The sequence below is a fragment of the Larimichthys crocea genome, chromosome XXII, assembly GCF_000972845.2.
Source record: "Larimichthys crocea isolate SSNF chromosome XXII, L_crocea_2.0, whole genome shotgun sequence".
NCBI lineage: Eukaryota > Metazoa > Chordata > Actinopteri > Sciaenidae > Larimichthys > Larimichthys crocea.
Window position 1 is genome coordinate 17,303,161 of NC_040032.1, and position 62,170 is coordinate 17,365,330.

The 62,170-nt window shown below is 40.9% G+C and overlaps 3 protein-coding genes across 4 annotated transcripts; 2 read left to right on the top strand and 1 right to left on the bottom strand.

Moving 5' to 3' along the window:
• The first annotated feature begins 4,438 nt into the window (after window positions 1–4,438).
• LOC104919719 (gap junction delta-2 protein) lies at window positions 4,439–23,192 on the top strand. Of its 2 annotated transcripts, XM_019276456.2 has the most exons (3): window positions 4,439–5,931; window positions 7,644–7,700; window positions 20,759–23,192. In XM_019276456.2, exons 1-3 carry the CDS (start codon window positions 5,861–5,863, stop codon window positions 21,624–21,626), a joined length of 996 nt encoding a protein of 331 aa, XP_019132001.1. In that variant the 5' UTR covers window positions 4,439–5,860; the 3' UTR covers window positions 21,627–23,192. The 2 variants fall into 2 exon arrangements, with proteins under 2 accessions (XP_019132001.1, XP_010730090.1); XM_010731788.3 differs by lacking the exon at window positions 7,644–7,700.
• A 13,152-nt stretch (window positions 23,193–36,344) lies between these two features.
• Window positions 36,345–42,020, top strand: LOC104919720 (transgelin). Its single transcript, XM_010731789.3, has 5 exons — window positions 36,345–36,534; window positions 39,754–39,940; window positions 40,031–40,202; window positions 40,339–40,441; window positions 40,573–42,020. Exons 2-5 carry the CDS (start codon window positions 39,761–39,763, stop codon window positions 40,721–40,723), a joined length of 606 nt encoding a protein of 201 aa, XP_010730091.1. The 5' UTR covers window positions 36,345–36,534; window positions 39,754–39,760; the 3' UTR covers window positions 40,724–42,020.
• A 10,426-nt stretch (window positions 42,021–52,446) lies between these two features.
• Window positions 52,447–57,758, bottom strand: pafah1b2 (platelet-activating factor acetylhydrolase 1b, catalytic subunit 2). Its single transcript, XM_010731790.3, has 6 exons — window positions 57,508–57,758; window positions 57,023–57,104; window positions 55,338–55,427; window positions 55,013–55,129; window positions 54,546–54,668; window positions 52,447–53,162 (listed from the first exon to the last, which is right to left on the bottom strand). The coding sequence occupies exons 2-6, from the start codon at window positions 57,101–57,103 to the stop codon at window positions 52,884–52,886; spliced, it is 690 nt and encodes a 229-aa protein (XP_010730092.2). The 5' UTR covers window position 57,104; window positions 57,508–57,758; the 3' UTR covers window positions 52,447–52,883.
• Between the last annotated feature and the right edge of the window lie 4,412 nt (window positions 57,759–62,170).

Consider the following 62,170-nt stretch of genomic DNA (forward strand, 5'->3'; position numbering starts at 1 on the left):
TTACAGTGCAGCAGCATCATCACACACTGTGATGATAGACAACATACGAATAAGAATACAAACAAACTATACATAATAAAATATCAAAATAGCAATAGTAAATAAAATGTATTGCACAAAAGTATATACAGCAAATTGGCAGTGTTGACTTTAGCGCAAAGTTTTTTTTAGCTGTTATTATACAGTGTAAAGGCACCTTATCTCACCTGCTAAGTAAGCTTTATATTAATCTCCACCATTAGAGGCCTGCACTGAAGCTGAAACTTTTATTATTGAGTCAATATTCAACATGAAATACCATGAATATGTTTCCTTTATCTTTTCTGCTCAATTAATCAGTTATTTCTAAGTTGCATGTGTTCACCACGTTATATCAATGAATATGAATGATGTTACAGGATTTTTTTTAAGAAAAACCCTTGAATAAGGAGGACTGAATTCAAAGTATTAAAGTTTAAGTTGAATTTATTATTCAATACACAAAAAAGGGTTACAGTGAAAAGGCTCCCTGAGGAGCTTTATCAATAGGTACTATTTTTTTAAAAATGGGCTGTCTCGGACACCTCCCCACTGATACAGATAACATCATAACATTCCTTTTTTTGGTTTACTGCTCAGTAATGAGCACTATATTTTATATCCATATGGTACTCCCCTAGCCTGTCTTTCCTGTCCTTGTACTACTCATTTTTTATAATTGTCTCTCCCTGCCAGCCTCAGTAAATCAGAGGCCAACTAAGGGAAGTATGCAAGACATGCAAACGACAGGATACACACACTATCTATATGAGGTAAAACAAATGTAATATCTATCTTATTAACATTAAATGTACTTGATTTATTCTGTATATTCTGCTACACTAGTCCACAAACTGTGGTACAAGTACCACTGGTTGTACACAAGCTTCCCTTGAGTGGTATGCAGAGGAATCTCTCTATACGTTTTGAATAAAGGTCAAGTGTGCAAGGTTTATGGGGCTCTATTTTCTGCATTTTTACCTACAGATGCTGTCATCTTCCACGTTGAGCAGTCATGTGGCAGCCAAACTGACGAAACTGAACACAGGCTCTAGATTCTTCACATTTTCCACACATTTCATGGTCACCGTAGTTTTGTGGGTTGCAGCCACTACACAGCTGCCATAAAATCCTACACACTGGTCGTTTAAATAAACTCATTTAGAAACAATCAACAGAATACTTTAAAAAATTGAATTTAAATACTTAAACTGTGAGATTGCAGATTAAAATATGTTTTGCATTTCCTGTAATACTTTGTTTCAATATCACATTCACAATATAAATATCACAGAAAAGAGAGAGAAGTGTGTGAAACACAATCCTCTTATGAAAAATGGTGGCTCTTGGTGAGCAGGATATTTTCTGAGTTGGTAGACTGTGTATAAAGTTTGAGACACACTGTTCTACTATTAATAATGTCTGTGTAATACTTGCATGATATTGCAAAGGAATGCTGAAGTCCAATTTTGAGACATCACTGCCACATGCACAGTTGTATTGTAAGTTTATTTTGTACTTTATTTTTTTCAAGAGAACTGTCGTTATTTAATTAACGATAGATAGATCATAGTGCATTCTTATTCATGAGTGAGTTATCTATTATATGTCCATTATCTAAATAGCTGCCCTACAGAGAACTGTCACAGAATGAGAGAAGTCATTGTAGCTTGTGATGGCAGGCGGTCTGCTGTTTGACCACCAGGTCGTTCAGGTGATGTGAACTGTTGTCCATTAAGTGGAGTAGTTTATGGAGCATTCTTCTCTTAACAAACAACTCCAGGGGCTCCAGACCAGACTCAGACCCAGCAAAGAGCCAAAGTTTTCATCTGCAACATCCTGCTGCACACATCATCAAGAAGTCTGCTCTGTCCCTGTAGACAGACTCAGTGTTGCACCTCCAACCTGAGGTCCAGGTGTCCGCCTAAGTACCAACTACACCTCTTCACCACGGATTAAAATTGTGTACAAATATTGTTGAGGCGGGCAATAAAGTGTCCAGATTTATAGTTTATTAATACTGTGTTTTGCTGGCAGCCTTTTAATATCAAACCAACTGGCATAATTATCTTTGTAAACAAGAAGAAATCAGTTATGGGTAGCAGTAAGTAGGTGTGAAAAGTGGAAGTCTAACTCGTCTGACACTTTAAAATTAGTATCATGCTGTAATGTTTACAGGACACACTGTGGCACATGTTTGTTTGCTTCGAGCTAACTGGACAGCTGCTGTCCAGAATGCTAAAAGCCCTGTGGCAACATACAAGGTGACTTAGATCACTTGCTTCAGACAGACAAACGACTGAAAATAATAAAAATAAAACTGGATTGCGTAAGGTCATTGTGCCAGCAACTTCCCTAATATCCTCTTTAATAAACTGCATGTCTCCTACTAGAATCCACTATGATGAACTGTAACTGTGAACCGAAAGAGTATGGATGTGACTGACAAAGCTCGGCTCTGCTCTTTCTACCTGCATTCATTTGAATACTAAACCACGATTCATCACAATCATACTTGCATGTATTAATAATCACCTCTGATTTCCATATTTTATCAAGTGTCCTAGTTGTGAGGCTAATTCCACTCTTACGTAATTCTTATAAACATTACACGGGCTTAAATATTGATCATCCCTGCGAGATATGTGCAGTACATGCTGACATGTATGTGGTGTGTTTAAATGGGCATCTTTACAAGATCAAACAAGCTGGAAAGAAATATTATATATTTTAAAATGATCCCTACAGAATGTAACATAAACATGCCCACACATTTAAGAGTTTCCCTACATTAGGACTTTAACTGCTGCACTGATACTTATATTATTGATGTAAATATATATGATGATGCGTGATGAGCGTGTGAGTACAGTATGTGTGTTTAATGCATGCTTCATCTGGCTGTTCTAGGTCAATAAAGACACACCTGCGCCTCTCTCTTTCTCTCTCTCTCACTCATGTGCCATCCAGCTCTGAACTCTCTCCTCGCAGCTCCGGCCGGCTGATGCCAGCGCTTCAGCTGCTCCGTTTGCAACCCAAACGAGAGCCATCACACTCCACCGCCCGCCTCCCTCCCCTCCCTGCTCTCCTCAACAGCGCTCTTATACACCATATGTCCTTGGTAAGGGAAAGACCCCAAGTCCCCCTTCTAAAGATGCTGATCTAACAAAATCCTCTCTTGCTCTCTCCGTCTCCTCCGCTCAGTCTTGACTCTCTCTCCCTCACACACACACACACACACACACACACACATATATGCACACATGCAGAGGGATTTTGTGATTTATCTTGTTGTGTACGCATGCACACACACACAACACGATTGATCAATTACTAATGCACTGTAGAGGTTGTTGTGTGAGGGCTGTGATTGTGAATTTCCTCACCTCACTGCTGTTTGTTTAGCACGGGATTAGAGCATCTTCTAAAAGGCACGCACATCATTCTGCAACAAATAAAGTGTCATTTAGAATCATCATCCAAATTCAAAGAAGCGTAACTAAAGGAAAACGCAGCGTGGATGAAATGAACTTGCCACCTCGAGCTATGACTTCATCCTGGCGTGCTGGTTTCATGTCATGCCACTGCATCATTTACTTCTGCAAAACTTGACTCAGTCTAGAGACGGGAAAAACCTCGCTATGACTCACATCATAGGGGGATAAAACTACTTGTGATCCCTCCCTCGTCTCTTAGATGAACAAACACACACGTATACACTGTGCAAGTGTGCGAACATGTTAGTAACACACCACACATCTGCCTGAATCTGTGTGCAATGGAGGAAGGCCATCCCATTTTGCACACCACCTTAATATAAATCTAATGAATGCAGCTTTCAATGTCACAGCAAAGTACAATACGGTGCTCACCTCTCCTGAGAGAGAGGGGGAGAGAGAGGAGAGAGAGGGGGGTGTAATGGAGGAGGGAGGGAGAAATGGACAGAATGAGGAAGAGGAAAAAAAGACGAGGAGAGGAAATAGATAGAAAGGGCATGAGAGTTGGGTCAGGGTAAAGTAGGTGTGTTGTCATTCCCAATACGGTAAGATGGAGAAAGGGAGGAGGTGGATAGATGGGGGATGGGGTGGAGCAGAGCCACAATTCTCCTGTAATTGTCTTCCTGGAAGTACGGGCTGGACGGTGTGTGATAGGGAGTAAGGAATGAGAGGAGGAGATCATTTCAGGAGTAAAGGAAACACCGCCAAGCTTCCAGACCGGAACAAAGGATTGCGGTGAAGACAAGGCATGAGCCACGGTTAGATCACAAATCCCTCTCTTCTATGCAACATCAGGCAGGAACAGACACAGCAGTACGGTGGGAGGCATTCTTGCAAGCATAAGTGAAGCAGCAATCAGGGTAGCAATCCAAGCACATTTACCAGAGGACGGAGGGAGGGAGGGAGGGAAGGAAGGAGGGAGGAGAGAGAGCAGATCTATGGGAGGAGGAAGAGGAGGAGGGGTGTTGCATGCTCACGGAGTGTGACAGAGATAGAGCGGTTTCATGAGCGAGAAAGAGACACAGAGGCAGAGAGGGAGAGCACAAAGCAAGGGATGGGGAGCGAACACTGAGCTAGAGGAGGTAGTTGGCAGGACTGAGATCTGCACACAAACGTGAGCAAAGGAGGAAGGAAGAGGAGGAAGAAGAGAGTGGAGGTTGAGGGAGAGCAGGAGGAGAAGAGGGGTGGGTGCAAGATGATGGAGCCCAGAAATAGGCTTCACAGGACAGCTTTTCATCCCCGCTCTCTGCGGCAGACATGACTCTGGGCATTGGACTGTGCTGAAATTAGCCAGGGGGACAACACAGGACAGCAGGTCTGCAGCGCACTGCCTTGGTTCAGCCTCACTGGATGCAGCAAGGCAGCTGATTTATTACTGAGGGGCTGGGTGGCAGTGTGTTTGCGTGTGCAGCTTTGAGTGTGTTTGTGTGTGTGTGTGTGTATGCAGGTTTTTATGGGTCCTTGTAGCGCTCGGGGCTGTGGAAGCGACCATTCCTCCAGTCACAAAATGACATTCAGCAGGCAGGAGCTTTGTGTGCTGCTGTGGATCTGCAGTCCTCAGTAGGAAGTGGGAGAGTGGGATTCAGAGCTGTCTTCGAGCACAAGAGTGTGTGTTTACAGTGCTGTTCTCCGAGGTGAGCCAAGGAGGATCAGCTATATGCGGTGTGTGTGTTTAGGTTAGAATAGCAAGGGTGCAGCAAAAAGCAAAGATCCTACACAATGCAAGGACGAGCGCAGAGCAGCACTGATGGCAGGCAGTGCAGGTAAAGTACAAGGAGTGCCCTGGGGGTAGGGTGGAGGACGAAGGCAGGGGACGGAGAGAGGGAAGTGGAAAAGAGAGGGTGATCATGGCTGTCATGCAGTGAGCTATAGCATATGCTGTAGCGCAGAGCAGAGTGGTGCGGCAGGGGGAGGACAAGCATCACCGCACAGGGGGAGGAGGAGGAGGAGGAGGGGGGGGGGAAGACAGAGGGGGAGAGACTGAGGGACGAGAGAGAGAGTGGGGGTGGGGGGGGTGGTGGGAGGCAATCAGTTCAGCACCTCTCCTCCAGTAGGAGGAGGAGAAGCACAGCGGGACAGGCCCAGGAGAAGACTCTGCTCACACTCAGTCCAAGACGCATTGATGAGCGGCCAGGTCAACGTGTAGAGGTCAGAAAGGGGAGCTGGTGCGGGACGGGGGTTGAGTGTAAACCCCCGGCTGGCAAGCAGGTCCACAAGAGAGCAGGCCGGTCCTGAGAAGAAGAAGAAGAAGAAGAAGAAGAAGACGAAAGAGTCCACCGGAGGGGTCAGTCCCCCCCTCCCCAAAGTCCTGTTTCTTCTAACAGCTTTGCCACTTTTCCATCACCATGGGAGAATGGACCATTTTGGAGAGGCTGCTGGAGGCAGCTGTCCAGCAGCACTCTACCATGATCGGAAGGTAAGACACCGTTCGACTTTGTGATATTATTTTCCAGTTTTGTGTCTGTGGTTTTGAGCTGAGTGGATTTATGTATATGTGTATATCAGTTGATAGCATCACTACAGAAAACCCCCTCCACTTCTCAGGCTTGTCCCAGTGCTCTCCTCTGTTCTACAGTCCCCCACAGTCATCACTGTCTCCCCCGTCCCTTCCTCCTCCCTGCTCTCCTCATCCTTATCCTCCACACTCATCATTAGTTAAGGGATAAACTAATTACACATAATCAATAGCAGGCTTTACTGGGTTTATAGTTAATTCGGAGAGGTTCCTGTGTTGATACTACCTAATAGCCAAGCTATTGATAGATAACGCTTGATGCTGTTGGCCACAGACCAATAGGACAGAAGGAGGAGAGGGGAGTGGGAGTGAGAGGAGAGCAGAGGTGCAGAAGATGAAAGGATGGTGAGCAGGCAGGTGTGGAAGGTACAATAAAGGGGGAGTAAATGGCTCTGAACTCTGTGTGAACTTGAGAATATATATATAAATATATATAACACATAAGTTCATTCAGTTTGGTCTTATCGGCATCACAGTGAAAGTCTGATTCGATCATTTCTCATATTTTGCGTGAGAACAGTTCGTGGTGGAGGGTTGAACAGATGAGCTTTTCAGTTTGATTAGCAGTGGAGACATGCCATGGAGACATGCTGTAAAATCTGTGTAAGAAAACAAAACAAAACAAAAAACGTGCTCCACATCATCTCTGTGTGATTAAATTAAACTCAAAAGTGGAATTTTTCCACCCATTAAACACAATCCAAATCTCACGCTGTGTTGTTTATTTGGAAAAGTGAAAGCGTCAGAGTGGTTAAGCCTGTAAAAACCTCGGATGTATGGATTTGAAAATTAAGAATTCGACTGCACTGCCGTGCTTATTAACCCAGACCTCAGGTAGTCGGCGACAAGGGCATGGCCTAACCTTCTCTTTGCTCCAGTGGCTTTTTGTGAGTGTGTGTGGGTGTATGTGTCTCGCTCTGTGCATATGTTGAAGGAATGGAAATTGGAAAAGTGCCTATATCGACCACGCTGTGCAGGTTATATCCCTCAAAACCAGCCACATTGTTACCGCATCAGAGCGACAGAGATGATGTGAGCCGCATTGTACCAAATCTTTTGTTGATCGGGGATCTGAAACCATGTGCAATGAAGATTTTCCTTCCAGCCAAACACTACACCAAGTAATTTCAGTGAGTTCTTCCTCTGTGGTTGAAAGTGTCTTAATCAATGAAATCACCTGGTCTAGTCCTCAGATGGAATGAAAACCTGCATAATAGTAGAGCATGTTGACTTGATTTAAAGATGCATTAAGCAATATTTCTTGTACCCTTTAATTATATGACTCCCTCTTGTTCATGGGATTGGTAGTGTTGCCGATTTCACTGAGAATCAACACCTCGCGATGAAGCTCTACGCAACTTTCAGCCAATTTTTCAGCTCATTGTTTTGGTTTCCGGGGAGAGAGAGCGACAAAACCAAAACAATGTCGGCCCACGTATGACCGCGGGCAGACGCTCCCAACAAAACAATCTAATCTAACGAAATGGCAAAGAGCCGAAGTAACTGGTGAAGAAACCTTTAGCAAAAGCCAAAGAGAGACAGATATTTTTCTCATGAGCTGGAAGACCAAACAAGGGCTAAACGCCAGTGAATATTGGGATTACATTCAACAGGTGGCCAGAAAAAGGAGACGAAAGGGATGTCCGTGTTGCTCTGTTTCTGCTGGATTTGTAAGTAGGCAACTGTTTGCTAACATGTTAGCCATAACAACTTCATAAGCTAATTGCTAACTGTTGTGAACTTGTTCTGGAGTCTTTCTGCCCCCTAGTGGTCAAAAAATTACTTAATGCAGCTTTAAAATCCTGTCCTGGCAGCCGAATCAGTACCCTGTGAGTATTAGGGTACAAAGAATGCTGGAAATTAATCTTTGGATGATCCAATGACTGTAAGCCACCTACAGTTTTTCAGAGGCACAGAAGCAACTCTCAATTTGTCTGCTACCTCTTTCAAAAGTCATAATGAATACTATGATAATGAATGATGTAACGCCTTCCTCTTATATGCTTAATTTGAGCTATTTGTTGATCATGCACATCACTGGTTGAACATTTAAAAAGAAAAGAAAAAGAGGCTTCCCCGAATACTAAAAATACATTTAGTAAAAAAAAAAAAAGAGCAGTGGTTTCTCTGGTTCCATTTAGAAATAGTTCTCCATGCACCAGTTTTTGTTCTTTGTATGATAGAAAATACTAGATTAACTACCCACTGTGTCAAAAACGTCCAACATTTGAGAGTTAAATGATAATGTGAGTAGGTAAAGAAAGAAAATCCCTCATACAGTAAGTAGTTTGTGTGATACTACCCACAGGACATCAGCTATGTGTTACTGTGCTGAATACAGTGAAATGCTCTGTAAATGATCCCTATGTGTTTTGGCTTCCCTCAGACTGTGTTTGTACTACAAGGCTCTCTAGTTGACCCTAGGGCATTAGCTGTAACATTAGCTGCTTTCCAATGAAGTTCCCTTCTTCTACTCTGCTTGTCTATGCTATACGAGTCAAGAAACATTGTCTCTGGAATCACTTTGTACAGTATTTTGTGAGTACTTTAGGCTGTAGATCCCTGAATTTTCTTCTTTTCTTTTTTTTTACTCTTGCCAAGTCGATTTTAATGTTGTCCCTGTTAGCTAGCTTGAAAATTTATTGGAGAATTCGTATGCAGTTTGGTGTACAGAGAGACCTTGGGTTAGGGAGTGGCAGCTTATTATAAAGTGGTTGTCTGGATCTTGGCTCATTACCTGTAGGCATTTTTTTTATTTTTTAGACATTAGACATTCTTAGACAACTTAGCAATAACACAAAAACTACTAAAGATAAAGACTTGATTCCTAATCCTAAGCATGTGTCTGCATGGTCAGGAAATTAATAACAACTTAACATTTTAAATGATCAGATGATGTTTTTGGATGTACCAGCAAGTTGGAGAATTGTTCACCACTGGCACACTTTCGTGCTGTAAAGATGCCTCCTAGATTGTTAATGAGCAACTCCACACTAAACCGTGTATGGAGCCAAAATTGTTGCACTGACCTCTATGGGTTGAAAGGTTCAAGTCTGTTGCACCACTGACCACACCCAACAACACCGTTGGGTGTGGTCAGGTGTGGTCTGTTGCACTTGTGAACACAACCAACTGTGATATATATATATATCTATATAGCGTTGCACTGTTGTGCATTGTGAAGTCCTGCACTTCACAGGGTGTGGCCGGAGCATGCAGCAACTGCTAGATGGCATCACATGTAGGATGTTCAGCCTGTGTGTAGTTTCCTTGACAGAGTTTGCATGTGTGCGCTTGCAGTTCAAAGGATGCGGTTCCAAAGTACAGAACAGTGATGTCTCCCCATGGCTGAAAAGTCTCCCCTGCATCAAAACTTTGGAACATGGTTGCATGTCAGTCATCTGTTTGAGTGTCAACGTGAGGATGTAGCTCCACCATGAGACACTGTCAGATAGCATTGTCGGATGTCTAGACTGTCTAATCCAGCTACAATTAAGCTGTTTCTTAATTGTAGGTTTTAAGCTAACCTATGCCCTGGCATAGGATAGATAATTAGCCTAGCGTTAAAAATAGAAACGGACCAACTCTACACAGTGGCATAGGTTAGCTTAATTATGGTCTTTGAAAGAGACAGACAATTGAGAATTGCTTCTGTGCCTCTGACTAACCACAGGTGGCTTGCATATTATGACTCATTCGAAGATTAATGTTGTGTATTGTGATTTCCATATGTGCCTGTCTTCTAACTGGGCAATGTACAATGTGTGCATGGATAACCAATGACTGTAATCATGATTAGACAGTGAAAGAAATCATTGTCAAGGCTGCATTAACCCCATTCTCTCGCCCAAACCAAATTTACTGTATATTCACAGTTATAATGACCCTGGGGCTTTCAGCATTAGATAACTGACAGTTCAGTATGGCCTGTAAAGTGTCTCGGTGTATCTCACTCACTGTGTTAATTAAAGAAATTAATTAAGTTGCTGCTCTTGATAGGCAGAGGTAGCCTGAAAACAGGTGAAGACACAACCAGGGCCAAGGTTTTCAGACTTATTCGATCAAAATTTGCAGTGCAGTGTACCTATTGAAAATATTCCTACAAATATTTCTTTGCAGAGGCAGTGTGTTGAGTAACAGCATGTACAGATTATTACACTTTTATTATACTATATAATAATGACAATGAATCTTGTCACTAAAATTAATAAAAATGTGTTTATATGCCGATGATACACTGGTGTTCTTGTGTGAAATATATATATCATAAGCAGCCTTGATAATGTTTGAATGTCTCAAAGTCTTGTACACATGATGATAAATTTACACACACATTTACATATTTTTGTTTAAGTGTCAGACATTGATTTGCTGGTAGGTCTGATGTAGCTTTTTTATCGAATCATGTACAAAACGCCAAACTCTTGTTTTCTACAATTAAAAAATGTTACTTTAGTTCATTTACTTTTCCTTTTCTTCCTTTACTCATCCTTATCAAACCAGCATTTAAACACCTTGACAAAATACATTCTCATGTAAATAAGACATATTTAATCTAACGGGAAAAACAACTGCTTGTATACTTTGTCGAGCTGCCAAAAACAGACATTTGTCCACGTAACACTGCAAACAAGTGCATGTGGAGGGTGGTTGTCTAACATCTAGAGCCATCCCATCATGTGTATTTGCTGGACCAGACCAAGTTTTCACAAGTGAGGTGTCACTAGATAGATAGATAGCCAGTTTCATGCTATATATCCTTAACGTGACATTTAATAATAATAATTTTGTGATGCATAAGGTACCACGGTATATTAAAGATGACATACTGCCTTTTCTTAGTCACATATGGTGCTAAGGTGTTCTGCAGACCATCATCAAAATGTTGATACATTCTGTCGTGAAAGGATGAAGGTTTGAGTTATACACCTTGCAGGTAGGTAGGAAAGGAAAGGAGAAAGGAAATGTGTCTATGCACCTACACTGCAATGCTGTAGTGAGGTCAGTGCCAAAGACAAGTAGAGTGATAAAAAAGAGAGGCAGATAATGGAGGGCTAGAGCGATCTAAGGGAGATAGAATAATAAAGGTTGATGGAGGATGTGAGCTGTAAGAGAAGGAACAAAAAGAGTACAAAAAGGAGGTGGTGGTGGTGGTGGAGGAGGGGAGGCGGGGGAGATGGAGAAAGGAAGAGAAGTTTTTCCTCTGCAGAGGTTCAGAGCTGAGAATCTGTGTCAGAGACACAGATTCTTAAAACAGTCTGCACACACCAAACCACGTCCTCTGTATTGATGAGGATTTCTAAAAATACACAAGACCTTTGTGTCTTTTAAATTCCTGTTCGCCTGAATGTGATGCTCTTTATTTTAGCGCTTGTAAAGGTGAGGATGTCGTAATCACAATGAGTGCAAACACAGCAATGCAGGTTTGCAGGCTGAATAATAAGCACTTTAAATAAGAGGCAGAAGCTTTGTGTCGTTGAGACAAATAAACTGTATAGTATAGTTTATGCACTCTATAATAAACTTTTATACCTATTTACATTTGATTTGCTCTTTTAGTTAAACTGTCTATTATTTAACGTCTATCACTCCACACTTGAGCATCATAAATACTTCATAAAATCTTAATAAATGTTGTGCAGTTGAAAGTTGCAACGGATGTCAAGCAGTTCATTAAAATGTATACGCATTTTAACAGCCTTTTAATGTAATGGACAAGTGATTTATAAAATATCTTGTTGCTCTGTTACTCTGTTTATATGGCAAAATGGACGGTCTTGAAAGGTTGGATAAAACCAAAAATCTATGCACTTGTTTGTTGTCTCTAAAAGCAAAATACAGGCGACGCTCGGCTTCTTTGCTCTAAAGTTTTGGTGCACAGATTTGTGTTCTCTCTCTCACCACTTTGCCTAAATAGGTCAGGATATCCACAAGAAGGAGGTACCCTACTTTGAGAAGGGCACCCTACTTCTCCCAAAATAATTTGACATGTAGGAATGCTTTGCTTTAATCGAGGACATCATCCTGTCTCATAAAGGAACCAGGATATACATTTTATGTATCATTAATAATACGCTTCCTGGGTAGAATCTATACTGCCTGGGAAGATTGTGTTGCCAAGAAAAACAATGGAAGCGATATTTCAGCGTTTGACAGGATTAGTAATCCATCATCCTGCGGCAAGGAGTGTCTTTCAAATGAAACCATTTTTCTGCACATCTAGAGTTGTCATTAGTTTATTTGTGCAGCAATCCCTGGTGTTGAATGCTATTGATTATACTGTTTGACAGGGGGATTTTGCCAGTAAAGCTGAGCTCAGCTTTCATTCAGCGCAGGCTATTATTCATTCCAGCAACACATCGATGGTGTGTATATGAGCTTCACCGGGCGTGTAATGTTTCCGTATACATAGCCTAAATGTTCTTCATTGCAGTGATTTACACACACGTGTGTGAATTCCTTAATTAGATAGGACTGGATTTCAGAGCTCATTATGGCCGCTGAGCACATTTTTAAACACAAAAAACTCCAAAAATGTAGAAGTTAGAGTATTATGATGTTGCTGCAGTATGTGTGAGAGCATATTTGTGGCTCTGCTATGACCCTCTCTGCATATTTTGAAGATCTGTGGGTTCGTTGTAATAATCAATGTGGTCCGATGAACACCAATCCATGTATGAAGAATCAAATAATTAATACAGTCGTTAATTAAGATTAAGTAGTAGTTGATTTGAAAAATAAAGACAATTTAATGAAACATATGTGGAGCATGTTAATTTCTTTGCATCTTTATTGATGCGTTCTAAATAAAAATAAAGGTAATGTTCGTTAATGTTCAAAGTCTAGTTTTAATCATGAGTTATCCTCCTAATGTTACAGCATGACAACAACAAGCTATTACATTAAGTGCAGCAATTGCCTGAATGCATTCTATGAATATATGAAGTGAGATTTGTTTTCTTGCACATTTAATTTACATCGCTTATTAAAATGTACACTGTGTACACTCCACAGGAAGAGAAAAAAATCAGAGCAGGTGGCAGATTAAATTAAAGGTGTGATGGAGTTTAAAGTATCAAACTCAAATCAATGGTACAACACAGAAACCTGCAGACAGGAAGAAAGTTTCAGCAACAGCCAGTGTGCATCATATTGGCAGAAATATTAAGAAATTTAACAAACGCTACGTGGGAATCCACAGAGTTGTTGGCCTTTGTCCTATGTTTGAATAAAGCGGCACTTCAGTCAGTGCTGGATGTTATTACAGCTAACCTTACATTTACAGTATTGTTGGTCATGATGTCAAAATAATCTTTAAAGCTGCACAAATCAAGCAGAGAATTACCAGCCGACTCTGCAGTTCCCCTAAACTCAGCTCAGCTACTTTAGTGTCATTTAGCTCATTGTTTTGGCTTTAAAGCCCAAACCTTATTAAGCAGGTGGCTGTTCTGTCCTGTGACGGCCCAAGCACCAGACAGACAAAGTCAGTGGATTGCTAGTGCATATAGTTCAGCAGTTACAGCCCAATCCTGCTGGACACAGCTGCAATGCATTCTGGCAGTTCACGACCTTTTTAGATAATGGTTGTAACCCCGTTAAAAGCATCTCTGCTCCACGGAGAATATACAGCTGTTTTGTTTTTGACAGATGCCACAGCAAGCCGTCATTTAGCACAGAGTAGATCAAGCTGGCCAAAATTCAGACAAATGGCATAGAAAATCGGAAAACAAAACAAAACACCGTGTGCAAACTCCCAATCACAAAAACAGACAAAACAGACAAAAGGGAAACTATTTAACTATGTGGCCTACTGAATTCATAGTAGAAGCATATAAACTAAGGTAAAATGACCAAATTTAATAAAGTCTGGCAATGTCACAGAGTGCTGGATTTATATTGTATATTGTATTATATTGGACTCCAGATATTGTTGCTGAGTGTGTAAATAGGTAACAGTTTGCTGACACGTTCACCGCTGTTTTAAGGCGATAATGTGTCAATGAAGTGTTTACAGCCTGCCTATTAGTAGCTAAAAAAAAATCAATCAATATGGCTTCAAAGTTACAAAGTAACTACAGTATACTGCTGCACACACCAGTCACACTGTATAACCCTCATCCTGACCCTTTCAGACACTTAATGAATTGTTGAAGTAATGATTTTTTCTTTAGCAAAGAAGTTTTTTCTTATTCTCAGTAGAACTTGTTAATATAAACTTTATTTCAATTGTTCTTTTAGTGGCAAAGACGTTCAACCAGAGACTGAAAGTGACACAGGAGTTGTTTTTCTTTAATCATTGTTAACTGATACATCTAAAAGGCGCCAGACAGTGATGAGAAACAGATTTCAGAGTCAGAACAAAACCAACGTTTCAGGTTCACGTCAGGTCAGATTTCTTTCTACATCCTTAAATCCTCCATCTTTCACTCACTGTTCTTACACAAGCTGGCCAAATGGCGTAAAAGTCTAATGAGCCGAGTCAGTGGCCATTATGACTGAGGAGGTGAAGCCATGTCAGCCCCACGAGCTTCTCGTTAATTGCTATAGTTCATTAAGAAATGTGAAAAACTGCACAAGGAGACACTTTCTTTGATAATCAATATTTATCACTGCAGTTTTACGTCACATTCACTCCACATAATGTTAACTACAGCTCTTAAAAGCCTTAAAACCCAGCATATATAGTAAGTGGGGGTTAGCCATGTAATCACAGTTACTTCCTATAGGGTTTGTAGCACATCTGGCCAGCAGCAGCAGCAAAGTATTTAAATGACACATGAAAACGAGAGTGCAAATAGAAACTTAAGAGCTCTTTATACAGATTTGTACAACATAACAAACCTTTTCAGACATATTAATTCCCTCTGTCAGCTGTCAAAGGCTGTCTTCTAGCAGTGATGCTTTTTATGTGCAAAATAAAAGGGTTTTAATTTATTAATAGTTTTCTGTTTTCTGCTGAGTGCTTCATTGAACAGAGAAATGGGCTGAGGAACAAACATGCCTCCCCACAAATCAGTGTTGTAATAAAGACACACTTTTTATTCGGTCTTGCTCAGTCTCAGACAAAGCAGACTCAGGATTTTAATGCAATCATCAATACATTTTTGTTACTGTTAACTCGTCGTCCATCCTCGCCCCCTTTTACATGTACTCCAAGAAAGTGAATGTAGGAAACAGGAGAAGAAGCGGAGTATCCTAGAAAGAGTTTATCTGTAAAACAGCGTCCAAAAGAACTCGCAGAGAGTTTCACCCAAAGTTTTGGTCTTGCAATATTTGGTCTTGGTCTTGACTTTGTCACAACCCCTCAAAGTCTTGGTCCTGATACACTTTGGGCTGGGTCATTACTCAGTTTAATAACACAAATTCAATAACCTTCCAATGACATTCATCCTTACATCATTATAGGCTCCTCCACAAATCTATGCTCAGTTTAGCTAGCAGCCATTATGTGATGATAGCAACTCATCGTAATGTGAAGATCCAGAGTTAACTACAGATGTCAAACTGTATAGACAGGAAACATCGGGTTTTGTTGTGAGTCTGTCAGATTTAAAGCGTAGTCTCTTCATTAATTATAATATATAGGGAGATGAGATGTCCTCAGTAGACCAGAATGCAATGCGGCCACAAGAGGCGATTAGCTGCAGTTACTTTAAACAAATGCACCTGCATATACATTTTGTATAATCTTTTGTATTTTTAATTAAAACTTAAAACTTAAAACCTGTCATCGCTTCAAATACTAAACAGCCGCGATGTGATTTATGGTATATCCTGAATTCAAATATCGATGCAATCAGCTGATTATGCTGGTTAGGAACCTCAAAATGGGGGAAATATTTTGGCATAATGTTTGCCTCTCTTAGCTCAATTTTGAGATGAACGGATCATTTTTTCAAATGAAAGGGTAATTTAAGATGACATAAAGACAAATGGGGATGGAAGAAAGCTGCATCTGGTGCACGCTGCATCATCATCAACCACGCATGGTTGAACTGTGCAATGTCTTAATAGAGAGAGTTGTGTGTGGGATATCAAACACAGTTTTCCTCCTGCTTTGGGACGAATTACCTGCTTCCGATTTGTTTAAACAAAGAAAAAAAATGATATTTTAATCTCAAGTCATGATCATAACTCAAATCTTGTTCTCAGTGGAGGTATAATTACAGCAGTTACCTGTAGAGTCCCCCCAAATTAACTTTCTCAGTTTCCTCATGTACTCCTGGAAAACAGCTGGAAACCATTTCCTTCAACGAGAAAGTTAGATAATTATATTTCTGCACATGTTGGCTATCTATCTATCTATCTATCTATCTATCTATCTATCTATCTATCAAATATGGCTCATAACTACTTTAAAAGAAGGGCCCAAAGGGAATAAGGAGCTTATATTAATTTGTCGTCATACCGACTCTTCGTGGCCCCCTCGGGCAATCCTGCACGTCCGCCTGATACGTGGGCACGACAGTTTGAGAGAGGAACAGTGGATGAGGGGCGGGAGGATAGAAAATGTCTGCACTCTGATAATTAAGCTGCCTAATTTCTATGCCTGGTGAGGTCTTTATTCATTATGTGTTGCCATCAGCAATCAGTGGAACTTATTATTGAGAATATTTTTACTCCTCTACATATAATACTGCAACCAGGACTGTCTGTGTGCCCATATGTGCCCCTTTATGTGTACTCCTGACTCATATACAGTAAAGGGTCATTTATATTCACAATATGTTTGAGTGTGTGTGTGAGTGTAGAGTGTTTGTGTTTACCGATCCATCTGCTGTTGCGGTCGAGGCAATTGTTGTCCCTGGAGGCTGGTGGCAGCAGCTGCTGTATGAATGAACGTATGTGTGTGTTTGTGTGTTTGTGCGAAAGCCTCCGGGAAAGACAGATCCTGCCGACACACCAGCCGAAGAGCAGCCATACCCCACACACTCACACTCACACACACACACACACACACACACACACACACACACACACACAATCGTACAGGTCTATCAGCTGTCTACAGATCAGTTTGGTATGGTTTCACAGCAGTGAAGTATCTTCACTTCCTCCTCCAGCTCCTCCAGACGTCAGCATTAGCTTGTCTATGCACTTTATGAGAACAGCAGCTGCCAGTGATGCGGCACCAGAAAACTGGAGAAGAAGTCTCACATGTGAGCCCAGTCTGAATCTTATTAAATCTCTGGCACAGTGTTTGGGATTTAGAAAAAAGTCTCCAGAATTTTAATGATTAGTTTTTAGCTGAAGGAAGGTCCTCTGGGAAGTGGGCGGCTAAATGAGGTGACGGGCGGTGACTGATGGGAGATAATTTAAGGAACTTTTAGTTAAAGGCACTGTGATGTATTCCTTTTTTAATCGACTCAGCTGCATTTTTATATTCTGTCCTCAGACTTGAGTTCAAATCTTTTTCATCATTTATGCTTGTTATTGAATATTCTGCAGTTTCAGGCCTCAGCGCTGTCCTGTCCTGCCCCCCAATCTGCTCTAACGTACAGTATTGGCTCGTTACTCTGCAGGACTTAAAACACTGATGTTTGCAGATAGCCTTCGCCCACCGCATTCTGCTAATGCAGCAATCTGGCCCGTGCTGATTATCCTGTTATCCAGCAATACAGTACACACACACACATGCACACACACACACAGCACAGCACAACACTCAATACTTGCAATGTCTTGAATTTTTTTTTTTAACGACATAAAACTGCCAAACAAACAAGTATAGACTGAATGACTGAACCTCTGCAGTACAGTACTTAGAGAGAAGTTTTCTATATGAATAAAGCTGCACTGAGAAAACTGCCTGGAGGACCTAAAGGGTTTATCCTCTGATGTAAATGACTCATAAAAAGAAGGAACCTTGTAAATAAATGGCACGAAATGGAACAACATGTTTGTTCTTATTAGCAGCCTGGAGATGTCGACAATCCCCACTGTCAGCAAATTAGATTGGTGCAATTGGATTTACATATTTATAATTAACTCGGTACAGTGAGTGCCAGTTGTCCATGTGTTGAAGTAAAACATCACATTTTGGGCTTTGGGAAGCGTCCCTGATTCATCGTTTCTTTTGTCCTACGTGAAGCATCACAGTGAATCTTTTGAACTCACTAGGAGGAGACACGCCGGTTCAGACCCTCATTTCAAATACCACATTGTGTTTGTGCTCCATCTCCGATTGGATTTATTTATAGTAACTTTATTTATACATCATGCAGAGACAAACTGAGAAAAGCAGTTGACGTGGGGCTTTCACACAGTTTCTGTTTGGCAAGGACACAAAGTCCAAGGTGACCCTGTTGAAGGGATTCAACTGAATTAATGACATTTTCAGTGATTTAAAAGGCACACGTAGACTGTCATTGAAAAAGGCGCAAAAGGGAGTTGGAATAAAATCACATCGCACAAAAATAGACTTGATTATAGTTTGATCTATCGTGTTTTTCTATAATAATATTTACTTTATATCACTAAAGATTTGTTGGTTTCCATAGGTGCCTCCCTTAATTTTACTTGTATTTTGCATTTGTTTATACTTCAGATTTTTATCATATTGACAAAATGTGAGAGTCAGATTTATAGCTGAGTTTGTGATGAAAAAAATGACATGAAATGACATGAAATGTAGGACAAGGACGTTTTAAGGACGCTACACAAAGAGAAAAATTAACCTGGACTTCTAAAGGCTGCTGGCCGTTTCGAACATCACAAACTGGTCATTTTTATTCAGCATCTATTAATATTAAAATAAAAACCAACCAAGGGCTGAATTAGTGGATATTTTTACCATAAAAGACCTGTCCAGTCTACGCGCTTGTGTCACAGAGACCAGGCAGACTTAGTGACATTTAGTTAATGCTATTACCATTCATGTAATTATCGCTGGCATGAGGAGAAGCAGCCTTTGACTAGAAACAGAAAGTGAATGCAGACGTGCTGTTTCTATCCTTTTAAAATCAGCTTTCAGAGCCACACACTGACACTGAACATAAGCTGCTTTCATATTTATGTTATTTAAACAAATATTTGCATATAAATGAGCAGCAGCAGTGAGCGGTGTGTATTAAATGACTTCTTGCGGTGCAGAGAAACATCAATATCAGCCCTTTGGTCAAATCCACTGCTGTCAGTCAATGCAGAAACATCTGGTTCACCGCAAAGGACTGCATGTGTTTACCTAAATCACATACATGACGTGTGATTTAACTTCTGGAAGACACACACTGCACAAAGGTGCAGAGAAGCTTTATTGTGTGTTAACAGAATACTGAAAATCAGTGTAGCATATAAGCTCACAGCTGCTCCGAGCGCTGACGGACGGACATGTTTGCCATTTTGCACGAGTGACACACATGGATGACTCTCCCCCCGTCTTTGTGTCTGCGTCCTCGTGTCTTTGCGCTCACAGGTGGAGCGGGAATAGTCCTGCAGCAGTGCGATGCTCTATTTTAAGTCCCACGCTAACACATGTATACCTCTTACCTTCACCTGTCTTCCACTCTGCTTTCATGAGCTGTCTCCTTCACTCCCAGAGGAAACACACATTTAACCGTTCAGACGTTTCTCCCCATTTAGGATTGAGATTTTCATGCATACCTTCCTGTGTCTACCGTGCACTCATTTCTAGATTGCCACCTCTCGTGTCTTACAAGTTGCTGTTGTAAATCATCACGTAAGGCGGCTTATTAAATCATACACGTGTGGTCTCATCAGAACAAAGACCAACTTTTCATGTGCACAGAAAATGAACCACCACCTGACATAAAGGCTATTGTCACACTGCCATTTCCCTCAGTTGTTCTAATCCACCTGGGGCCAGCTCCCATCTATCTCTGTCCCTTTTGTGGCCTTGGGTGGCCTTTTTGTGCTTGGAAACAAGTGTGTTTTAAGTAATTGGCTCCTCCACGCTGGGAGCATGCACATCCACTGCATTGTGGAATAAATACTAGGGAGCCCCATGATGTGCAGGCTTTCCTCGCTCATTAGAAAGAGCTGACAGTGCAGCCCTAAAGCCCCAGTCCTCCTCCGCAGTGCCCATGCTGGATCGACACCAGAAGATAACAGTACAGCACACCAGTCTCTCAGAAGCCTTAAAAAACAGCCGCACTGCTCTCTAAATCCTCGCTCTCTCTAACTGCAGTAATGCACTAATGATTCTCAGTGGGAGGTCCCTTCAGTTTTTAGAAGATACTGCCACTATACATGGTTCAGTTCTTCATAATCAGCACTCTCACTATGACCCTTGCTCCTAAAGAGACACATCTCCTGCATATGGTTCCTTAAATCGATACATAGCAATCACTGACGTCCATGTAAGTCCTGGTCCGTTTTAGCTCTGCAGTGAAGATCACCTGTTTCAGTCTCTTAAGATTAGTGACCTCATGTGTGCATGTTATCTAGAGCGCAACTCCACCATCCTACAGTGATGTTTGTCACAGCAGCTGAGTGATAACACCTGAAAACACCACACACATACACAGGAACATATAGGAAGGGAAGGGAGTATTTGCCTGAAAACTGTTTTCTTTCAAGGGTACAAGGTGAACAAAGCAACATCCAGAACCACACCTTATAATTCATTTTTAAATATTCATGAACATAACTGGATATTTCCTGAATCTCTGTGCATTTGCTCCTCATTAACTGGCATCCTCTGTGTCCTCTTCACCCCCTCCTCCTCTTCCTGCCCTTTCCTTCTTCTTCTCCTTCTGTCTCTCTGCAGGATCCTGCTGACAGTGGTGGTGATCTTCCGTATCCTGATAGTAGGCATAGTGGGCGAGAAGGTGTACGAAGATGAGCAAATCATGTTCATCTGTAACACCATGCAGCCCGGCTGCAACCAGGCCTGTTACGACAAGGCCTTCCCCATCTCGCACATCCGCTACTGGGTCTTTCAGATCATCTTGGTGTGCACGCCGAGCTTGTGCTTCATCACGTATTCTGTTCACCAGTCTGCCAAAGCACGTGACCGAAGCTACTCTCTCCTGCATCCTTACATGGATCACCATGGTCATGGTCACCACGGTCGTGGGCATCACGACCATCACGCTCGCAAGCTCCACTCTCGCAACATCAACGGCATCCTGGTGCACCCTGACAGCAGTAAAGAGGATCACGACTGCCTGGAGGTCAAGGAGATCCCCAACGGACCGCGGGGTCTCCCTCAAACACACAAGAGTGCCAAAGTGCGACGGCAAGAAGGCATCTCGCGTTTCTACGTCATCCAGGTGGTGTTCCGCAACGCGCTGGAGATCGGCTTTTTGGCCGGGCAGTACTTCCTGTACGGCTTCAACGTGCCAGGGATGTTCGAGTGTGATCGCTACCCATGTGTGAAGGAAGTAGAGTGTTACGTGTCCCGTCCCACAGAAAAGACCGTGTTTCTGGTCTTTATGTTTGCAGTGAGCGGCATATGTGTGCTACTCAACCTGGCTGAGCTCAACCACCTTGGCTGGAGGAAGATAAAGACGGCCATGCAAGGGGTGCAGGCCCGAAGGAAGTCCATCTGTGAAGTGCGCAAGAAGGATGTTTCACACCTGTCCCAGGCCCCAAACCTGGGCAGGACCCAGTCTAGTGAGTCAGCCTACGTCTGACAGAGGCTTCTCTGCCTGGGGGCTCAAGGACCTCTTAAATTTTGGAGAAGAGCTATTCCCTGGCCCAGGACCCCCGATCATTAGGGCACAAGACTCACCACTGCATTATTATTCAGGAGCACAGACACAGACTCTGTGGTCATGATGAAACATCAAGTCACAACATCTTTGACACTTCAAGAGACAAAAATCACCTTCATAAAAAGGCAACTGTGTTGCTGTAACAAAGCTTACACCTAAAGCTTACATGATGGAGAGTTCTGCTCTGCCTAGGTGACACTAGGTGCCTTCAAAGAACCCAACAGATAAAACTGAGCAATTACTAATAATCTTAAAATACTGTAAAGATAGTCTGAGGTTTGAATTATCTGAAGTTCTTCATTATTTGCCTTTGCTGTAGATCAGAAATAATCCCCTTATTTTCCAGTTATGTGTGCATATGCAAGAGCTTAAGCTTGTGCATGCATACGCATGTGTGTGGGGGAAAAAAAGCCAATATCTGACATGAGTCAGAAAATTGAATGCTAAGCTAATTTGAGCTACTGGGAGAAAGATAATGTTATTTCTTATTGTCCGTAATATTCGAGTAAAGTCACTTGGTGGACGAACAAGCACCTTTTTGAACTATCAGCATAAACTGGAACACAGTACTCGATGTCAGTGTACCAGGCTTCTTTCTTATAACAAATGTCACCATTCTTCACTTTCTTTGTTGCATTAGGTGCCAATCAGCAACAGACTGATATTACCCGGGAGCTTTTTGTTCAAAATGAGACACACGGTGCATTGAAGAGTTTGATTTACTTTCCAACACTGTGTTACGCACCGCAATGCTCCCAATGCCTGCGAGGCACGCTGTTTACTCTCAGACGCCGCTAAAAAACAGTCAAGAAAAGTGTGCCGGTGTTTCCACTTTGTAATGTGTGATCACTGTCTTAGGGGGACGAGTGGAGTTATGTAAAGAATTTTTTTCAGATAAACAGGAAAAAGTACTGTAGTCACAAATATTTTAACGTGTAACCTCAAGCTTTTTTTCACAAGCAAGATTTGGTGCCATATTTCAAAGTTACTGTACATAGATGAGATGTAATAATATTACACTTAGCCTTTTCCCTGTGCGATATAGATGGGCTTCACTTGGATTGGATTGGGGGAACATGGGTTTGGGTGGTAATGAAGATTAATCATAGATTGCCAGCTTTAACAATATGTATTATTAATGTGCTCTTTGTTAAGCCTTCACCCTCTAATGGAGACTATATGTTCCAAAAAGTGTTTTCCCCCCTTGGACATTGAAAAAGGCATGTTACCGAAGCATTAATAGAATGGATAGATTATGACATGTAACTTTAAAAAGAGACTGTTTTATTTATTTGCATCCTGCTCCTGTGAAATGTAATACTTAGCATGCATGAAGATGAAAAATATAGAGATATGAACATAGAATCCCACTGTGGGAATATTGAAAGTGAATACCTGAAAGGCTCCAGAACTGCAGCAATAATAATAATAATAATAAAAATATATAGTATGTGAAAAAAAATATGTGAATAAATTATTATGCAAACGGTGATTCTGGCTGTGCTGTCTGTGATAAGAAGTGATAATTATTATGTACTGCTGCCACTTTACTTCTGTCAGTATGCTGTGAGGTAAGTGTAAACTAAAGAAACCTGACTGCGAATGATACGACACTCATACCTCAATGTGAAAATATTGTAGTACAAGTAAAAGTAAAAGCTCTGAATTCAAAAGTAAAAGTATTGTCAGCAATACATAAAGTATCAAAAGTAAAAGTACTCATTGTTTAGGAAATTTTCCTCTTTGAGTATTATATCATAATGTATCAAAGAATTAGATTTTTAATACTGATGCATTCATGTTTAAGTAGAATTTCACTGTTTTATCTATCTTGGTTTTGTCTTTGAACCAAGCAGCAAGCTGAAAACGAAGCCAATGAGGAAGTGCAGTTCCTCAAACAGCCACTTGAGGCTGGCTACAGAAGGAGTCAATCTCCATAAGATCCCATGTTAAAATGTCTAACTTCACAGCAGAAATAAACATGTTTACAGACCAGTACAAAAAACAGTTTTGGTCTTTATAGCTAATTTCCCTGTTCACGACAACTGTACTGAGTCGGGAGGCAGGAGAGGCAGGACTACAAACAAGGCAGCGGCCAGAGCCATCACTCTCTGAGCCTCAGAAACCTGTAGGATACATCATCCATTCTTTATACTGTCAATGGTTTTGACCCAAAATGCAGAGACAATGCAGTTTTAAGGAGGTTCAAATGAGAATAAACACAAAAATGAAAGTGATAGTGGCTGTAACCATCTTTATTCCTGCTGTGAAGTTGGACATTTTAACATAGGTACATAGAGATTGACTCGTTCTGTAGCCAGCCTCAAATGGACGTTCGAGGAACTGCAGTTTTTGGCACTTCCACATTGGCTTCACTTCACAGCTATGGAGGTTGCTGCTTGGCTGCAACACACAAGAGTTCATTCATCCATTGTATGTGACCGCTTATCCTCATCAGGGTCACAGTGGGGCTGGAGGCTATCCCAGCTGACTTTGGGCGAGAGGCGGGGTAAACCCTGGACATGTAGAGACAAACAACCATTCACACTCACATTCACACCTATGGCCAGTTTAGAGTCGCCAGTTAACCTGTTAAATGCATGTTTTTGGACTGTGGGAGGAAGCTGGAGTACCTGGAGAGAACCCATCCAGACATGGGGAGAACATACACACAAGAGTAACACTGGCAAATCACTGAAAGCTCAAAAGGTACCAAAGATTAAGCCATGGCACTTTGCCAACTGCAACAGGGACAATCTAGCCCAAGTGTGGTCTCTTGACCAGGCTTAGAGAGCAGGAGTGATTGCTGGATGAGAGACAGGTGTGCCTCATCAGCAAAACACGCATAACCACAACAATAGCTCTTTGATTGGAGGTAATTTGATCGACTTTACGTACAGCTGGGTTGTTAAAGCTCTAAAAAATCCTCACATTTTAAAATATATTGTGTTTTTGTATATTTATCTGCAAAGAAAAATGAACTTTCAGTTCAATAAAGTGGAGTAAATATACAATATTTTACACCAACAACATGTAGTGGAGGACAAGTATAAAGTATCAGATAATAGATCTACTACTAGTACTTATGTCTATCTTTACTTTCTACCACTGGTGGTGTACATGTCAGCATTGTATTACTGTAACATAAAATATACAGCAGCTTTCTGTGCTGCATAGGATAGATAGATAGATATATACAACAGACTGCAGAGTGCAGTGGACCGCTTTCAGCTGCACGGATTCAAAGGCTGCTATAATATTTATTATTCAACATTGAAAAATGATATATCTCTGAGAGAGCTACATTACCACACTCTCTGACTTTCTGTTGATGAATTATACATACGTAACCTGTTCACTTTCACGTCATAAAAAAACTCCAGCTAAAGTAAATTTATCATGCACTTTTACACCGAAAAACTAAAATGTTTTTACAATAAAATATCTCTGATATCCTGCACCGTTGCTCAACGTGACTCACAGGCAGGTAAGTTATTAGAGCAGACCTGATAATTCCAGTAATGAGCGAGGTTACTGAGGGAGATGTGTGGGGGCGGTGAACCTTTTAGCGTTATTAAACCTTCAGTCGGTGCAGGCGTCATATGGCCGTGTCCTGGGGAACACTGAAAGCATAGTGGGACTAGAAGAAGAGGGACGAGGGTGATGGAGAGGTGTGTTAATAAAGTTGATTGTCTGATAGGATGTAGCGTAATGAATTGTGTGGTTATTCATTCACTTAAAGGCCACACTGTGTTTTTATTGACAAGTGGGTAGCTGTGATTGACTCTCTGTTGTGTGTGATATACATTCACATCAACACACATCCACGCACGCACACGGACAGTCAATAAATGCCTAAACAAAAGCCTTTCTGAGGATGCGGCCAGGTCGGTTGCTGTGGTGACAGGAGGGCAGTAATGATGTTAAGCACCACAGAGACAGAAACAGCACTGCACCACCTTTCCTCCTCCTGCTGCTGCTCCACAGCAGTACGTCAACCTAAAGAACACACTCAAGTACAGAAAGTTAGAAACATGCTGTGCTGTGCTTTCTGCTGCAGTGCTGCAGCTACAGTTCAAGTGTGAGCAAAGTGACTGATAAGTATGATTATTACCTGCTAAAGATGCCTTTAGTTATAGTGATGACTCACAATAACTTAAAGATAAAGATTGGATAAAGGAGTAGAAACTATATGGGTGTAATATGAAGTTTTAATATTTGTAATATTGCTTAGAAATGAGTACTTTTGTAATTTAGCAACCGCAGTTTCAGAGTGCAATACCACTTCTGGAAATACAGACAGCTGTACAACATGTATTTGTTATGATTATGCTATTTATGATAAAAAAAATTAGAGAGTTGACAACTTTGCTAACAGCCGAATATCAAACAAGGTCAACAACACAAGACATAACAGCCACAGCTAATATTACTCACTAGCCCAACAACAAGAAGCCCAGCTCAACATCTTTAGTCTAAAGACTAAAAATCAGTCCCAGATTCACTCTCGTCTGGTGGCTTCTTGCTCGGTCACTCAATCCTTTTCTCTCTTAGCTTCTCTTAGGTGCTATTATGTCCATAAATGCTGCTGAGTGTCTTTACATTGCCTGCTTGCCCAGCTCCTGTTCTGGCACGACACTGGCTCTGTTCACCATCAACATTTCCACGCACCCCTGAAAACCTCCCCTTCCTGTGGGTTCAAAACGCTGTCTTGCAGGTTATCATACACAGAGCACAAAGTAACATAGTGCAGAAACAGACGTACAGGGAGCAGAGTGGCATCAACGTGATTTAAAGTCTCTGATTTTATGGTAGAAAAGTTACACAATGATGCCAAAGTTTGATAATTTACATATGCAGTCCCCGGGCAGGAAGATACGTAGTAAGTAAAGTACATAACCTCTTTATTTTTAATGAACATTATGAAAAGAAGAATGAAATTGATGACCAAATCACACATAACATAATTTAATGCTGTGGGTAATGTTCACATTTCACTCAGTTAAAGAAGCTTTTTCACTACTTGGATTCAAGTTTTGGACGTCATGTAGGCCTGTCTGGCTTGTGAACAGTAATATCCTGACTGGACCACCTACAAGAAGAGATATACAGGACCAATATATCACCCACATACATTTGTTCATCCAGTACAGTCTATTAAATATAGGACATACCACCTGCTTACTCATGCATTAAATCATTGCAGATAGACTGTTAACTGTGATGTGTAATCACAGGGATGGTTAGGGGTTTATACATTTTAAAAAGTCATGCATTAGCAGGGGGCTGACATGCTACACTGTGAACGAGAAAATGAACAAAATTTAACGAGAACTTAAATCGACCCGCTGCAAACCGAAACAGGCGAGTGTGTGCTGGCCAGCATGAGATGATACGTTGGCTGCAGCTCAAATAATTTCCACTGCGGTGGATAAGGGAACCATTTTAAACAATCCCTTGGTGTTCTGCTCTCCAATAAAGTGGCTGAAATGAAAACTGAAACAACAAAGTTTAAATCAGATAATGTGTGGGTACGCAGGGAATTAAGACCGCAGGCCTTTTAACACTGTGCCACTTTCTCTCTGCCTTATTTGCTGGAGGTGTGCAGAGATATTGATGTTGGACTAACTTTAATACACTGTAGTCATTACTCAGCAACTCACTTTTTTTGTTGTTTCTCAGCTTAAGACGCCAGTAAAAACCACCTAAACACCTATAAAACATAACATTAACTATTTATTAGATCTACAAAATAACGCACAAACCATCAAATGATAAAAATAAGTCAACAGATCTATCATAAAGGATGTTCAGCTGAGCTCCCTTGACTCCAGACTGCAGGTCTGCAGTATTATGACTCAGAATCAGACCCAGTGCTTTCCACAAACACACCACGTTATGCAGGAAACTGACTACATCTGATTACTTTCACTGTCATCTCACTTTTATTTGCAGAGTTTTTGATCAAATTGACATGTTTGTTCTTCAATGTCACACAGAGGAATCCATGAAAAACATCATATTTTTGCCACACACAGCAACTTTAGTTAGCATCAATGTCTAAACTTAATAACAAATAACAGAAACCCAGTTACCTTCACTACTGTATGTCAGTGTCTGCGTCATTTAGAGGTGCAGTATCTACCAATGATGCTTGCTTGCAAGAAAAGAAAATCAATTTGATTGATGATATTGGACTTCTTGACGTCTGGATTATTCAGTTTGCTTTCTCAAAGTCTCTTTAGCAGATACACTATCTGCACCACCAGTGCCTTTTTCCATCGTAGATGTCTTTTTTTAAATCTAAACAACCAGATGTGACTCATGATGTGACTGACGTCAAAAAGTCCTAATGAAATGAGTCTAGATTTTTCTGTACAGCAGCAACATGTACAGTATTGTCATCTGTGTGAGTTTTTCAGAGTAAAAATGAATAAATTATAAAAAAATATATAATATATTCAATACAATTTTACAGTAGTTTTTTTTTTTACAACCAAACTGTTTTATATTATTATGCCGATAATGACAAATTACAGTTATTTCTTATTTTTGTACAGAAAAAAAATAGTATTAATAATTATTTATACAGTATTTCTGTGCTTTCTTAAATTACATACAAATTTATATAAAATTACAGCAATTATCTGTAATTAAATATGTGGCTCACTTTATTTAAGGTGTTTGATTGCAATAATTCAGTTAAAAGTCTGTAAAATAACAAATTATTATGGAAGATGTTTGATTGTAAAATGTCTGTAACATAACAGTGTTTCTCCATCAAAGGTGTTTCGTAATAATTCAGGGATAATCTGTATAATAAATAATGTTTCTCTGCAAAACTTTGATTGAAAATTTCAGTAAATTTATAGTTGATGACATTTGTTTGAAATATGATATTTTATTTTCACTTAACAGGTTTTTTTTTTTTTACAGTGTGACTCTGTCCCTCCGGTAAATATCTAATTTAGAAAAATCAAAATATTATTATTTTTCCTCTGTATCGACGAATCAATGTCACCAGATTGATTGCCCTTTGCCATCTATTACACAGACATTCACCCTTGCCTCCTCATCAAATTTTCATCTGCTCTGCGACCTACTCGCCACCGCTGATTCATTACTATCCCAGTAATAAGACAGCACGAGGAGAAGAATCATTTCATTATTCCTCTCCCATGTTCCTTGGATATTTCCCTCTCTGCCTCTTCACTCATTCATAAAGATGAAATTGAAGTTGGCTTATTCGTCTCTGGAGCCTGCTCCACTTCGAGCCTCTTAATGTCTCGGGCCATCAATCCGTGTCAGTCTCCATTCTGCTCTCTGCAAGTAACTCCTTACATGATAACCCTGCTTGGCACCGTCTCTCTGCCCTCTCTCTCTCTCTGTCTCCATCTGGTCCTCTCCTCCTCCACCTGACTCACCCCTCTCTCTTTGCACTGCTTCCACCACCTCCACGTTTTATTTTGCCCACCTGGCTTCCTCCGACCTTCTCTGTCCTCACTCATGTAGGAGCTAGTCTGGCTTTTCCACCTTTGAATTTAACATTGATTCCAGTGTTCCAGTGTCATTGCTCCCCTTTCTCCTTGTTTATATCTGTGAAAGTCTTCTGCTGTACTGCAGGAAATCCCTCCCACACCTTCCTCTCTCTGAAACTGGCTTTGACCCCCATTCATCACTTTTCTTTCACAACAAAGGATTTTGACGCCAAATAGAACATTGACAAAAACTGAGATATATTTTCCAGAAAGCTTTTTATTGTCTCCTTCTGTAACTCTACTCATGCTGACACCTCAGTCGCCTCAGTTGATGATATATATTACTGAACAAACATGTAGGCTTTGTCTGCCTATATCCTTTAAATCTGTTTCCACAGCCGGATGGATGACGTGTAAACATACATGTACGTGCACACATTCGCATCTGCTTCTCTTTAAAGATCCGACTTAAGAACATATAATCCTCCACTGGGAGCCCAAATTAGCCAAGAAATTGCTTACCGCAGTATCTGTTTGTGTGCCGTCCTCTCAGCGTCACATGACACTGCTTCACCACCAGCCTGGTGATTTCAAAAGGCTGATGATGTGAGAAGTCGTGGGTCATTTGATGCTGATTTTATTTTTCCAATCCTGCATGGCAGTGAATTGTACTGTCAAACAACTGTAACAAAAAACTAGTTTTACGAATATAATTTTACTCTGGTGCTAAAAATCCTTTTAGTCAGTAGATACAGGCAGTTTTACAGCTCTGGAAGTAATGGTAGACTCAGTAGAGAGCTACCTGAGCAGAGAAGATGCATTTCTGCAATGAGATCTTTAAAAACACTACCACACAGGGGAGGACAGATGCATAGTTTCATTATGCTGAACTCAAGGACAAAGCAGATCAATGTAGAGAAGGATGCAATCGACAGAAAAACCACATACTGTAGTATTAGTATTAGGCCCCAAAACACCTTTGCAGCATGATCTGTCCGAATAACATCCAAATACACAGTGTAGCCCGTGAACCTTTGGCTCACAAGCTCTCCCTCTACACCCATCCTCCACATGCTTCTTCTACCTCCTATAGATCAATAAACAGATCACATAAATTAGGTGTAAGCCTAATCTTATTTTGTAATTGCACAAGATCTCACGTGGTTAGCATCCATCAGTTTTGTGCAATGAACAGCTGGAGAGGATGCAAATGTTCCCACTGCAGATGTGACATTTTTTTTACAAAAATCTAGAGGAAGAGAGGTTGTAATAATCTGATTTAGGCTGGAATTGAACCAAGAAGTTACCTCATTTCCCCATGAACATGTCTAAACCTTGAACATTGCAGGGCAGGGCTTTTATTTTGTCCCTGCACAGCTGTTTCCCGACTCATAGCATTAGATGGGGGAAGGTGGAGAGCAGCAGATTTATATGGACATTTAGGGGTCACAGTTTAGAGGCTGAGTGTCAGCAAAGTGAATTGTGTGTAGTGGTAATGATCACACTGAAACATAGCGCCTCTAAGAGGAGCAAACTGCAAACTACAGCTTCAATCTAAGCAAACAAACCATCCAAATCCTCCTAATGTTGGTTGGTAATAATCAGATCAAGAGATTATTTGTCTAACAGTGTAAATAATTCACCTGACAGAGAATGACAGACTGAAAGTGGAAGAAAAGCTGTGACTAAATGAGACATTTAAACATGTTTTCTGCTGTCTCTCATTGGTATTTTGTCCTGAAGGATCAGGCACCTCTGGACCACCTGAGGTCTTAATCCGGACTTCTCCATTCATCCACGTGGATCTCATCATCCCACCTCTCACAGTTCACGACTGCTGATCTCTGCCTGTGTGCATGAAATGTCTAGATAAAGAGATTATTCTGCACACTGGTTCAAAACATTGTACATGTAGACAGTGTGCAAAACCCTTCATCATGTGTCCTGACGGTTGTTTTTCCAACAGACGAGGCTGAGGAAGGACATGTTATATGCATGAAAGCGTCTGAATAAAATGAAAAGGAAACTGAAATAATAATTTCCCTTTCCGCTGGCACACTCCTCAGTGTACATGGAGACCCAGTTTCAAGGACCGACAGTACAAAATTACGTTAGCATTTAGTTTCAAGCTGGCATTTGGCCACAGGAGCCATTACAGAAATATGCAAACATAATCAGGACCTCAGTCAGATGCCTAATACAATGAATGAAAGCAATACATTAACAAAGGTTAAAAGGAGAAACAGCATCCCTCGCCTGGCTCGCTTCCAAAAATTAAGATTCAGATTTTATTCTTGTGATAATCATCAAGCAGGCGAAGCCTCGAATACAAAGTAAAAGATGTAGACTACATGTTAGTTTTTTTTTAAATAATATTAGCATCATAGCATTTTAAGCTGAGGAACAAACCAAAACTTAACATAACATGTTGTTTGACATGTCTTCTGATCTTCTGAAGCTCCAAACTTCAAATCTATCTTCACATCGGAGCAACATAAGATCAGTCATAACATGCTAAAAGTTAACATGGCTATGTTGTGTTCATCACAGACTATATAAAACATGGATAGTACCTGCAATGTCACCCACACGTTTCTAAAGAGCCGTTGTGAAGCTCATAGTGTGGTGGCTCCCTCGTCGCCGTCTTGGCAGTCCTGCCTCTGTCGCCTCCCAGCTAATCTGAAGATGAGCGTGGGTGGAGCTGAGGTGGGCTGAATGAAGCCTGTTAGCTCAAATAAGCCACCTGTGATGGCACCAGTCAATCAAAGTGGCCACGCTCTTAATTATGCATAACTTTAAGCCTTGATATGATTTGAACAGAGGGTGGTTGGTTAGCACTGGTGACCAGTTCTGCCCAAGATTTACCCAGTCCTCTTTAACTATGGTTATGGAAGATGGATAAATTATTTGAACAGGTGCTCAGTACAGTTGTCATGAACGTGAAAATTAACTGAAACCAGACTTTTTGTACCAGACTGTAAACATTTCTGCTGTGAAGTTGGACATTTTAACGTGGGGGCTTATGGAGACTGACTCGTTATGTAGCCTTCCATAGCTGTAGTCAAGTGGACGTTTGAGGAACTGCAGTTTTTGGCACTGTGTTGGCCTTATTTCACAGCTTGCTTCACGCAAAACACAACAAATTAGAGTTGAGGCTGATTAAAACTTTAATTTGATTACAGGGCTGGATGAAATTTTATAGAATCTTCAACGTTAATCAAATCAAATCAATTCATCCTGAAGGGGAGCATTAATGTTTGTACCAAATTTCAATGCAAACTATCAAACATGATATTTCAGTCTGGATCAAAGTGGACTGGACTGTGTATTTCAACCCCTAAAACCATGAAGCTAACAACACTGTAAAGCAACTGAACTGACAGCAAAGATAAAGTGCTGAAAACTTATTTTTGTGTTTATTTTTGACCAAAGAGAGCCCACTCAACTGAGTATTTATAACTCTCAGAAAGTCAGAAACTGCTGAGACTTTAAGATTTTAATGGAACATCAGATGTTTTGTTTTTTAGACCCCAAAATAGGTTTGCACTTTAATTATTCAGTTTTAACCTCGCTCAGAGGCTGGAAACAACAAAAACCTGCATCACTTTTCCTCTGACGTCTATTTGTGTGTTTCTTTTTTTGTGTAACAGCTTCAGATTTTACACCCTGATGACGTGACAGTGTTTTTGTCCACCATGCAGCTCTTTTTCAATTAGCAGCTCCCAGCATGGTCGTCCAAACCCAGCAGTGTGCGCCTGAAAATGAAATTAAATCTGTTACGTCTGTTCTCAGGCGTTGACTCTAAAGGACAATGAGTCAATTTTGACCCCCTGTTGAACAAAATCACATTGCAAAGCTTGCTGGGTGTGGAATATAGCGCTGCTTTTAGCTGTTACAACTATAGAAGACGAAGCAATGAGTGGATGTCACCTGCTATCTGCCCTCCTGAGCCACCAGATGTTGCTGTAGTGCAGGAACAGACGGTGGAGACTCACAAGGAGGCTGGTCAGCATCTGGATTTTTAAAAATATGCAAAACAAGCTGTATTTCTTACTTTCTGCAAACGTAGCATTGTGGAGATGCAAAGTGTAAACAAGTTTGACTGGTGGTCAGTGTAGCATGACACCATCGGGTTCAGGAGAGGTGATACATCTGGCTCCAGTGAGGCAAAAGGCAAAGTCAGACAGGACGAACTGTTCCTGTTACTCAAATTCTCAGAGTGGAAAGAAAAGTTGGGTGTGTTTCCCCCTCGATCAGAGTTCAACCACATGAGGAATTTCTCATCTGTGTGTATTTTCACCATTTACATGTTTGTTGGATAATTTTTTGGAGTTCCCACCCCACACACTCACAGCTATCTGTCATCTGGTCGTACATGAGCAGCCCTCCGAGTAACATCCCCGGGTCAAAGAGTTCACTGTAGCTACACTAGAAATGGTTTGTTGCTCCAGAAGATGTCCCCACGAAACAGAAAGCAGAGTGCGTCTGCATTTTTATGCATTTCCTGTAAAAACGGTCATATTTAGAGGGACTTGGCACAGATATTGATTGGCTATTGTAAAAGCCAAGGCCCTGGGACTGAGCACAACCCTCAAAACCAGCGGTGGCCAGTCTGGCAGGGAATACAGCAGCTTACCGAGGTGTGTTTCGTGCTGGGTTTGGCTCATGGCATCCCGGGCTGAGCCAATTTGGTCTAATGACAACTAGCGATTTGTTAAAAGGACACTCATTGTTGTTCATGATTGCTCAAATATCAAAACAGAGAACAAATGCTTATCTTATTGACGGGACATTTTTAGATGATCAGCTGAACATTTTAAAGCACAAAATCCCCAAATTCTTCTGGTTCTGGTGACTCACTTTTGAATATTTTCCAGTTGTCACAGTCTTGTATAATAGTATATTGCATAACTTTGAGTTTTTGACCTTAATCGGAAAAAACAAGCAGCATGAATACAATCAACTCTTTGTCACAGTTCTGTCAAGAAAATAAAAAAGAAATGAAGTAGATGAAAGCATCAGTTTCCTAATTTAATTAAAATGGGTAAAGTCTGATATATGGAATATTTGAAATGCCTAAAACAAAATCAATGAAATAAAATGAAATACCATGCATAATTAAATGAAAAGCATGTTAAAGGACTTTTGTCTTTAATAACTGAATAAATTGTTTAACTGCATTTCTCACGCCACATTAACACCAAATCACAACACAGAAAATAAAGTGGCAAAGTGTTTTGTCTTTCAGTGTTGTCCAACAGAAGACAGCTGTTATGATGTTTTGATACAAAAAGCGAATCCAAATGCAGAATGAGGGAACAAGAGGAAACTTTAATCACTTACAGAAAGAGGCAGGTAAACACAGAATAACAAAATGCGGCTGAGGAAAAAAACAAATTAAATCCAACAAAAGTCCAATAAACTTTAGTCCAACGTGGAAAAAAAATCAAGATATATACTAGAAGCAGGAACAGCAGCATGGGGAGAAGCGAAAGAGCCAGTTCGAATACAGAGCACGTGACGAGGGAAAGAGATAAAACACATGGATTAAATACAAGAGAATTAATTAAACCCAGGTGATGCAGAAAAACAGAAAACAAAGACAACATTAGGAACAACTCTCTCAACTTAAAACAGGAAATGCTAAATCAGAAAACCGTGACAGCAGCATCACTTTATTTTAAATCTTCCAGGTTTTCCTGTTTTTCTCACAGTTTATTATTTACTTATAATCAAAATTAAACCAAACTCAAATAATAACTGAAAAAAGGAAGTAAAGCTTGCAGCTGACTGATGCTCAAGTGTTATGCTGGTACAGCTTGTGTGCAGGAAAGAGGAAATATTCCCTGTGCGTCAACACTGTGATGAACTGGTGACCAGTTTATCACAGAGTGTACCCCACCTCTCGCCCAATGTCAGCTGGGATCGACTTGATCATGGAGTACAGTTGTCATGAACGAGAAAATGAGCTGTAGAGACCAAAACAGTTTTTTGTACCAGGCTGTAAACATGTTTATTTCTGCTGTGAAGTTGGACATTTTAACGTGGGGACTTATGGAGACTGACTCACTTCTGGAGCCAAATTCAAGTGGACGTTTGAGGAACTGCAGTTTATTTATTTTTTTGGCACTTCTGTGTTGGCTTCACTTCACAGCCACAGAGACTACCTACCTGTGTTAGCATGCCATCTGCTAGTTAGTGTAAAACACAAAGTGCAGCTGAGGCTGATATAAAAAAACTCGATCTGATCAAAATTAAATAAAGAGTGTTAATCACGTCAAAACAGTTCATTAACTGCTGCTGTATGTTTGTTGCAGTTACAGCTTATGTGCAGAAAAAAAGGAAATATCGCTTCATATATCATTAACCCCGCAGATGTACCAGTGTTCAAAGATCAGACTCATAACTGGGTGTCTTGATGTATTCATTGATGGGCTGGGTGAGTGGGTGACTTCACACGTTGCCTAACAATGTTATCACATTTGATGTCATCGTCCTATCTCAAAGCCGCTCCACGTCCTGACTTGCTCGTGTCGACAAGGCTGACATGGTTGGAATGCCACGGAGGAGCAAAGGGGGGGGGGTCTGTCCTTGTCGTCATAGAAACCGCCTGGATATACGACAGCAGTCTGACAAGAGTCGTCAGGATTTACATGTTACATATGAAAAACAAAAACACATCTCTGTGATATGCCACGACCTGTCCCTCTCCCTTCCTCTTTATTGTCTTGACATGAAACTCGCACAGAGAGAAGGGGATTCACATTCCACAGCTGCCTTCTTGCTGCCTATTTCAGTTTCAGACACAAACATCACCACTTTGAATTAAGGCAATAAATAATCTTCACTGCTCTCTAATTACTCTGACTGCCTTCTTGTGCTTCCCTCAAAAAGAAAAAAGAAGAAAAAGGAAACTGCACTGTTCTCGAGGATTTTTTTCATCATCCCTCTCCCTCCTAATCCTTTCTCGTTCTTTTAGTGGTAGAGTTAGAAATTTGGAGAATTCTTCTCAGTGACCACACCAAACTCTCCAGTCACATGTCCTCTTTTTTTTTCCCTTCCCCGTCCTTCTCCTAAATAAGGAATTACAATTTGAGTGGGGAAAAAGAGAAAGAGAAAAGGGGCGGGTCATGGAGTGAAATAAGAGGACCTCGAAGGCGTATCTCTCTCTCTTTCTCTCTCCCTATTTCTGTTGAATGTGGTGAAGTCATATATCACAGACAAGGGTGTTTGCTGTACTTATGTTGGCAGTCCTATACAGTGCACTCTGCACTGTGTTGTAAGGAAGAAGAAGAGCAGGAACACAAGCCCAAACTCACCTGTAATTCACCTGAAAGCTTCAACACAAAGTAAGTAAACACCTCCTTTTTCTTGTTGTTTTTCTCTGGACTTCACTCATCAATCTCAGTTTTCTGGTTTCTCACGAGAGTGAAAACATTTCTTTGGCGCTTTTAAGTTTCTGGTTAACTGCAGGAAGCATTAAAAGTGTAATGCATCACATACCCCACCCTCGCTGTCTGTCGCTTCCCCTCTCTGCTCGTGCTTGATACAGAGAATAAACACTGAGTTAATGTTTAGTTTCTTCCGTGTGGATTAGACCCCTTGAATGAGCTGATCTTAAATTCTTGTGTTTCTTATCTACTTGTTTTCAGCACTCTCACACTCCAAGGCCTCACAGCTTCAGCTTCAGCCTGCCCTTAACATGTAGCCACTACTAGTCTAATAATATGTAATTTTCTAGTTTAATTTGTGCTCTGAAAACCAGGCCCCGCCGGTTCAGGCAGTAAAACTCGTGCATGGGTTGTCACATATGTTTGGATCACGGATAAAGTTTTATGTGCATGCAAGCAAGTTCTTTGGACTATTGGGTAACCTAAGGAGCGTGACTTCAGGTGGTGTTTGGGCTGTTCTCACTAGTCTTCAGTGATAAAGGTAGAAATGCTGAATTAACAGTCTGGGTCAGCAGCAGCTGGGACTGTGCAGGATGTCAGAGAAACATGGCCGTGAACATTGTAAGAAATATTCATGCGAACCAGCTCACGTCACAAAAATGGTTTCAGACCAACTTTTTTAGCCGTTGGAGCGGAATGAATAATTATGAGTAGGAAATGGTTTTAAAATGAGTCGACCACTGTGATGTAAAAGTTGAAGAATTTGGGGCGGGGGATGAGAATGACGACGATAACAGTAACATCTTCTGAGTCAAGATGCTTAACCCTCAAGTGGCATCAGGGATCAGTGGGCGAAGCACAGAGGAGGAGGCAGTCTTTAATAAAATATAAAAAATAAAGACCTATGATGTGATTTGTAGTGAAGCTGATGTGGTTTAAGGCCTGTAAATGTAAAAATATTGTTGTTTGATAGTAGTTTGTAGGCCAGAAAGCTAATTTAATGTGTGGTGACATGTACACAGAGCAAAGGTTCATTCATAAAAGCTTTGAGGCTATTTACAAACATATTTATTAAAAATTAAGATGTGTTACTGCTTGTTAAAGCATGTATAAGAAGCAATACATCACCCATTTTATGATATTTCAATTTAGGAATCTCCACGGTAGCGTCATAGCTGTTGCTTTTCGTGGCGTACTTTAACTGTGACTCTATGATTACAAAATGTTCCCAGTGGGCTCCTCCCAGTTAGTTTCTTAACATCCACAAATCTACATAATCTAAAACACACACTCCAACACCTGTACACACACTCTGCTTGTTTACTGTCTACTTTACTGTAAAATCCTGACCTAATCTTAAGATATCCGATCCAGAAGTTTTACGTGAGGAGTTCAGAGAACAAAGTGCAGATTAGACCGAGGGTCGATCTGAAAAAGAGTAGACTCCCTGACTTCATCATCCCTCATCGCTCACTGCACGCAGAGATAAGTCCTGATGTTTGCAGCAGCTGGATGTTCTCCGGGCGTGCTAGGACATACCACAGATGGAAGTCCCGTGATTGAGAAAGAGACTTTTGGATGTGTGTGAATGTTTAGATATTTAATTCACCCTTGTTTCTGGTTTTTGGAACAACTTGGCAAACAGGAAGACGCTGCTCCTCTGCATGCTCATATAACCACTGCAACTTCAGACAATGAACAAAGACAAAAGAGTGATCTCTGGCAGCTGGGGCTCCAGTGTGGAGTTGTTAGACACAAAGATGATTTGTCAATCTGTCAACACGTATTGTGTAAGACCAGCAAGCTTCTGATTTGCAAAAGGTATGTGTTTCTGCCCTCGAGGACTTAATAAAACTACTTTATATCTGCAGAAATACAACACAGATTCTTACACATATGCACGCAATCCTACATGATACCTCCAGCCTCATGCTTTCTCTATATTTGCAGAGCATGCCATTCATTTGTGGGCAGGAAGTTAAATATTGTAAGAGTAGGAGGGTTTTTCCTATCAGCTATAAACATCTCCATATGTCATCTTCCTTCCCTAGAAATTTAGAAGCCATATCTGTAAAAGCAATAACTGCACACATACTTCTCTTGTTTTTAAGTTAAAGGCCGTTCCCATGGTGAAGTGTGTTGTTTTGTTTAGAGTCTTGTACACACATAGCTACCTTTGTCAGAGAGGGAGGAAGGAAATGACAGCTGAACGAGCAAACAGGATACAGAGAGCAGGAGGGGGAGGCGGTCCCGCTAAAGCCAACAGGAAGCTCATACTGCATTAATAAGTTAGACAGGCCGACCATAATTACTTACAGAGAACAGCAGGGGTGTAATTCTTGAAGACGTTTAGCATTTGCAACTTCCACGGTACAAACTCTTGACATGGTTTGGATAATGGGAATAGAAAGCCAGAGTCTGGGGGTGTCAGTTATCCAAACATCTGCACATCAGCTCATCTGAATCATAGAAAATACACATGTATACATATATTCTGGCCTTAAAGGGATAGTTCAACATTTTGGGAACACTGACTTTGGGACTGTTGCTTCGCTGCGAGCAGCAGTGCTTCTTGTAGTTTAATTGTAGTTCTTCTGGCAGTAATTAAACAAGTGTTTGCACTGTCGCTTCACAGCAAGAAGGTTGGTTCTGGTTTTAACCCCAGTTCAGGCCCTTCCTGTGTGGCTTCCTCCCACAGTCGCAGGTTAACTGGTGACACTAAATTGCCAGTAGGTGTAAATGTGAGCGTGAATGGTTGTTTGTCTCTGTGTGTCAGCTCTGTAATGAGCTGGTGACTTATCCAGGGGTGTACCCCGCCTCTCGCCCAATGTTAGCTGGCATAGTCTCAGGCCGGTTACAGAAAATGGATGAATGGTTTTAATGTGTGATCATTTGTGAGCTTTGTTGGTGCTGCTTAGCAAACTTTGTTACCAGACAGAGACACACACACACACACACACACACACACACACACACACAATAGAAACACATTCACATGCACGTATGAGGAAGTGTGTGTAAAATCCCTGTTTGTTCTGATTACAGGCCAGGACTTTGGGTGTGAGCACGGCAGGAATTTGATTGTGAATATTGTTAATGTGTTAAATATCGATATTGAAAAGGAGTTAACTTTGTTTACCTAGCTGCCTATCTAACACCACCTTTCCCTGCCAACAGGATCAGCATGTCAAACAGAGGTCCTGCCTACGGTCTGACCCGCGAGGTACAGAGTAAGATTGATAAGAAATACGACCCGGAACTGGAGGAAAGGCTGGTGGCGTGGATCATCGCCCAGTGTGGCTCTGGAGTCAGCCAGCCCGAGCCGGGCAAGACCGGATTTCAAATCTGGCTCAAAGATGGATGTGTGAGTGTTGGGTTTGCATAAATGTAAACACCACATTGTAATTCACATTGTGTAGAGTTTATTTAGGCATGTTTCTCTCTGTGTTTGCAGGTGCTGGGTCAGCTCATCAACAGCCTGTACGGATCCAACAAGCCGATCAAGGCCATCAAGAGCTCCGGCATGGCGTTTAAGCAGATGGAGATGATATCCATGTTCCTCAAAGCTGCAGAGAACTATGGAATCACCAAAACGGACATGTTTCAGACCGTAGACCTCTTTGAGAGTAAGACAATCGGCAGTTTTGTTATGTGTTTACCACAAAGTTAGAGAGGAAGTGAAGCTGTGTTCAGAGGCGGAGAGCATAGGTCACTGTCATGTGTTTGTGTCTCTGTTCACGTGAGATTGTTGCATGTTTCCAGGCAAAGACCTGGCTGCTGTCCAGAGGACCCTGATGGCTCTGGGTAGTCTGGCTGTAACAAAGAGCGATGGGTGCTACAGAGGAGACCCCAGCTGGTTCCATAAGTGAGTGTTTTCCCCCCTTCGTGTATAAACTACTCACTCTCTGTGGAGAGTTGGTCAAACAAAGGAGGTTTCATTTCACTGCTGAGAGATGAGATTGTGGACTGAGAGATGCTGTGTTTGTATGTGTGCAGGAAGGCTCAAGAGAACAGAAGAGATTTCTCAGAGGAGCAGCTGACCGAAGGCAAAAATGTCATCGGCCTGCAAATGGGTACAAATAAAGGAGCATCTCAAGCTGGAATGACAGGCTATGGACGGCCCAGGCAGATCATCAACAACCCCTGAATCTGAGCAGCGAGGATGGAGAAACTCTTGACTCTTACCTCGGACGTGAGGAGAAATGTAATCTGACTGTTTTCAAGGCTAAACTGGACCAAAACAGGGATCAACGAGAAAATGTGCACATATACAACACAGACTCCATGTTGAACACACATATATATGAACATAAACAGTTTAGACAGAGTATTTTACACAGTAAATTAGGTTATATTTTTTCATTCCAGTTGCATGTTTCAACCCACGACCTAAAAATGAAATGTCCTTTGCCTTACTGCAAACCAGACTTCTTACCTTCCAGACACACAGAGTCTCGCAAAAATCAGCTTGCAGATACTGAGTAATCCATCACATCCAATATTTAGTTTGCTTTATTCTTTATTTTACAGCATGCAGTCAGGAACTCTTTTCAGAAGTCGACCCCTATGTTTCACTTGTTTGCTTTTTGTTTTGAAAATGAACGATAAAGAGAAAGTGGTTAAATGTGATGCACTTACCAGCCACTTCATTAGGTGCACTTGTACTATAATGTGATCCAATATAACAACGGTGCAATAAATTCTACTTTATGAAGCTTATAATATTTCAGTTTTTATTGACACTGTCAGAGAGGTATTAATTGAACTGTTATGTTTATTATTGAGGTTGTAGTTTACTGTAGTGTTAAACTGGACTGCATTATATTGAGAGGTGTTTCTAATATTTTGGCCACCTCATTTACATACATGAGAGGGCCACAATATTAGAACCACCTTTCACTATAATTCAGTCCAGTTCAACTACAGCACTCAACACCTCAATAATGAACATGAAGTTGAATTACGACCTCTCTGACGGTGTCGACAAAAACTGAAACATTATAAACTTCGTAAAAGTTGAATTTGTTGCAGAATTGTTGTGTTGGATCACACTGGATTGTACAGGTGTACCTAATGAAGTGGCCGGTCGCTGTAGATAACCAGCCTCAGTTTCGAGTCTGATTTATTGTGTGCTGAAATCAGTTGGAATAAGTGGCAGCCTGGAAGGTAATAAGTGTTGTGTGTAAAGCACAAAATTGGAAGATAATAGGTTATAAGAAGTAAATCCACCAGTGTAATCGTGTAAGTTTAGAAAGTGAATTGAAAAGTTTCAAGAAAAGTATAAAAAATACAGCATAACGTGTGTTTTAGCTGCTCCATAACACAATCTGCAGTTATACGCTCTCTGTTTACTTATTTCTAATCCATATGAATTTATGTTTAAGAGTTTAATGCATCATTTATAAAGACCATGATTTTGAAATAAAGTTTGATTTACCTGTAAAGAAGTCTCTCGTGTGATGAATAACAACGACATTAGTAGGCTTAGTGCACACATCTACTGATGATCAATATTAATCACACACTGTGCCAAAATCACTGTGTGATCCTTCATCGCCTGGTTGCACTTGGTAAATAGTAAAAGAGATTAAGTAGTGTACATAGCAACCCACGATAAACATGTCAGAGTTTGTGCAGGTAACTATAGTATAAAACTGCGCCTTGTTTGCTTTGAACATGAGCAGTACACCACGCAGCAGAGATAAGCAAATGTAATAAAATCTGCCTAAAAGAGGAGGAGAGAAAATGATGGGAGGGAGTAATGGTGGGCGGGCATAAATTCTGGATTTTTCCTGGCTCTTAGAATGAGAGAAACAAGCTGGAGTCAGAGTAGAAATGTCACTATCTCCTCTCCTGCAAAGCTTTTGTTTATACTCTGTTTTAACTTGAGTACTGACGCAGAAAAACGCCGGACATAGATGAGAAGAGCAGGAAGGAGATGACCGAAGTTAGTTAGGTCAGATCAGAGCAGGAGATTATAAAGAAACAACAGTAGGTGGTTTTATTTTTTGAAAAAGAAACGCACACATGGAGTCGAACATGGGAGGGTCAGAAGGAGTAAAGAGGAGACCGAACAGAGGAATTAAGAAATCAGACAGCATTTCCAAAAAAGGAAGGATGATTGCAGAGGGAGGGCAAACAAAAGGACTTCCTTTTCCTCTTCCTTTTTATTGATGGTCCGTTAACAGGAAACTGTGTAGGTTATGACAGAGAGGAGTAAATTGGTATGTTGAAATTCCATGTGAAACTTAACACAAGTGGAAACACACAGTAGTTCCTCTGTCCCTTATTTTTTAGGTTCCTATGATTATTTTCACAATAAAAGCATTAAAACTTCCCCTCTTATGCTCGATCACACTTACAGTTTATTAGGACTTAACAGGTCTTATAATGTCTCCACATCGGCTGTGTGGTTTACAGAGTTTCCTGATGGATAGTAAAGTAAACTGCTGCAAACTATAGCTGCTGTTAGCTAATGCTAGTTCAGTTTGTTAGCCGGGGTGTCTGGACTGTGAGCACAGAGCACAGGAGGAGTGTTAGTGCTTGTACCACGGGCGTTTAGACCACCATGAAGAGGAGGTCTTCAGGCCCAGTGTGCAGGCGAATGGAAAGCGGAGCCATGTAACCGAGTTTAGCGTCTCCTGTTTACAACACAGTAAATAGTTTGTTTGTCCACACAATGGAATAATCCTTTAATTTTCTATGATTATTTTTACAATAAAAGTATTGGAAGATTTCCCCTTGTACATGCTCGTTTTTTTACACCATATTTGCCTCTTATGGAGCGACATTTGCTCTTTATAAAATCCTCAATATTAAAACTGTTGATGAAGCTACAGTACATTAATCTCTGCGGGGCAGCAGCTGTTATCTCCTGCTGCTGTAGTATAGATAATGATAATTGCTATTTAAGTGTTTAATATTTCAGCGCTAGCATCAGATTAAAACGGAGCAGATTCGTGCGTTTAAATTATAATTTGACCCTTAATTGATTTATATTGATGGGTTTTTTTTTCATGTTTAATTGTTAGTAAGCACTTTGTTATTGTTGGATAGTGTCAAGTAAAGTTGCGCAAATCACCATAACTTTTGAGGAGGCGTTGATGTTGTGAAAGATGTGAGAGTCATCAGTTGCGTCATTGCAGCACTTAGGCAACAACTTTCATGAAGCGTTTAGGTGACTCATGATTAGTTAAGGGTTAAGTCATCGTCATCATTTTGGTAAACTGAATAAAAAAGGTCACAGTCAGCAGGAACATGCTGGTTGTGGCAGCTGCAGTTTGTAGTCCCGATGGAAAAACCCGAGAGGAAGAAAACTACAACCCCCCCCTCTCCCCACACACACACACACACAGACACACACACACACACACACACCTCTCTCTCTTTTTTTATCTGCAGGTATCCTTGAGAAAGCACTGCAGTGGGGCTGCTCGGTTGCTTTGAGGAATGAGGTTATGTAACAATGTGAATGTGAGGTTTAAGGCTGAACTGATAACTCATAATTTACCTCTGACCTGCCAGCATGCCATTAAGGTAGCTGAATGGAAAAAAAACGTTTGAAATATTCCCTAAACAAACATATTAATCTGTGCTCTCTCTCTTTCTCTCTCTCTCTGTTTCTCCCTCTCTCTCTCTCTTTCTCTCTCTCTCTTTTAATCCTTATCTCTCCATTTGAATCTTTTCAACATTTCCACAGCTAATTTTTAGCAGAGCAGTGGCGCAGTGGCGCCCGGCTTTTCTTTCTTTTTTTTTGACACAGGAGCTATTTTTCTTTTCATTCCATCAGGTTTTTTAATGAACGTGTGGAAACACCAACACGCCACTGAACTCACCGCAGAGGAATGTACTTTGCTGCCATACAGGGGCATAACGGGGGCGACGATAAGCCTTGAGTTTAAAGAAGTGGTCTTATGACTGGAGAGATGCCAGTTTATCTGTGAAAATGTGAATGGGGAAGATGATGTAACACCTTCTCTGCCAAGGCCAGGCGTGGAGGATCCAGTAGAGAATTGTATTTAGATGGTGACCCTAGATTTGTGAAACTCTTGTGAGATTCATACCAGCTGTTTTGGCACCTAAGAGAAGTTTGCCTTGAGGGCTTAGTGCCAGAAAGCCACTGTTTGTGTCCCGTCTGAAACACAGTGTTGACTCGTTTCCTAACCTTAACCAAATAGTTTAATCTCACCAAACTGTGACTGAAAATGAAAATAAGTCTAAAAATACAAAGCCAACATCTACTTCTGTTGCCCCATGTTTTGGATCCTGTTCGTGTTCCTCTGTGTGAGCTCGTAACCTGACTTCCTAAAGACTTTGCCAAACTTACCATTTTTTTTCCCCCAAACAATTTATCATTCTTTAAAACAACAAATTTAATCTTGGTTCTTTCCTCGTATGACTGCAGACGAGCCGAGAATAGTTTGAAGCGGAAACAGCAGAGTACAAAACCCACAAGAGTTTCACAAATCTAGGGTTACCATGTAAACACAACAACAGTAAAGTGGCGACACCAAAAGAGGTCGTTTTAGGGTCAATTCAGGAACTGTATTGTTCAGTTGTGTCTCAAGAGGAAGGATGCACACTTGAAAATGGAGGTACAAGAAAAGCACATCTTGTACTAATGTGTGTACAACAACAGACACATAACACAATGGAGCCCTGAGCCGCCGTACAATGTTTTAACCACTGGAGTGAACTAAAGTAGTCCAGACATCGAGATCACATAAATGAAATGTCCCCTGATTATCAGGCCAGGACTAATGCTACTGTTATTAAAGTCACTATTGTCAGACACTGATTAAAGTATCTGAGTGACGTAGTGGAAAGATCTGACTTCAGTCTCTAGCAGTGGTGCTTGTGGCTTGGCCTTGTGACATAACTGGTGAGACTGTTTTTACAAGAAAAACGACAGCATCGACCGTTTTCAGCAAGTACATTCAAGTGACAAAGTTTTCTACTAGCTGACAACAAAGTCCCCTGACCTTAAGTAAGCATTTATTTTACGCTTCATGGCACTAAGTCACACACTGCCACCAACTATGTCACTCATTTTGGTGAAACTGGTTCGTATTTAGACAGTAAAGTAAACAGCTGCCAACTGTAGCTGCTGTTACCTCAGTTTGTTAGCCGGGCTGCTTAGACTGTGAGGACAAAGAACCAGGGTAGAGTTCATGTTTGTACCACAGGCTTTTTGGACCGAGAAGAGGAGGATTTCAGGCCCCGGGGGAAATAGAGAAATGCAGATGAGGGGCAGAGCTGGTGTTGTGCCAGAACTGAAGCCAGGTAAGTGGGCAACATAACTGCGCTTAGCAGCTTTTATGGGCATAGCTAGTGGCAAAGAGGCTGAAGGGGATAGTGATGGAGGAAGACTGAGCTAGAAGACGAGAGCGAAAAGACAAGCTCATCAGCCACAAGTGCGTCTGATTTTGTGGGCAAAAAGTTTTTGACTGTGGACTTGGAGGATGTACGAGGTTGTGTTTAAATGGACACTTTTGTTTGTAAAGCTTGTGGAAAATTGCAAAGCGCGCAATAAATGGATTTTCAGTTAAAATCATCAAAGTTTCGGCATCAGTTTCTCCGGTTCACGTGTCTAAGATATATTTGGGCCCTTATCACTACACGGTTATATTTCACATTGTTTGACCATAAAATCAGCTTGAATAAAGGTTACCATAAATTCTGGTAATAAATACAAGATTTCCAAAGGTTACAAGCCTGCTCAAGTTTTCTCTAAGAGCAGAGGATACTTCTTTAATCATCAAAATGGGAGTCGGGTTCTTTTCCCAAGAGCAGACCAATCAAACTACTACAGACATTATTTGGTTTGAATAAAAAACAAGATGGATGACTATTTTATTTAGACAATAGTAATCTTGTCTTACAATAGACGTCATTCCAAAGATGAGAAGGGAATACAATTTGAATTTGCCTTGTGGGCGTGTATGATTTGTATGAAATACCAGGAAGAGATGACAGGAGGTTAAGAGTGACACTCCCTTTTCAAAAATCACAATGCAAGTGAATAAATCTTAAAATGATGATGATGAGGAGGAGGAAAAGTGAAAGGAGTGGTGGAATGTGGAAGTACTGAGTATTTCACTATTAAGACATCACAAATTCAGCTTTTTGCTGTAAAGGTTCAGCCACTAATTGACAGCAAACACAATGTTTTAGCTGCTTTGATTCGTACGCTGCAGGGTGAAGTCAGTCCAAGGTCATTAAGTGACACACCAAAAGGTTGCAGGCTGCCCCGGGGTAAAAGGCTGTGGAAGTAAATAGGACAGCCTGACCTGAGACCTGCTGAATTAGCTTCAGGACCAAGACAATTATCGAGAGGTGCAACGCAGAAATCAATGTGTATAAATGAATTTCGATGACCTGATCACGGAGTAGAAAGACCCTGCACTGTTTGTGTGAGGCAAAGACGATGTTACGCAGGCTTAATGCAGGTAAAAGAAAGGCTTTGTGCAGCTCCAGTGGCAAATCATGAACCAGATTGGTTGTAATTTCTGCCTTCCGAGGTGGTTTCATGGAGGTGTAATTTGCGGTGGAGATTCTCCGTGCATGAGCGTGGGGACAAGCAACCATGTTTATGAAATAAGAAAAGCGCTCAGCTGGAGACTACAGGTTTGGAGGAGGGTGAATCATGGATGTCACATCTGATACTATTGCCTCTAGGCGGTGGTGAACATGAAGACTGAATAAATGTGCGTAAATGACTCAGATATGAATATAACTCATCCGGAAAACCACATACGAAGGTGCTGTGGTATGACCGCATGGGTTGTTTGCCCTTTATGGGGCAACATTGAAGGATAAGAGGGCAGAAAAAGGTAGGTCACAGGAGTATCAGGTGTAAATGGTGGGTAATCTGAGTCAGGGAGCAGGTGTTTTCCCTCGAAACTGTTGGTTTGAGGCCAAATATTGAGACCTGAAAGGTGAACCCTCGATTCAAACGGCACGAGAGGAGGGCAGAGCCGTTAAACTCGAAGCTCACCTTGATTTTTCTCTCTTTTTCTTTGTAAGCTGCTTAAACGCACATTTTCTTTTCTTCTACATGCTGCACTGCTGCAGTTTATCACCTAATCAACCAATCGTGACTGTCTTGCACCTCATTGTCTGACGTTAGCTGCTGCAGTGAAGCTGTAAAGGGCTTTGTGCACAGGAGGAGGAGGAGAAGGAGGAGGAGGAGGAGGAGGAGGAGCAGCTCCTCAGTGAAACTGATGTGGCCTTTTGTCTGTATATGAATCCTGGAGTCACATTCATGTGAAATCATGTCTTATAGTGTTCTTATAAAAATGTATCTCTCAGAAAGAAGTTAAATCATAGACAGACAGACATGATTTAAATTGAAATATTATAAATATATGACCGTGGGTGGTGTGTTACCGCAAGTGTGTGAAAATGTGATTGACATTTGCATTTTTTATTGTGATATTCATCTTTATAAAATCAAAATAATTGACACTTTGTGATGAAACAGTGCAGGTTTCACTCCTTTACTGCACTTACAACTTTACTGCATTAGACTGGGCTCATGTGCGCCCTCACATGGCCGGTGCTGGTTACTACCTTTGGCTGAAGCACATTTCTAACACCTCATAAAAATCTGATGCAAATGCAGATTTCTGAGTTGAATACTCGCTCTGCTGCTGCACATAAAATCAAAATTGGCAATCTTATTAGGGGTTTTTGGGTTTCTATAAAAATTCAGCTTTCATCATGAGAATAACTTCTGTATTTCATTTCCTTTTTAATCTGATTGTGAAGTTAAAACACGTGATGGATTTATTTTAATGTTTGACCACCGGGTACAACATCACAAGGGTCGCTGCACATGGCACTGCCACAAATATGCACTTTACAGAGCTCAACATCTATAAAATCATGACATCTGAAAGTCATCACATCATTGTGATCAAAGACCCTCGAACCCCATGAGTGAAATGTAACTAGTTTAGCACGGAAAGCCCCTTATTCTCATGAAGCAAATTAGATTTTTTTATTATCACAAGAGGACATCAAGTCAAACAAATGAATCAACAGTGGACCACAGACTCTGCACCAGATGTTTGATAACTATCTTCTGAAATGAGTTGGCATTTTCGTGTATGTTCAGTGTCCCTGCTGTGTGTGTTATTAGATGCTGTCAGCAGCAGCAGATGACGTATAACTCAGTTACTGCACCGTTCATCACATTTGGCAGCACGTAACAAACCCTGACCCCACAGGTTGATACATAAAGTAACCCTCCTCACAGGTGACAACATATATCTCTTCTTCTTGCCTTCTCTGCTAATGCTAAGCGGCAGACTTCCAACACTGCCCAGCCTGTTAACACTGAACCAAAGCCAGATTTTAAACAGGTCAATAGAGCAGGAAAAACACAGGAGGCCAGATATAGATTTTATGAGGAAGCCTCAGTCTGTGTTGATGCCTGCTGGGATTAGAAAGTTAGAAAGTCCTATTTTTAAACTGGTGTTGATGAATGAAATATTTATCTATAGACTGCATGGCTCATTTTAGGACTTTTAAAAACAAGTGTGTGTTTAAATTTGGATCACTTGCAGTCTAAACATGTATAGATGGAGATTTAGGCCTTTAATCCCTCAGTCATTCCTGAGTCAGAAACAAAAACTTGTAGAGACGTTCTTTTAATAGAGCTCAAAGTCCGGGTCCTGAAACATCCTTTAGCCGTGCTGCTTTAGGCCTAGACTGCTGGGAGACTTCCCATGATACACTGAGCTCTTCTCTCTATCTGAACACATTCATGTCCCATTAATGCATGTTACTAACTTTCTCGTCTCGAGGGTTCTCATGGATCGTGGCTACGCCTAGATTGGGAATTGTGGTTGCGCCTGCTGCTCTGGTCTTGCTTCCTGCCCATTACAAACTTACTTATTACTTACTACATATCATTATCATAATTATCGCCACAATCAGTCGTATTTTTATTGTAATTATAGTTGTAGTTGTTATTACCATTGCTGCTGTCTGGTTTGTCTCGCTTTCTCGTCTCGCATGTTCTCATGGATCGTGGCTATGACTAGATCAGGGATTGTGGTCGAGCTCGCTGTTGTGGTCCTGATCGACGCCCACTACAGACACTGTTGATATCATATATATCTGTAGTTGCACTTACGATTATTACTTCTCCTGGGTATCTTTGTCTTTCTCTCACCTCTAACCGATCAATCAACCCACTATGGGCTGGGTTCTCATTGAAGTTTCTGCCTCTTAAAAGGAAGGTCTCCTCATGGTGGAAAATGTTGGGTCACTGTAAATAATATTACAAAGAGTAAGGCCTGGACCTACTCTATATGAAAAGTATCCCGAGATAACTTCTGCTATATAAATAAAACTGAATTCCTTGAGAAGAGTTAAATCTGGGACAACCGGATTTGGATGTCGATCCATGAGGGTGCCTCATCTAAAAGGCTTCTTCAGCTCGGATCCCACCAACACCTGGGTTTCCCCACCAGACAGTCAGAAGTGAAGACCAATGAGAAACTAATACTGAATCCAGCACATCTGACAAAGACTATACATCGTCAAGTTTCGGGCTTTGAGCTGAGTGTGTTAACAGCTTCAAACTTCACACTCAGTCTGCAGCACACACCTCCAGATGGACCAACTATTTTAGCTGCACTGGGACAGTTTTGGGTCACGGTTAAAATTAATGAGAGCAACATCAAGTGAGCGAATGGTTTATTAACTAATAAGTATTCGTACTGGCCAGCAATCACATACTCCCCATCATGCCTAACTAAATATTTAATAAAGGTTCTAACATGAGTCTACGCTGCCTCTGAGTGTTGTTGGTGAATTATTGCAACGTTAGAAATGTTAATTTGATGAAGGCAAATTAATTATGTGATAAGGATCTCTCTGGCGTGGAACGAGGAGTCAGAGTTGTTAGTGCCTTTCTCAATTTAGTTCCCTGATAAAATAGTTCCCTCTGCTGGTGAGTGTATAACTAACACACACACACACACACACACACACACACACACACACACACACACACACACACACACACACACACACACACACAGAAACACAACATATACTCGAACACATGATTAGATCCTTGTTTCTTGTTGTTTTTATTGGAATGCTTTACCTCAATAACACAACGAGCCAAAACAGTGCAAAGGCTGTATCGCACCAAACGCAGACTCCCACAATCTGAAATTCAAACATCATTTTCTTTCAAGCTTCACGTCTTTATATACAACTTGGGGTCACTTCTAGACACTCATACGTCCATCTTACACAATCCAACAACCAGACATACTGCACACAGCCGTTTTCTCCCCTGCATGAACACTTAAGGCACACACACATACACTATTCATATTTAACACAGCACGCAAACGTGCAGAGCTTAAGACAGCAGCGACGTCGGATAATCTGATGCTCGACAGAAGAAGAAGAAGAAGAAAAAAAAAAGGCTCTCAGTATTAAGCTCACAGACAAAAGGTTTTCTTTACATGACCTGCAATTGCTTTTTAGCATTTAGCGTGACAATACTCAGTAGCTTAACCGCGTGGCTACTTTTTATTCCTAAAAATATTCAGTGACTATATCGTGTAGAGATTCCAGGGTGGGAGGTGACTACGAATACCACAAGGAGAGAAATAAAGAGGAGGTGGGAAACAGAATAAAAAATACTGTATATTCAGGTATTCAGGAGGGAGAGGGAGAGAGAGTCTGTGCTGAGTCAAAGTCTGACTGAATATTTGGATATATTAGTGTGAGATACAGACGCAGAAAGTCTTGAATCAATCTGTATTAAGCAATAACGAGTCGTCTTAATAAAAATCAGTGCACACACACACAATCATCAAGACGCTGGAATAACATGGCCTGAAATGAGTCGACAAAGATGTCCTTCAACAGACACCAGTCAAGAAGTCGTTTAAAAGCTGGCAGGACTAAGTTCAGCGACATATAAAACACTTAAAATGTGCGTAACCTGCTTATATATATAATATATAGTATATATAGATATATATATTTTTTTAGAACAATTAAATGAAATGTCATAAAAAACAAGATAAGTTTTATTCTGGTGAAATGTAAATTCCACAAACAATGTAAATACACTCGCTAGATGAGTCGTAAGCAGCGGAGGAATTTCGGAAGACTTGTGCTGATTATCAGACGACTTTACATCACTAATTAATACGTATGAATACACGGTTTTGACTCGATATTCACTATTTTAAAAACACACAAAGCGACTCTCTGCACCAAAAGCTAATCTTAAAAACATGCATGCAAGCGAAACAGCGACGTCGGGCTCGAGTTTCGTTTGTGTGGTTAGTCTGAAGTAGCGATCTGCTGTATGTGTGGTCTGTGCGCAGCTCTCCGGTTATGTTACAGCTTCAAAAGACATTGAGATAGCTACACGCGCTAAGTGCTTCCTGTTTGGCTGAGTATATGACACACACAAAGAACTGACAAAACTATTTGAGTACATTTGTGTAAATTATTTTACATATATATGTATGTATATAATTTGCTTCACGGGGTTACGCTTTAAGCAAAATAGTCTAATAGTGCGAGTCATTTTTAAATACTGCTCACTAAAATAGTGTTCATCTCAGCAGTCGCCCCCTCTGTGGCAGTGGTCTCCAACCTTTGTGACCCCGTAGAAGAAGGGAGTGATTCTTACTTCTTAATTTCGAGTTTTGGTCAGAAAAAAATAAATATTTTGACACACTGACGGGCCCCTGAATCTCAGGTTGGGTACCACTGCTCTGTATTTTTTGGATAAAGTTCTGCCTGGTGAGTAAGTTTGTGCACTGGACCTCGCACAACGTTTTGTGTCAAACAAAACATAGAGGAAGAAATTAGATTTTTCTGTTTTGTGTCGTATCTCCGTGGCACAGGTGACGGAGGGAAACACACATTTAACCACAGGCCAAGATTAATCTGTGTGTGTGTGTGTGTGTGTGTGTGTGTGCCACTGCAGTCCCTCATGACCTCAGTGTATCGGTCTATAAATCAGGCTAGTTTGACCTTGGTAAATCCTTTTGCAGTAGAAGTTACTACTGCAATCACAGTGTCTACGTCTGTAGTGAGGTCTCTCTCCCTCTTCAAGCACCTCTCCACCCCCAACCCTCCACTCATGAATGTGATCCCGCACCCCCTCGTGGGCCCACTCACATCGGGGTGCGATCGTCTCTTCCCCCTATGAGTGAGCCCTTCCTCCTTGCAGGTACCAGGGACATGTCTCCCCCGTCTTCCACAGCAGCGGGTGAGACATGCCTCTGGATAAATGTGCTGCACGGCCGCGGCCATCAAACCAGCGACGCCCGTCTCTCCTCTGGCGTCTCCTCCAGTATCTGGAGCAGCAGGTCGCAGAGGGGCTTCGCCATGCTGCGGTAACCCGTCGACGTCAGGTGGAGGAAGTCAAACATGTCCTGTTGGATGATGGTTCCATCCGAGTGGACGAACTCTCCGCTCACGTCCAATAACTGAGCCTGGCCCAGTCGCGGTAGCCAGGACCGCAGGAACCCGTTAACGGCGGCGTTCTTCTCCCTCAGTGGGTTGGGGCGCTCGCCTCGAGGCAGCAAACCCTGAAAACCACGATGAGAACACATAACTCATTTCTCAAGGTCAACATGTTTTCAACATTAACTTTAATATTTTATATTTCAGCTGTCCAGTGTGTGGGATTTAGTGACATCTAGTGGTCAAATTACAGACCGCAAAGACCTCGCCTCACCCTCCTGTTTCAAAGACAGTGGGTTTAGTGTTTAGTTTGTCTGTACTGGGCTACTGTAGAAACGGTTCAACATGGTGGACCCCATGGTGTAGATATAAAAAAAAGATTCTTATTTTTACATGATTAAACACTAATAAATACATCCTTCTAAATCTTGGATTACATTTTTTTTTTAAATTTTAGAAACATTACATGGATAACAAATAATGCACAGTCCAGGGAGAGGCAGGAAACGTGGTGGGCTTTTTTAAACCTTCCAACTGAAGTTAAACTTTCAGTTCTTTCTGTTATAAAACACAAAATGAATGTTTTGATTCATTTTCAGCCAATATAACCCCTGAATCTGACACACGGGATCTTTAAAACACCCTGTAGGATAAAGAAGCCTACAGTGTTGAAACCCAGGAGCATGGACAGTCTGTGTGACTCGCTAAGTCATTTGACAAACACTTGACAGTCAATAAAGAACTCCAAGTATGCTGCTCTGCATATCGCTGCACGTACTGAATAACCATGTGACAAATAACCTTTGACTCTTAAACGAATTATACAGAAACAGTTTGATTCAATTTATGTTCTAAATGTCAGTTTGTTCTTTGTTGCTGCATTTGTCTTAACGGAGAGAGGGAATAACATTTTGTTCAATGTCGTATGTTTATGTGAAAACAGAAAACCTAGTTTTCATTCCAGTGATTTTTCTGACCTCATTGATTTCACCACATATTGACACTGAACTGCGTTGTTACATTTCAGTCTGTTTACTCATCCTTCTCTGCAGAGTTTTTGTCTCTGGTGGTCGTATGTGTGTTAGAGAAACAGAGTTCTTAATGATGCGTTACTTGTTTTGCTGCTATCCAACAGTAACGAACACGTTTGGAACAATCAGCCTGTTAATAAAGCTGTTTGTTGGTTTGTGTGTCGGGTCATTGAACAGATATTTTTGCAGGTCGGGCTGTGCAGATCAGCTCTTGAAAAAGGTCAGTTGGGTGCAGATCTTAAAAAACTACTGTGCATCGCTATACCTCTGCGTTCTCTTACTTATTGAGGGAAAATGTGTATCGTCATAGATCTATTCTTAGCTCGAGATTGTCTCGTCTTTGTCATGAAAAGAAGGTCGTTGGCAACTGGGTCGCACATTAACTGTGGTTATTTTTTTGTTTATATCATAGCGATACTCATCGCATTAAAGATAAAGACGTGTTTGAACAAGCAAACACTACAATTAACTACTTACCAGTACAACTATCTTTGCTTTGGGGAGGCAGGTGGTGAGCAGCTGTGCGATAGCAAGAATTCCTCCCGCGACTTGCTGCGCTGTGTGTTCGTAATTGTTGGTTCCTACCCACAACACCACCACCTGGACAAGGCCACAGACAGTCAGTGAACACACATTCATCTGCAGAACTGTGATACAACATCATGCTTTGGGAAAAATAAGAGCTCATGTGTTGATGTCAGTGTAATGGCTGAGCGGTGCTGAAGCTGATGGCTGCATCATTAGCGCAGACAATAACAGTGTTTTTCCAAATGAACACTGCAACCTAAAACCAGGACTGCTGCGTTCACAAAAGCTGTTCTGGACAAACTCTCCTCTCCCTGCTACATCGAGAAAGACGAAGCACTCAGGGACAGCAAGTGACAAACAGTGTTTGTTAAAAGATCTCCAAAACTTCTCTGAAGACCTCAGTAGACTTGTGTCACCTTAGGTCGGATGTTCTCCAGCTCTCCGTTCTGCAGCCTCCACAGCACGTTACAGGTGGTGTCTCCTCCGATGCCGAAGTTGAGCGCATGAAGAGGAGAGAATAATTCCCTCCACACCTGCAGACAGGAAACCAGAAATCTGCATGTGATATGAAGATTTCCGACTTCGATTGGTAAGATCAAATAACTCACTGACACTGACGGCAGAGCATGTCGATCAGTAACACACAACACAAGACTAGCAGAGTGCAGGACCTTCATGCTTTGTATCCAGAGTATTGTGTGAAAATATATATAGAAAGTAAAAATAGAAATCTTGTCTCACCTCAAACTGCTGCATTAGCTGTACCATAGAGTCACCGACAAAAAGCACGTCCGGTTCAGCGTCCTTACACTCCTGCACAAATCTTGTGTGCTGCGAACAAAAAAACACAACTTCGTCACAACAGAGCTCGAGATGGGATCGATTCATGACAGAAATAAATTCATTCCCAGACATTAATACTGTGAAATGAGCTCCATATCACACCTTTCAGCAAGAGTTAACACCTCTGAGTTGTGTGTTTTAATCTTAGCTGTAGTATCGTACTTGTCAGCTGTCCAAGTCAGACAAAATCCTGTAAGGTCATCACACGACAAGACACGTCTGGTGCCCACGTCTGATAGAGAGCCTGGAGTAAAGCAGACTGCCTCAGTCTTATTAGCTTTGTAGGATTAACCTTGCACAGACGTACCAAGAGGAGATGAGATAAACAAGCTGGATAAAGTGGTGCTACTGTTTATTTTCACTAATTTAACATCAACCTTTTCACTACACATTTATCACGAATATCATCTCATGATTTGGTGCAGATTTAGCCATCGGTTTCACCAGATCGCGGCACAATCATGAGGAGGAATCAAATACAACTGACATGCTTTATAGAGCAGCAGTAAACAGAGGCACTTATTTAAGCATGCCGGTGCATGCACATGGAAAACTTCATGTATTTTGTTTGCTTTATGGACTCAGACAGTTTAAATATAGAGACACCTCGCAGATAGGTATCGGCAGGCTGGTTTTGACTCTCTGGTTCTAGTTCTGGTTCTGGTTCTGGCATGACGACAGAAAGTGCTTTTCCTTTCTCTTCATACACAGTCACACCCCATACATGTTTTACACTACTGACTTACAGACTGCTACATGTGTTTGTTTTTTTATGTATAGATTTTTATAAATATCAAATACACAGTAGATTACAGTGTTATGTTGTTAAACTAGAAAATGACCCCACCTCATATCTTTATAACAAAATACATATTTCTTTTGTATCTATTTTACATGGCTAAAACTTTATGTTCTTCCTTCCCTCAGACTCTTAAATCTCTTTTAACTGTAGTCACTTTAAATCTACCTCATGCCTTGTATATATATCCTGCAGCTGTTTTGTGTTGCAATACATGTAACCTCGGCTGTAACATAAGAATCTACCGCCTCCACTTCACATCCTTGTCACAAACATTTGATAGCCACATTGTTTATTTACATAGCCTATATGAAGAATGATATATCAGTATCAGAATGCTTTACGCCATAGTATCAATATCACTGCCTTCCCAGAAAATCCAGCAGAGAGAGAGACTTTAAACATGCATTTCCCTGTTTAAGTTCTTGTTAAAGTTTAAATATGAATAAAAATCTCTATAGTTCTATTTCTTATTGCTATTGCTATCATGACTTTTATATAGTTTTCTATTTGTGAAGATCTTACAGGTGTAATTTCGCTGCACATATTTGATTTCATTGCAAAGGTTTAATTTAAATCCTGATTTATCTTATAGGCTCATTTTAATGTATGTTTATTGTGTCTCATGCTTGAATTTCCCTCATGCTTGATCAACAGTGACTGTCATCTTGTTAAACTGTTATGTAATCAATGTCATATATATAAATATATATGCTCCAGAATAAGGAGTAAATATGGCCAAATGATAATAATAATAATAATAATCATGATGAACAGCACCAACCTGTGACATCCACCGTCCATCTCCTTGAACATCCTCCACCGGCTGAGGCACTGCAGCTGGGTTCACTTCATCACCACTCATCCTGCACACAGGATAAATCAAAGCATATTCACACACAGACACTCTGACACATGGATGGAGGAAGGGTTGGTGTTGTTTTTGTTTTTTTTTAGTGCTGTGGCTGCTCCAGCTCCAGCTCCAGCTCCAGCATCAGCGCTAACAACCTCTGCTGTGATCCCGCTGCAGATTAACGCTTCAGGGGGCAGACAGGCTGACCTAACACGGATGTAGGCTACTTTCGCTTTCCCGGCTGGTGCTTATAGATCACACAGCAAGTCCCGTTAAATCCGCGTTTATCTGACGGTAGCCTGTTAGCCAGCCAGCTAATGACTGTGACTGTTATGACTGCATCTTTACGTCTGACACGCCCGTCCGTAACATCTACCATGAATTATTTCTACCCATTCAGTTACGAGACAAACTACCTGGCAAGGTGTAGGCCGTCACTTCTCGGCTCCCTTCGGACTCTTTTTTAAAAAATGTTTTCGTGCCTTAACCTCTCAACACTTCGCTCGTTTATATTCCCGTAGTCAAGGCGGGGTGATGCTCGTTAGCAACCGTTAGCAGCCTCGCGCTAGACGAGACAACAAAAGGTGTGTCAAGAAGGCAAACTCCAGAGAGCGTGCGACGGGGAGACAGCACCTCTGCTGCGCCGGGGTGCCAGATTAACCGTAACACCGGCGGAAGCCACTGCAACAAGCCATATATGGAGAGGAACTGGTTTACCCTGAGTTTTGCCTTGTAGGGAAGTACGGAAGCCCTACGCCAGGCATGTCCAAACTTTTTTTTAAAGAGGGCTAGATTTGACTATGTGAAGATGCTGGTTTTGGCTCTCTGGTTCTAGTTCTGGTTCTGGTTCTGGCATTACGACAGAAAGTGCTTTTCCTTTCTCTTCATACACAGTCACACCCCCATACATGTTTTACACTACTGACTTACTGATTGCTACATGTTTTTTTTTCTATTTCTGTTTGTGAATAAACCTTTTTTCTTTGCTATCACCTCGCATTGTCTCCCTCCTTGTTGCGGTCTTTCAGCCGGGCGGTGACAGACGTCCAATATGCATTAATATTTTAAAAAAGTGATTTTTTATGTATACATTCTTATAAATATCAAATACACAGTAGGTTGCTGTTTAAGTACAGTGTTATGTTGTTAAACTAAAAAATGACCCCACTACATATCTTTATACGCAAAATAGATATTTTTTTTGTATCTATTTTACATAGCTAAAACTTTATGTTCTTCCTTACCTCAGACTCTTAAATCTCTTTTAACTAAATCTAAATCTACCTCATGCCTTGTATATATCGTGCAGCTGTTTTATATTGTAACTGTGGCTGTAACATAAGAATCTACCACCTCCACTTCACATCTTTGTCACAAACATTTGATAGCCACATTGTTTATTTACATATAGATGCAATGTCACCAAATCTAAACCAAATGACAACAAACAAATTAAAAAAAAACATTTCTTCCTTTCCTTCACATCTGGAGTCAAATAACAAAAAATAAATTGTATAGAATACGTTAAACTTGCATAAATCTTATTATGACTTATAATGAGCAATGCAAAGTCTGTGAACATTTAAGTTTAAAACGTGTCACAAGATCATTCAGAAAGTAATATTTTGTGTCACATCTACAGATATGTAACACCAGCAGTTATGTCCTTAGAGGTTCAAATGCTTTGTTATGTCAACCAAAAAAGACAAATCTTCCAGCCATAAAGAATAGATTATAAAAATTCAATTTTATTTATATGGCGCCATATAATAACTATTGTGGAGAAATTGCTGAAGTCAAAGGTCAATGGTGAGGTCAGGAAGGAAGAAAGTGTTCAGGAGCCTCTGATGTCTTATGCTGTATTATTTATTGATGCTTGGCCAAGGAGAATTAGAGACACTCTCATAGTACATCAGAAGTGCCTGAGTTGGTCTCACATTCTGCCGAACTCGTTCTGGTGGATTGACTTTAAACCCCACGATAACACCACAAATACTATGCACCCAGAATTAGTCAAAGAGAATGTTTTTATTTATGCAGGTGTTATTGTCAGCATATTCTAGTCTGGAGACACAGATGTCTGTTTACACAGATTGGAAAAACGCAGCCACAGCGTTGAGACAGACTGGCACCTACTGTTCTCAACCAAAACCAAACAATTAATACTGCTGAGGACCTCAAGGCCCACACGTGACCTTGTGTAAGGATAGAAAATTCCATAACAATAACAAAAGTTATCTCATGACACTTTTCATACAGAGCAGGTCTAGCCCGCACTCTTTATAATATTATGTACAGAGACCCAACAGTTCCACCATGAGCAAGCACTTGGTGACGGTGGCAAGGAAAAACCTTGGAAAGACCCAAGCTTATTGGTAGACTGTCATCCACCGCAACCGGTTAAGTCAAAGATAGAGAGGGGCAGATAAATAGAGAGAGATAGAGAGACACAGATGCACAGCAGCAGCAATCATTGCTGAAATGAAGCTGTGGACTACATGAAATCTGACCACTTTCCTGAGAAGTCAAACTCAGGGCGAGAAACACCCAGAAAGCACTGGTTCGCAATGCATGTTGGGTGCAGACGTTTTTTTTTTTTAATATCGCGATAAATAACGTCACTGCGTAAAAATATTTACCGTCGAATTTGACAATGAAATTATTTGAATTATTTTAGGTTTGCGTCAGATGACAGGCATGACGTGTCTGTGCGTGTAACACCGCCGACATCTTCGCTGTGTCACGTACTGTCAGAAGATGGCAGCCCGTCTTCTCCTCATGTTAACGTCTCTGTGTCAGCTGACCGCAATGTATCATGGTCACGTTAGATCAAATGCTGCATTCATTTACAGTAGGAAAACACAGGACAGAGCATGTTCTCATTTTCACAATATGTTTATAGTCATTTTCTTATAACATCCCATCAGGAAAACTTACAGTAACAATAAAGTTTGAGACTTGGCTTGGGAACTGGAGAGTGGCCGGTATGGACTGTTGTGGAGAAATTGCTGAAGTCAAAGGTCAATGGTGAGGTCAGGAGGGAAGAAAGTGTTCAGGAGCCTCTGATGTCTTATGCTGTATTATTTATTGACCCTTGGCCAAGGAGAATTAGAGACACTCTCATAGTTCATCAGAAGTGCCTGTGTCGGTCTCACATTCTTCCCAACTCATCCTGGTGGATAGACTTTAAACCCCAAGATAACACCACAAATGCTATACGCTCAGAATTAGTCAAAGAGAATGTTTTTATTTATGCAGGTGTTATTGTCAGCATATTCTAGTCTGGAGACACAGATGTCTGTTTACGTAGATTAGAACGTCAACAGCAAACTATCTATTATGTCTAGGAAGGCAGCAATAGGTCTCTTCGACCTTGGCCTCCACAGTGTTGAGATAGACTGGCACCTGCTGTTCTCAATCAAAGCCAAACAACTAATACTGCTGAGGACCTCAAGGCTCACACGTGACCTTGTGTAACCTAAGGATAGAAAATTCCATAAGATGGACCAATTTATGGAAGGTGGACTGGTAGGTAAGTTAGTCTACAGCCAAAACAATGCAAAGTCTCTCTTATCCATATCGGCAAGGATGGTGCATCCATACTCCAACATAGTGCAATAGCCCTCCTAGCTTGAAGAAGTCCAAAGTCCAGAAGGTTACTCCGTTTAAAGTCCTTCGGATATTGCAAGTACACTGATTTTGGCATTTAAGGGGAGTTTAGTGTTAAACATGTCTGACAAACATTTCATGATGTCCTGTAGAAGTTTGGGATTTTCAGTGATATATAGAGTACCTTTCTTATTCAAATGTTGAGAAAAAACATCTGGAATATTAGCAGACACATGATGAAGCCTGACATCCAATTTTCTAGTTAGATGTAAGGAATATAGTTTATGTTTTTTTTTTTTTAAACCCAAAGAAATGCTTATCGTCTCCAGGGCAAAATTAAATATGGGAGCAAATGTGCAGTATGTAACAAAAGTATAATAGTAAAATAAGAAACAAGAAATACACTGAAATTACTTCAGGTATGAACAAAACTATTTGTACAAGTAGAAATAAAAATAGCAAACATTTCCATAAAGTGCATTAAACTAACATACTTCTTGTTGTCATACACTTCTCCCAGGTTGTTTCTACATAAGATCACTTTTCTGAGAAAGTGTTTTTACATTTAGGGAAAGTGAAAGAAGATTCAGCAGGCGCTGAGAATCTTCCCAGTAAAACAAATATCAGAATCACCTGATAGGCACCTAACATGTTGCCTTTATAGTCACTTTATTGGAAATAAATGAATTCATATTAAGATTAATTTATTAAATATTCGTGTGTTTCATAGTTCCTGATAGGTGGAGCAGCATTAAACCTTTAAAGAAACTTCTTCTTAATCTAATATTGTGCTGTGTCCTACTTTCAGGGCCTGTCTGCACATGAAAACCGCTGACTGTTTCATTATCATCTGAGGATGAATATGCTCATATTAACAAATATCCTCATGTGCTTGCACAGCACAAACGGTAGTGAGGTAATGTGAGGCTTCTCTTTAGGCATGCCTTTACATTTATTTTATATTTATATATTTGTAGTTTTTAAATTGAACAGTAGACAGTTACATTTAGATATTGAATGTAAATGTTGTAGAAATATAATCATATTAAAAGCAATTAAAAATTAAACTAAAGTCTCTAAAGCTAATTTCCCCATTCATGAGTCTGACTCTTTTTTTTTTTTAACTCACTCAAATTCAAATTATATTCAGGCTTAGAGTTATGCATAATTAACAGTATGGCCGCTTTGATTTGACAGGTAGGTGTTGTTGCAGGTGGCTTGTTTGAGCACCCAGGCTTTATTCAGCCACACTGAGCATCACATGAGAGTGATGTCACAGAAGCTACGTCCTTATTTTATAAAGTCTAGGGTCTGTATCGTCTAAATATATATATATATATATATATAACACATACTGTCCCATTTCCAACTACTCCTTCAACTACAGGTGTGCACACAACACACTGTTACTCTGAAAGAAGTGTGTTCAAACTAGTTCCTCTCTCTCTCTCTCTCTCTCTCTCTCTCTCT

Excerpts from the sequence above, each read along its gene's own strand:
- pafah1b2 (XM_010731790.3), bottom strand. The coding sequence starts at position 57,103 with ATGAGTGGTGATGAAGTGAACCCAGCTGCAGTGCCTCAGCCGGTGGAG. Across the intron at positions 55,428-57,022 it reads ATGGACGGTGGATGTCACAG|CACACAAGATTTGTGCAGGA; the intron begins GTTGGTGCTGTT and ends TTTTGTTCGCAG. Across the intron at positions 53,163-54,545 it reads AAGCAAAGATAGTTGTACTG|GGTTTGCTGCCTCGAGGCGA; the intron begins GTAAGTAGTTAA and ends CGTGGTTTTCAG.
- LOC104919720 (XM_010731789.3), top strand. The coding sequence starts at position 39,761 with ATGTCAAACAGAGGTCCTGCCTACGGTCTGACCCGCGAGGTACAGAGT. Across the intron at positions 40,203-40,338 it reads GACCGTAGACCTCTTTGAGA|GCAAAGACCTGGCTGCTGTC; the intron begins GTAAGACAATCG and ends GCATGTTTCCAG. Across the intron at positions 40,442-40,572 it reads GACCCCAGCTGGTTCCATAA|GAAGGCTCAAGAGAACAGAA; the intron begins GTGAGTGTTTTC and ends GTATGTGTGCAG.
- LOC104919719 (XM_019276456.2), top strand. The coding sequence starts at position 5,861 with ATGGGAGAATGGACCATTTTGGAGAGGCTGCTGGAGGCAGCTGTCCAG. Across the intron at positions 5,932-7,643 it reads CACTCTACCATGATCGGAAG|GTGGCCAGAAAAAGGAGACG; the intron begins GTAAGACACCGT and ends TACATTCAACAG. Across the intron at positions 7,701-20,758 it reads GCTCTGTTTCTGCTGGATTT|GATCCTGCTGACAGTGGTGG; the intron begins GTAAGTAGGCAA and ends GTCTCTCTGCAG.